This window comes from Bos grunniens, chromosome 11, assembly GCF_055505025.1.
Source record: "Bos grunniens cultivar Pamir isolate PY7600 chromosome 11, Bosgru_T2T1.0, whole genome shotgun sequence".
Taxonomy (NCBI): domain Eukaryota; kingdom Metazoa; phylum Chordata; class Mammalia; order Artiodactyla; family Bovidae; genus Bos; species Bos grunniens.
Genome location: NC_141175.1, coordinates 27,004,584 through 27,076,672, shown reverse-complemented (window position 1 = coordinate 27,076,672; position 72,089 = coordinate 27,004,584). Strand labels below are relative to the sequence as shown.

The 72,089-nt window shown below is 44.7% G+C and overlaps 1 protein-coding gene across 14 annotated transcripts; it reads right to left on the bottom strand.

Annotated features, from left to right (window-relative positions):
* Positions 1-18,881: 18,881 nt before the first annotated feature.
* Positions 18,882-66,854, bottom strand: KCNS3 (potassium voltage-gated channel modifier subfamily S member 3). Of its 14 annotated transcripts, none has more exons than XM_086323577.1 (5): positions 65,914-66,061; positions 44,726-44,826; positions 42,630-42,695; positions 35,001-35,189; positions 18,882-20,884 (listed from the first exon to the last, which is right to left on the bottom strand). In XM_086323577.1, exon 5 carries the CDS (start codon positions 20,823-20,825, stop codon positions 19,350-19,352), a length of 1,476 nt encoding a protein of 491 aa, XP_086179703.1. In that variant the 5' UTR covers positions 20,826-20,884; positions 35,001-35,189; positions 42,630-42,695; positions 44,726-44,826; positions 65,914-66,061; the 3' UTR covers positions 18,882-19,349. The 14 variants fall into 14 exon arrangements, with proteins under 14 accessions (XP_086179703.1, XP_086179707.1, XP_086179705.1 ...); XM_086323581.1 differs by lacking the exon at positions 65,914-66,061 and adding an exon at positions 65,148-65,409; XM_086323579.1 differs by lacking the exon at positions 65,914-66,061 and adding an exon at positions 59,409-59,532.
* Positions 66,855-72,089: the final 5,235 nt, after the last annotated feature.

Genomic DNA, 72,089 nt, shown 5'->3' with positions numbered 1-72,089 from the left:
TGGCCACCAGGGTGTAGGCGCTACTGATCCCTTCTGGACACAGATCTAAGGACACTACTGACAGGGTGACCTCAGCCTGGCTTGTCTCTGACTGATGGAGAGGAAGGGGGCACCGGGGGTGGGGGGAGGGCTTAGCAGCTGTGAAGGAATCGCTGGAAAACAGCCTCATGGGCAGCAAATCAGCTTCCTCAGGAGGATTCGAGTTAAATCATCCCATAAAGCCCTTGATCTGAGGAAGACACAGGGCTCATGAAATTGAGCGATCAGGGTTACTCTCTCCAGAGAGACAACTGAGTTCTTTCAAATCAAATTGACAGATTTGGTGTAAAGTGACCTACAGCGCTGTTTGGGGGCGGCATGGAGGGTGGGGGTTGATACTGACAAGCCACCATCATCTCATGCCTCTTAACCAGCCTCTCCCCTCTTGTGCCCTCTCCTCTCTTCTCCATTCTCCACACTTTGAGACAAAATAAAAATGATCATGTCACTGCTCTGACTAAGCCCTTAAGCCTCTTCTCATGTACAGCCCTTGCTTTGTGAATGGATGGGGCCACAAGAGGAAGAACACATGTGGAAAGCAGAGCACTGGGCAAGAGAAAGCTTGCACAGACCCATCCTGAAGTGCTAGGCAGAGCATGGGCAAGGCCTAAAGAAGACAGAGGAAGAACATTCAGGGGTCTACAAAACCCAGAGAGTAGGGTCAAAGACACAAGGATGGTTTCCAGAAGGCGGGAGGGACCAAGCTGTCCAGTGCAGCTGAGAGACCCAGCATGGTGTGGGCTCAGAGTGTGTAGTGCAGTGATTTTGGCAAGGCCAGTGCCAGGAGAGTAGGACCCAGACTGTGAGGATTTTGCAAAAAGGAAGGGACTTCTGGAACTGTAGGCAATTCTTTAGAAGCTTGGTAGAGAAGACGAAAAGTAAGATGACAAAAGAAGGGAGAAGATGAAAAAGACTGGAGCATTTTTATAAGCTGAGTTGGGACAAACCAGCAAGACAGAGATGGGACATCAGTGACAGGAAGGGGGTGACAGATGGGTGGAAGCCCTGAAAGGCTGGCATTGAAGGATGAGCAAATTGTTATTCCCACTGCTGGGCACAGTGTCAGGCACCCAGCAGGTGATTGATAAGTACTGAATTAATGAATGATGAACAAGTAAACAAAGGGACAGACAGAGGTGAAGAGAATGGTTTTGAGAAAGACTTTCATGGACTGGAAAGAGGGCAGAATGGGTGCAGATATAAATAAATTGCTATGGATTATAACTAGCATTGCAGCAAAATATTTCACTTTTAAAAAAACTTTTTATTTTGTACTGGGGTGTAACCGATTAGCTAACAATGTTGTGATAGTTTCAGGTGAACAGCGAAGGGACTGAGCCATACATACACATAAATCCATTCTCTCCCCACTTTCCTCCTATCCAGGCTGCCACATAACATTAAGCAGGCTGTACAGTAGGACCTTGTTGGTCACCCATTTTAAACATGGCAGTGTATACACGCTCATCTCAATGCCACATAACATTGAGCAGAGCTGCCTGTGGGATACAGTAGGTCCTTGTTGGTCACCCATTTTAAACATAGCCGTCTGTAAATGTCCATCCCCAATTCCCTAACTTATCTATTTTTCCCATCATTCCCCCCAGCAATCATAAGTAAAAGATTTCACTTTGAATGAACATTTACCTCAGTAGCTATTTGGAGAGAGTGTGTGCTGAGAGGTCAAGGCACTTGTCACACAGGGACCCCAAGTGAGGACCCTCCTCCCTGAATTTTTCCAGGCAGGTCCCTTGGCTGCCATGCATGAGGCCAAACAACCCAGAAGATGCTATGACATGGGGAAAGCTGGCGATAGAGTCATGAAGACATAGTTTATAATCCTGTTTAAAACTTTTGCTCATTTGACCTTGGGAAAATCTAACCTCTCTGTACCTGAGTTTGTTACTTGCAGAACAGTGCTAAATATTATCCTTCAGTCATGGGATGCTGTGAGAACAAGTACAATGTGTCTAGCACTGCACCTGCCACAGAAGCACTCAAAAATTGAAGAGGATGCTGTTGTTGTTTGTGTTGATGTTGTTGTTTTGCAGCCAAGAAGCAAGCCCTCCTGTGTCTAAATATTTTATTTAGCAGAAACCTGAAAACCGTTTATAAGTGGCTGTCTTGATTACACTTGCACAGTGTCCCATCAGCAAATTGACAAGCCAGCCAGGGACTTACGGAAACCGCCAACAGTGCACAAAGTAGTCCAATGCCTGACACACAGTCGAGAGAACTGAAGGGTCCCAAGTCCAGGCTTCACAGCAAAGGCAGACAAGTTGGTGAAACAGACAGTCAGGCAAATGAAACAACCAGAGAAGGGGTCAATCAGAGTGGATGCGGGGCTGCTAACCGGGCAACACGTCCCATCCTACCAGACAACTCCATCCATATGGGGATTCGGATCCTATTAATCCAAGATGGGGCAGCCAGGAACAGAGTGCTGGGGGAGGCCTGAACCAAAGTCCCAAGGGATTTGCTGAAGTCAAATGAGGACAGGATTTGGTGGATAAACTGGAGAGCAGGAGGAATCAAAGTCAAGAGTCAGGGCAGAGGCAGAAGAAGAGATGATTGGAAGCAAAGCAGGGGAAGCCAGATGATTGCAGAAAACCATGGTCTCTCAGGGTCTCAAGTTTGCCCCGGTTAGTGTTTATGCACTATCATGAAGGGTCTGGACAGATACCAGAGGCCACTTACTGCTCATAGAAAACACACACTTTGCATCTCAGCTCAATTCCACTTTTCTTCTTTTAATTCATTTTTGTTCTTTTTTTATTAATATTAATTTTCTGGCATTTGTTCTGAATGTACAAGTTAAAGCCATTTGGGACAGCAGTCAGGGCATGAATGGATATATTGCAGATCTTTTAACTCTGTCATGTTAGAGGAATATATCTTTGTAAACTACATTAGAACCTTCTAAAAGGGACTTCCCTGGTGGTCCAGTGGTTAAGACTTCATTCTCTTAGTGCAGAGGGTGAGGGTTCGATCCCTGGTTGGAAAGCTAAGATCCCACAAGCCTTGAGGACAAAAAACAAAACATGGAACAGAAACAATAGGGTAACAAAGTCAACAAAAACTTTTAAAAGGGTCCATCTAAAAAAACCCTCCTAAAATGAGTCAAGGTGTAAATAATTTTAAAATATTTACTTTTGAAGTGTATAGCTCTGCATACTTACCAATGTATTTTATGTGGTGCATGTATTTAATGTGAGAATTCAGAGAAAATACCAGTGTATTTTCCTCAAGTAATTTATCCCTATCTTCTTGTTTCTCTCATCTCTATTTCAGAGTCCTGATTGAAGTGGTAGCTGGGGTTAGAACATGTTTGGGGAACTAATCTCTTTTAACTCTCTGTAAGTGACCCCAGTTTTTTTTTTCCCCCTGGAATAAGGTAGAGTGTTAGTAACCAAACAAATAAATGCAGTCTGTTTCTAGAGTAACAACAGATACCATTTACTGAGTACCTGATATTCAATGGGGACTGTGCCCAAGGACTCTTCATATTTTATTTCACGTAACCCTCACGATAGTGAAATTGGGTGGTTTCCCCACCTTACTGATTGGGAAACTGAAGATGGAAGAAGCTATACAGATTACTCAGCTAGTTAGAGATCTGAATCCAAGTATACCAGACACCTAAATCCTGGCTTTTTCCTCTAAAATGCACACATATATTAAAATGTGTGCACGGGTATACACAAACACCCCACAGAACACCTAAAAAGTGGGAAGGGCTAGAATGTGCCACTGAATTCAAACTATCATCCTGATTTCTCCAGCAATGTCCCCAAGGTCAAAGTCTCCCTCCCGGAACTCAAGCGTAGCAAAAACGGCTTTCCGTGGCTTTGCGGTCCATCTCAAGGTCATCTCCAACTCAGATCCACCAATTCACTGAATTGCGTCTCTGAGAATTCAAAGGCACAAGCGATGAACGTCTGTAGAGCCCTCACACAAACTTCATGCCTCAGAAAAAGTGGTGGTCATATCCCAAAACTTTTCTGGCTTCAGCTTCATGGAAGTTAGATGCCAGCTTGCCACTGGGATGCCCTGAGAAAATGAACTTATCTACCGCCTTCCCCGATAATGCTTGTTTTCTCAAAGTTGTCTACAGGCTTACAGAGATGAACTATGACCTCACTATGACCCTGAAAGCTTGGATGAGCATAACAGAGAGCAGAGTCCACTTTCATTCCTGCGGACAGAACAGAAGGATCTGGAGCAGAGCTCTGAAGAGCCTGTGTTCCCCTCTGACCTAGAATTCACTGCTTAGGATTCTTCCAGGGTAGGAGGGCTAAAGGCTCTTGGATCTTTATGTGTGCATATTCACGTGCTCAGTCGTGTCCAACTCTTTGCAACCCCATGGACTGCAGCCCACCAGGCTTCTCTGCCCATGGGATTCTCCAGGCAAGAATACCAGAGTGGGTTGCCATGCCCTTCTCCAGGGAATCTTCCTGATCCAGAGATGGAACCCACGTCTCTTGTGTCTCCTGCATTGGCAGGCAGATTCTTTACCACTAATGCCACCTGGGAAGCCCTACATCTTCATGAGGCCTCTCTAAAAACCAAAGTGCTCTTAGAAGGAAGGGAGATGAGAGTACATAGAAATTTATCTCCCCCTCCCCCACGAAACTTCTAATCCTAGCTTCTAGTTTTGACTAATCTGCTATGAGAAAGGGATAAGTGACAGGGATGGGTAGTATAAGGGGTGAGACGGTAAGAAAGAGTTGGAGAAGACAGGCTGTGCCCAGAGCCTGCCCTACCCCCCACCCTCCTTTGCATCCACACACGCAGGAGAGGCTATGAGTCTCTGACTCACGGGGCACTTGCCATGAGGGTCTTGACTCAGATGTATGTTTGTTGGCCCAAAGCAATCATTCATTCACAGAGTCATTTAAATGTTTTCATTCACTCATTAGACAAATATCTACTGAAGGCCTATTATCTGCCTTTAAAAAGCCAGTCTAATGGAGAGACACTTATATACATTTTATATTACCATGGGAGTAAATTTATATTACCATGGGGGTAAATATAGCAAGATATAGATAGATGATGGATGGATGAGTGGATGGATGGATGGAGAGATCAGAGGGAAAAGGTGAGAAATTAAGTAGGAACATTAAGTTTGGTTGTTTTATTTTTAAGGGAAGAGGAGAAGGAATTCTTGAGCTGATTCATGAAGGATGAACAGGAATGAGCAGGAAAGAAAGCTTTCCAGAGAGACACAGCAGTGTAAGCAAAAACATGAAAAGCTGAAAAACCAGTTGTGCATGTGTATGTGTGAGTACAAGCAATACCACTTTCAGTCTAGCTGGTTAGAGAAGTCTAAGGGGCAGAGAAGAGATGGAGCAGAAGTGGCAGAGCTGGGCCAGTTCACAGAGGTCATGTGAGCTGAGCTGCGGAGTCAGAACTTCACCCTTAGACAAAGAGCACAACCGAGGGACTGGGAGCAACAGTGACATGATCAGAAAGAGAAGGCTAGGCTGAGTTAGGGTAGTCAAAGAAAACTGACTGGAGAAGGGAGATTGCTTGCTTGTGCCTCACTGGTTAAGGGAGGAAGGATCAGCAATTATTCAAACAATCTGAGTAACTGTGGCCACATCACCATTTTCCTCAATACAAAGAAGCTTTTTTCTTAACTCTGCATTGCGGGTGTAGATAGGCAAAGGTCTTGTCATTTTTCACTATGATTTTGATCAAAATTCTGACCTCTACATCTGCAGGTAATAAGTACTCATACCCTTTAGAAAAGGAAAGAAAAAGTCAATAAGCAACAGCCAGAAGGCTTATAGAGGTTGCATAGGGCACATAACAAACAAACAAACAAGCCATGATTGGAGCTCAGGTCTGACCCCGAGTGCAAAGCCCTGTATGATTGAACACCTAGCCTCAGCTGTGACTCTACGTAAAATGTTCACCCTTTTTTCACTCTCCAATTTCTTCTGCTTAGTGTAATAGCTCCTCTTTCATACTTCTATACCCCCTGCAGCTCACAATGACTTTCCCCTCCAAGAGGCCCTTTCTATTTGTCAAACTCTACAATCCCTCTATATTACTCAGACATTGTTTCATGTCTGTTGTTCATACCCACACAATGAAATTCTAGAGTCTTCTTAGGAGTCTAGGGACCTGTTAGGAGACAATTCTTGCTCACAAGATGAGAAGAAACACAAGAGACCCATGAATTGCCTTCATTCTAAACTACCTTTTCAAGGATGTTTGTAGAACAAAGAGCCTCAGACAATGGAAAGAGAGTCTCCAGGTGGTGCCTGGAAACAAAAGGTAAGTTTGCTAACTGTTCAGTAAGGGTGGACATGCTTAACTTCCCAATATAAGACATCTGAGATCCCTCAGCTCTAGTGTCTTATTCAGGCCCACTTTGCATTACCCTAAGGAAACAGGCTTGGAAACGGGAGTCAACGCTGACACGCTGGTGACTGTTATTGCTGTGATTAATGAACTGCCCATTGTCTCTGAGCCCAGAATCCTGTGTTCTCCACCAGCATCTGTGAATCTATGGCAGACAGACTCATGACCATGCAAACAGGGTAAAATTTCAGATTCTACACAGTCCTCTATAGGACTGTATCTAATGATCCTCCAGTCTTCTCCCCATCAAATTAAGAAAATCCTCATCACAGAGCAGGGTCTCCATAAAAACAGCCATGACAAGAAAAGGAACAACCAATTTTCAACATTCATATTTGGAAGTCACACTTTGGCTAAAGGTTAAAAACTCAGCCTTTTGAGATAGTCAAAATCTCATCAATCAAATTTCTGAACAACCATTAACTGTGTGACTTAAATTAGTATTGAGTCAGTATATTGTGGGGCTTCCCTGGTGACTCAGATGGTAAAGAATCTGCCTGTAATGCGAGAGACTCAGCTTTGATCCCTGGGTGGGGAAGATTACCTGGAGAAGGGAATGGCTACCCACTCCAGTATTCTTGCCTGGAGAATCCCATGAAAAGAATAACCTGGGGGGCATGGGGTTGCAAAAGAATCGAACATGACTGAGTGACTAACACTTTCTTTTCAATATATTGTAACAGTTGAGAACATGAATTCTGAGGTCAAACCAATTGCCTTGGTTCAAATTCTAGCTTCCATATTAGCAGCTGGGTGACTTGGGGCAGGTTTCATAACCCCTCTGTTCTTTAGTTTTCTTAATGGTAAAATGAGGGTAAAGGCAGTAACTTACTTCATGGGGTTGTTGTAAGGATTAAATGAGTGTGATTAAATGAGTGTATTTATATAAAGCACTCAAATGCCAAGGACATATGTAATATTATTACTGTACAGCTGCCACTTCAAATGCAACCGCACATCCCAAAGGCACCAAAATTACTTTAAAAACTCCAGCTTTATTAGATCTGCTGATTGCAGATGATATCCTGAGATGGACTGAAGCATTTAACCATCATAAATGAAGGAGGCTTATCCCAGGACAAAACTGTGCAGCTCCATTGTAAAAGTCTGGTACTCAGTGAAGGCTGGAAACCTTTGCCAAAATTTTTATGGGCCATGGTGATGACTGTCATCACTCAAATACATTCATGAGGCAGTTATTTGGGGCCCATGTTGTTTTTAGAATCCCTCATTGTTTGACAAGGCAACACTGAACTCACAAACTTTAGCACGTCCATAGCTACTCAAGGAAGTTCCCATGGTTCAGGGATCTCCTGATTCAGAATGCACATGATCATCAGGGGAAGATAAAAAGGTCAGTATCAGCAATCAGTCAGGGGTAGAAGAGGTTGCTCTTGACTTCAGAGCACTAAGGGCATTTAATATCATTCTGAGGAGCCAACACAAATTTATCAGGCAAAGGATGAGGTGATAAGCAAGAAGATGGGAACTCTGAATCATCTGGCTTACTGTCCACATTATTCAGATTCACTAAATACATGTCAAGGCTTCAGTTCTTAACTAGAAAGCTTATCCAAGAGTGCAATACTGGTTAATGGAAAGAAGAAGAAAATGATGTTTATTGAGCCCCCACTATGCATCTTTGGGATTCCCTTGTGGCTCAGCTGGTAAAGAATCTGCCTGCAAAGGGGGAGACCTGGGTTTGATCCCTGCATTGGGAAGATCTCCTGGAGAAGGGAAAGGCTACCCACTCCAGTATTCTTGCCTGGAGAATTCCATGGACTGTATAGTCCTTGGGGTCACAAAGAGTCGGACATGACTGAATGACTTTCACTTTCAATTTCTTTTCATGTCTTTAATGTGCATTATCTGAACCTTGTGAAATGGGCTGGATTAGCCCCTTTTGACTAGTTGAGAAAACAGACGTCTTCAGAGAGGTTCAATAACCTGAGCACGATTAGAGAAGTAAGTGATAAAGCCAGACCCTCAATAAGGTCCATACTCCAAGGCTTGTGCTCTCTAATTTTTTTTTTTTGGCTGTGTCACGTGGCATGTGGGGTCTTAGTTCCCCAACCAGGGATCCAACTTGTGCTCCCAGCAGTGGAAGCTCGGAGTCTTAACCACAGGACCACCAGGGATGTCCCTCCAAGGCTTGTACTCTGTTCCTGCTCTCCCTCAGGCACCTCAGCTCAGTTGCCCATTCCATTACACCATGAGCTTCCTGGAAGCAGGATCTGTGTCCTTGTCACATGTATATCAGAATATATAGACATATGTATTAAATAAATATATATTAACATAGAGCCCTTAATAAACTTACATTGAACAGATGAAATTGTAAATCAGGCAAAATCATAATAAGTAATCTGGATCCTTGAAAGCAATCACACAGAATAAGCACTCGAGTGAGTGAGTACTCAGTCACATCCAACTCTTTTGTGACTTTATGGACTATAGCCCACCAGACTCCTCTGTCCACAGAATTTTCCAGACAAGAATACTGGAGTGGGTTGTCATTTCCTTTTCCAGGGAACTTCCCAACCCAGGGATCAAAACTGTGTTTCTGCATCTCCTGTATTGGCAGGTGGATTCTTTCCCGCTGAGCTACCTGAAAAGCCCTAAGAGCTCCAGGGTCCTCTTACAACAACCTAAGAAGCTATCACAAGTAACTACCCAACTCCACAAAGTTCCTTAACCCCCAAAAGCAGCTGGGACTGCTGGTTATAACTGCTAGTTATACTGGAGGTCCCAAGAATATGCAAGGGGAAGGGTGGTCCATTCAAAACCCTACTACCCATCATGCATTTTCTTAGGTTTGACCCTGGGCTCCCACTGTGAGCTGATAACTCTTGCTATGAAGCCTGGAGTGAAGTCTAATTGGTCCTACATCAATCAGCTGAGCTCATGGATTTTAACAGCCAGAAATGTCATTTCTCCCTGCAGAACTTTCAGGGGGTTGGGCTAATCCCTGGCTGGTTGGGGTTTGGGGTTTTCCTAAGAAGCCAGCTGGGGGTAGATTCACATTAAAAATGGTTTGAAATGAAGAGACAAATATACAGAGGGTATGAGGGCAAATTATGTGAGGAACAGAGAAATCACTTGCCAAGATCCACATTACTTTGCCAACAAAGGTCTGTCTAGTCAAACCTATGGTTTTTTCCAGTAGTCATGTATGGCTGTGACAGTTGGACTATAAAGAAAGCTAAGCACAGAAGAATTGATGCTTTTGAACTGTGGTGTTGGAGAAGACTCTTGAGAGTCCCTTGGACTGCAAGGAGATCTAACCTGTCCATCATAAAGGACATCAGTCCTGAATATTCATTGGAAGGACTGATGTTGAAGCTGAAACTCCAATACTTTGGCCACCTGATGTGAAGAGCTGACTCATTGGAAAAGACCAATGGGGAGGTTGGGAGGGAGGAGGGTTCAGGATGGGGAGCATGTGATTTTTAAAAAAAATAAATAAATAAGAAAAAAAAAAAAAAGGAAAAGACCCTGATGCTGGGAAAGATTGAAGGCGAGAAGAGAAGGGGACGACAGAGGATGAGATGGTTGGATGGCATCACTGACTGTAAACTAGGAGTTGGTGATAGACAGGGAGGCCTGGCATGCTGCAGTCCATGGTAGAGTCAGACATGACTGAGAGACTGAACTGAACTGAGCTGATAGGAAGATGATAAACAAAAGCCAAACCTGAGAGTCAGGAGCCAGATTACACCCAGATCCATTGGAAGCTGGAAGGGATCAGTGAAGAAGGCCTGAGTCTATTGCTGTGAACAAGAGGGTCTGGGTCGATGGCTGTGAAGTTGTAGTTCACTTTCATGAGCTAGGCAGCTGGGTTGACCAGGAGACAAAATGTATAGAAACTGTGAACCACTCTTGCCCCTATCTTAACAGAGCCAACCCCCTTTAGAACCTGAAAAACATTCAAATGTCCTGGTCTTTGCAGATCCCACCTGCCAGCATAGCAGTGAAATATATCTGAGATGGTTCTGAAAGCTCTCTTGATGGGCAATGGCAGGGATGAAGATGAAGACTGTAAGTGAGCTGACCTTCCATGATCCAACTTCTCTATGTCACCAAGGACTCTACACTATGACTCTCCCTTGCTTCTGGAATCTGCTGGGATTGATCCAGGGAAGAATGGGCCAAGAGTCTGATCTGGGTCCCTGCACTTAATTCAGTCCACAATCAGAACTGCACGTCCTAGAATCATTACCGTCCATGGAGAGAATCCCATGCAGCAATAACTTTGCTAACAGAATTTATGAATCCATCATTAGTTCTTCAGAAACAATTAGGCTGTTTCTTGCCAGTACTCAGGGATGAAAGTATGTGCTGTGCATGCTGACAAACATCTTTTACAGTTTATAAATACCACAGCACGTGCTCCCTACTCCAGTGGGAATAGATCCGGTTTGCCTGCTGCAGACAAGGCGCAATTTCATCAGATAATTGCTACTGGAAAAAGAGCTCTCTGCGTGCTTCATACATCTGGCCTTACAGCACCATGGAACTTCACAATAAAATGTATACTCACATTGGTAGCTTGCAGGATTCATTTGAAAAGAAAGCTGTGTTCAAATAAAGCTGCGCAAAGCTTCAGGAGCCATGTTCATTGATTTTTTTTTAATGAGGCAGTAAAGTCCACCATAGATAGACACCACGTGTAGTTGCTTCTCTGCCCTGCTTATAAAAAGGCCTCATGATAGCTTCTTACTATGCAGTGTTTGTGGAACACATGTGAAGCACTGTAAATGCTCACAACCATAATCTTGTTCCCTTTTCATACATTAAGACACTGAGGCTTAGAGAGGTGAAGTGGCTTCCCAAGTCCATTCAGAAAGAAATCAGCAGATCTGGATGTGAACAAAGGGTATTCTGACTCCAGGTCCAATGCTTTTTTCCATCTTCAAATTCGTTACATCTCAGTGACATTTTCTGTTTTCCCAAAGCCCTTACTATCTACTTAAAAGTTGCTGCTGCTGCTGAGTCGCTTCAGTTGTGTCTGACTCTGTGCGACCCCATAGACAGTAGCCCACCAGGCTCCCCCGTCCCTGGGATTCTCCAGGCAAGAACACTGGAGTGGGTTGCCATTTCCTTCTCCAATGCATGAAAGTGAGAAGTGAAAATGAAGTCGCTCAGTTGTGTCCGACTCTTAGCGACCCCATGGACTGCAGCCCATCAGGCTCCTCCATCCATGGGATTTTCCAGGCAAGAGTACTGGAGTGGGGTGCCATTGCCTTCTCCGACTTAAAAGTTGACCTAACATTAAATGTGATTCTTCTGTTTTAGATTTATATTTCTTGATTTTGTATTAGCTTCAGTGTCTTTTCACACAATACTTCTTCATAAATAATTTTTCTGCTGACACCTGTCTGTAAATGTCTTACAGGTATCAGTAGAAATTGTGTTTTGATTTCATTAATGTACTACATCAGACAGAAAATACCAGGTCCTGCCTGGGTACCACTTGAGATAAATCAAAAGATGCCTTGCACTAAAATAACATGGAAGACCATTTACAGGGTGTATCCTATGCCAGGCACTGCACCAGAAAGTTTATATTGACTAGCCAATTTAATCCTTATACTATCTCTCTGAGAAGTTCGGTATCAACCCCATGCATAGATGAAAAGATGAGACTCAAGAGAGGTTAAAGAGCTTGTCTATGATTACAGACCAGGCTAGGATTAGAGCTCAAGCTTATCAGATGCCAAAACCCATGTTCTTATCCAATGGTCCTTTCTCCCAACCAATAAGATTATTTATATTAGCATATGATTGAAATGAAGGCTTCTTGGACTTCTCTGGTGGCACAGTGGATAACAAAGTCCACCTGCCAACTCAGGGGATGTAGGTTCAATCCCTGGTCTGGGAAGATTACACATGCCGTGGAGCAAATAAGCCTCTGTACCATAATAACTGAGTCCGTGCTCTAGAGCCCACCAGCTGCAACTACTGAAGTCCTTGTGTCTACAGTCTGTGCTCCACAACAAGAAAAGCCACCACAGTGAGAAGCCCATGCACTGCAAGGAAGAGCAGCCTCTGCTGGCCACAACTTGAGAACGTCTGGGCAAAGAAACAAAGACCCAGTGCAACCATAAATAAATAAAATGAAAGCTTCTTAGTAACAGTGTAATTTTTGGAATAGTAGGCTGAAATGGGCCCTGGAAGATATGCAGGGCCTCATTCCTGGCAGCTGGAACTGTTACCTTACAGGGAAAGGTACTTCCAGCTTTGGTTAAACTGTAGATCTTGACATGGGGAGATTACCCTGAATTATCTGAGTGGATTCTAACAGCAATCACAAAGTGAAAGTCGCTCAGCTGTGTCCGACTATTTGTGACCCCATGGACTATATGGAATTCTCCAGGCCAGAATACCACAGTGGGTAGCCCTTCCCTTCTCCAGGGGATCTGACTAAACCAAGGATCGAACCCAGGTCTCCCGCATTGCAGGCAGATTCTTCCCCAGCTGAGCCACAAGGGAAGCTCTGTAATCACAAGGATCCTTACAAAAGGGAGGCAGAGAGAAGTGTGACACAGAAGAGGAGGCAATGTGATCACACTGGCAGAGGCTGGAGTGGTGCACCCACAAGCTGAGGGATGCAAGCGGCCATCAGAGGCTGGAAGATGCACAGAATTGATCCCCACTTCCCCAAGCCCAGGGCTTCCGGAAGAAGCAGCTCTGCCAGCACCTCAAATTTAGCCTCTTTTAGACTCAGTTCAAATTTCTGGCCTCCAGAACTGGGACGGAATCAATTTCTATTGTTCTAAGTCACCCAGTTGGTGATGATTAGTCACAGCAGCCTCAGGAAACCATCACTCTTGGCAAAGTCGTTTAAGCTCTCTACTAAAATACCTTCCTTCATTTGACTGTTGTTCAAATTGAGTAACACCTAATAAATATTTTATCTTCTTCGCTTACCTTCCTGGAAAAAAAACTGAGTTAAGTTTTCAAAACTGGGATTCTTTAGAGAACTCAGGACGAGTTTACAGATTTTTAAGGAGAAGAGAACTCAGGATGGAAACGGAATAGCTCAGACACAGACATTCCTTATTCAGGGGCAGCTGTAGTTGGTTCCACCTTTAGGGAGAGTGAACCAAGGATGAAAGAACTTGAAACTGCTGTTGACAAGTGTTGAAAGCGTTAGTTGCTCACTCTTTTGCAATGCCATGGACTGTAGCCTGCCAGTCTCCTCTGTCCATGGGATTTCCCAGGCAACAGTACTAGAGTGGGTAGCCACGCCCCTCTCTAGGGGATTTTCCTAACCCAGGGATCAAGCTCAGGTCTCCTCCATTACAGGCAGATTCTTTACCATCTGAGCTGCCATGTAGGCAACATTTAACTATAAGCTGTAACATTAAATGTAAGCTGTAAGGTGTGTTTGCTGAGCCTCTGGAGATTTTTAAATCTGGAGGAAATAGTTGTGTCTCAGATAATTTGCAGGTCTAAGCAGAAATCACTTCAATTACTTCTTGAGGCTCCTTGCTTTGCTGTGACTTTTAGCCATGATCTGTAGAAATTCTTACCTGAACTAGGTGTTCAAAGATGCCAGGAAACTGGAAAGTAATGGCTCCGCAGTCTCTTCTAAGACTGTATCATTCAGAGTACTGAGAAATTATTTTTAAGTTTTCTAATGGCACTGCAATTGTGTTCTGAAAAAAATTTATTCTTTTAAATATACTGAAATACTTATGGATTCAGTGATATGACTGACAGTTGCTTCAAAATAACCTGGGGAGGAGAGGAAGTGAGTTGGGGAAGAGAAAATGTTTCGATAATAGCAGAAGCTGAATAGCAGGCTCATAATGCAGGAGACCCGGGTTTGATTCCTGGGTCAGGAAGATCCCTGGAGAAGGAAATGGCAACCCACTCCAGTATTCTTGCCTGGAGAACCCCATGGACTGTAGCCTGCCAGGCTCCTCTGTCCACGGGGTCGCAAGAGTCGGACACAATTTAACGACTAAACTACTACTACTATAGCTACATGGTGGGCTTCCCAGGTGACCCGGGCAGGCACTCAGTCATGCCCGACTCTTTGCAACCCCATAAACTGTAGCCCACCAGGCTTCTCTGTCCATGGGATTCTCCAGATAAGAATACTGAAGTATTTATGCCCTCCTCCAGGGGATCTTCCTGACCCAGGGATCAAACCCCTGTCTCCTGCATTGGCAAGCAGGTTCTTTATCACTAACACTGCCTGGGAAGTCCCTCCTGATGCCCACTTCTTCCTTAAATTAGACATACAGATGGGACCAGCCACAGAGTTTGCCTAAGAACTTGAGAAATTCCTTTTTGCTAACACGAGGCAAACCTTTAACCTTAAATTGAACCATATTGAAACTGCTATTATTCTAGGTCAAAATAATAGCATGAATAATCCCTTTCTGGACATTAGAAAACCTTCTTCAATAACATCAATCAATCTCTATAAAATAGAACAGGGGTCTCAGAGCACGGAAGTCCCAAGGCAATGGCTCATCTTGATCCTCTAGACAGGGACAATACCAAGTGCCCCCAAAACTCTAAGTTAAATATCAGATCAACACAGGAGGATGAGCTCAGGCACATACAAAAGCAACTGTGACCAAATATTGCTGGCAACAGCAAACAAACCAAAAAGAGGACAAGCAAGCAAAAAGACACAAAGTCCACCTATATGGGCATCGCTAAACCCCCACAGTCAGAGAAGGCAACGGCACCCCACTCCAGTACTCTTGCCTGGAAAAGCCCATGGATGGAGGGGCCTGGTGGGCTGCAGTCCATGAGGCTGCTAGGAGTCGGACATGACTGAGCGACTTCATTTCACTTCTCACTTTCATGCATTGGAGAAGGAAATGGCAACCCACTCCAGTGTTCTTGCCTGGAGAATCCCAGGGACGGGGAAACCTGGTGGGCTGCCGTCTATGGGGTCGCACAGAGTCGGACACGACTGAAGCAACTTAGCAGCAACAGCAGCAAACCCCCACAGTAAAAAAAAGGGGATCATTACAACTAAAGGCAGAAGATCCTTTAACTAAAGAGGGGTGGTCAGCAGGGGTGAGAAAAGAAGCCCTGAAGGCAGAGATTAGCCATGTCTGTGACTGGGACCTGTCCTCAATCAGCAAAGTTTTTATCCCTAAGACTGAACTGAACTCACCACATTCTGAGACCAATGATCCCCAACAGAGGATGTCACCTCCTCCAGGAAGCCTTCCTTCTCTCTCTCTCTCTCTCACATTCATACACATACACACACACATGCAAGTCAATGGATTTATCCATCTCTCATCAGCCTTTTAAAGACTCCCTGAGGGCAATGACTATGTCTCATTCTTATATTTTCAGTGCCTGCCCTGAGCACACACCCCAGTAAGCACTCAGGTCATGCTGAGTGGAGACACAAGAAACTAAAACTATTTCCAAAGGGGAAGGACTGACAGGGAGAAAATCATGCCTGGTGGGATAGGTCCTTGGGTGCTCCAAGGACACTCCAAAACAACATAGAACTGCTGTTGAGAATGATACAACAAATCCAAGGAAATGGAGGAAGTGGCCACAGGGTAGGGACAGGAATTTCAAAGAACGAGAAGACAAAATTCTGCAAGGTTATCTGGTCCCACTGGAACAAATGAACCCCAGTGGCTGGGACTCATCAGCTCCAAGAGAAGCCATGCCGGTTAGGGCAGGTTGCCTGGCTTCCTCCTCTGCCCTCAGCACCCACTCCACCTCCAGAATCCCTATGCAGTGGGCATTCAGCCACTGACTCAGCTCCTCCCTCAGGAAGGAACCCCCATCTCACCACATGGGGATGACCAACAGGTGACCTGCATGCATCGCAGGAAAGCCGAGAGAGGCATAAACACAAGAAGAGTCTGCAGCTCTGTTGCTAGAGCCTTAACGATGCAGCACAAATTTCAACTGAAGAGCATGGCAAGGACTGAAGTGAGGCTCTGGGAGAGAGAGTTCCAGCTGGCAAAGCCCACCACTCACTCCACACACCATCACGTGCTCTGGTCAGCCACTCCTAGGAATTAACGCATGATACCGGTGGAGATGGCTGGATAGTGTCACCGATTCAATGGACATGAACTTTGGCAAACTCCAGGAGCTGGTAGGGGACAGGGAGGCCTGGCAAGCTGCAGTCCATGGGGTCACAGAGTCAGACACGATCAAGCAACTGAACAACAGGCAGAAACACAAGTCCTTTACAGCTTGTAAGAACTCAAGAGTAAAAGGATCCAGAAAGCTCTTCTTAAGGACCTACTAATTGGGAGATGCTCTGGATTCTTATAGAACCATAAGTTTCCCACTGCATCTGCCACTCAGGATCAGGGAAGGACCCTTAGAGGCTGCTCCAGCTTCTAGAAAACCCTGCCCTGACAACAACTGTGTCAGCTTTGTGAGTCAGGAGGAGGAAGGTACATATGCCAGTATTTTCCCTTTCTACTCACGTACTGGAAAAATCAACATCTGACAGAGTTTGTTGCTTTTTGCCTCTTCAGATGCACATGGCCCTGATGCATCCTTAAATCCACTCCTGAACCCAGCACAGCAGGAGGCAGTGCAGTGCAGGGTTCCAGGGACAGGCTCTGGAATCTGGCTCCCAGGATCTGAGCCCAAGTCTGTTACTTGCCATGAGAACTCGAGCCATTTTCCTATGACCTGTGTCCTCATTTTTTAACTGTGGTAAAAGTCACAAAACAGAAAATGTACTATTTTAACCATGTTTAACTGTACAGTAGCACTTAATACATTCATGTGGTTGTGTAATTCTCACCATCACCCATCTCCTGAACTTTTCCTACACTGAAACTCTGTCCCTGTTAAAACACTCACTCCCTACCCCCTCCCTGCTCTCCCCCATCCCCCAGACTGGACATTAATCAAACCTTGCTGCTAGGGATGTTGTAAGGAATAAGTGAGATTATATAGGTAAAGCCTTTACATAGTAGCTTATTATTATTATTGCTGTTGCTGTTTATTACCACTACTATTGCTATTACTATGACTACTGCTATCACTATTACTATCTAAGCAGTCTTCAATTACTTCATTACTATTTGGGAAGTCTTAAATAAAATTGGGTTCCAAATCCTATTGCCATGCTTCAAAGTCAAACATAATTATGCCAACATCAAAGGCATTTGGGAAAAAGGAAACATTTCTTCAAGTGGGCAGTAGCCCACCAGGCTCCTCTGTCCATGGAATTCTCCAGGCAAGAATACTGGAGTGAGCAGCCTTTCCCTTCTCCAGGGGATCTTCCTGACCCAGGGATCAAACCAGGGTCTTCTGCACTGCAGGTGGATTCTTTACCAACTGAGCCACCAGGGAAGTCCCAGGAGATGACACATATACATGTAATAAACCTCCAGATTTAAAAGTGACTATAAATCCTGTTAGTTGTAACCATCTCAGAAGTCAAGGAAACAGCAGGAGTGGTGAGTCCAAAAATTACTTTCATCAGATAACCTAGAGAGAACAACCTTCTTTCAACAAAACACATCTGCAAACCTAAAAAGTTAGATCATAAATCCACGCAGCTCCTCCATTTAGAAGGTCTCACAGGAAGAACCCAATGTGACAGCATGAGTTAGAGTCACCATTGGTGGTACTTACTCGCTCAGTCATGTCTGACTCTGCAACTGCATGGACTGTAGCCCGCCAGGCCCCTCTGTCCATGGGGATTCTCTAGGAAAGGATACTGGAGTGGACTGCCATGCCCTCCTCCAGGGGATCTTCCCAACCCAGGGATCGAACCCAGGTCTCCCTCATTGCAGGCAGATTCTTTACTGTCTGAGCCACCAGGGAAGCCATGCATCTCCAAAATTAAGATTATAGTTACTTTCTCTTCACACTGGATAGAACTGCTGTCACTGCTCGGGAAATGAGTACGTATTAATACGTCTTCTCCCGTTATGAAGAGTAGAAACATAAGAGGTGGACATGACTGCCTCTCAGGCTATTTTTAAATATTGGTTCATTTCACAGCTGCTGGTGATTTAAGTCTCACTCCCCTGGCCACAGTGAGTCACATCTGTGGGTTTGTACAGCATTTCTCTTTCCTTCCAGCCACTGAATGTTATCTCTGTCTGTGAATGTGTAGGTTTACTCTGCTCCACAATTTTCAGGTGATGAGGTTTTATTCTAGTAGTTGAAATTAGAAAATAAATACTGGAAACAGATCTGTAGGGGCACATGTTTCATGCACATATACCAATTTGAGTACGTCCTAAATGTGTACATGCATAATCAGGTTACACTGGAAAGTGTGGTTTAATCATGAACATGACCCTTCCACCTGCCAAACCTCCACCAACGCTACTGAACAGAAGAACTATCCCACTGATGATGTATATCCAAAGTTCAAAAACGTACAGAAAGGGCTCTTGATGTGCTAAAAAGAGCATTTTCTCTACTAAGTCAATTGTGAACGTATTGAAATATAGTTACTTTACATAAAAACACACCACCAAGACATCCTCTGTACTGAATTAGGCAATTTATTAGGCTCCTATTGTCCATGTCTAGAATGTGAACATGGATGGACATGCATTGTCTCATTTTGTGGATCTTACATGCATGTAGCCTCCAGCTGGGCCTTTGATTCTACTTGTCAGTTAGCTCAATGTGAGTAAATGATAAACACAGAATGATACAGAAGCCGGAGCAAGAAATCCCACCCAATACCATATACCATAATTTTTTTTTTTGCAAAATCAAAATCATATCACAACTCTCTTGTAAAAAATAAATTTCAGAGCAAGGCATTTCATTCGCCTCACTGAGAAAAATAAAGACATTTCTATAATTTCAGAGCAATGAAATGTCCAACTATGGCTGAAGAGTACACCCTGAGAAGTAAATGATTTTAACGAACCCATTGAGGTTGATAAAGCTGTGTTAACCTAACATCGGGAAGGGACACGCGGTCCAGGCACAAAGGTCCCTGCTCACGTTGGGGGGCAATTCTCCAAGGATGCTGTGTTATAAACATCCTCATTGTCTTCAATGCTTGAAGCGTCTGTGGAGTCGGGGTCGCTCACCATGATTCCCACCGAAGAGAGACTGGTGATGAAGGCGTGCATCCGCTGGGCATAAATGTCTCTAATGTTAAAGTAAGGGAGCTCCTGACACTTCTCTGGCGGGTCCTCACTACACTGGTCCACATCGATGTCCTTTTGCTTCTGGTAGTACTTGGAGAACTTGTTGAAGATAATGGTGATGGGAAGGGCCACCACCAAGATGCCACAGATGATGCACGTGCTGGCGATCAGCTTTCCCACCAAGGTGACCGGGTGGGTGTCTCCATAGCCCACGGTCGTCATGCTGATGGTGGCCCACCACCAGCAGACGGGGATGCTGGTGAGGCTGGAGGTGTGGTCGTCCTTCTCCACGGAGTAGATAAGCACAGAAAAGATGGAGATGCCCACCGACAGGAAGAGAAGCAGCAGGCCGACCTCATGGTAGCTATGCCTCAGTGTGGCACCGAGAGACCGAAGTCCCACCGAGTGCCGGGCAAGCTTGAGAATTCGGAAAATCCTCATGAGCCTGAGGATCTGGACCACTTTCCCCATGTTCTCGATGTCCTCACTCTCTTCCTCCTTGGTGTCTACAGCCAACGTGGCATAAAAGGGAACGATGGACACGAAGTCAATTATGTTCAGAGGGTTCTTCCAGAATTTCTTTTGACAGGGAGCAGTAACCAGCCGGATGACCAGCTCGCCCGTGAACCAGGCGATGCATGCGATCTCCACACCTTCCAGCACGGGGTCATCCACCTCCCCGTCCTCGTTCTGGAACTCCGACATGCTGTGGATGCACATGGCCACGATGGAGGCCAGCACCACGCTCAGGGAAGAGATGGCGATGAGCTTGGCCGACAGGCAGTAGGCTGGGTTCTCCATCCGGATCCAGATCTTCTTCCGGAGCTGGCCAAATCGCAGCTTGTCAAACTTCTCCAGCTCTTTCTCGAACAGAGATGACTCTTCGAAGGAGGAGTCGGTACTCACGTCGTTGCTCTTCTGGTCCCAGTCCTTCTCGTGGTTCTCCTCCTTGCGCTCCTGGTAGCGATTACTGCAGCAGGAATCCAGGAAGAGCTCGTTGATGCCCCAGTACTCAATCTCCTGGCAGAACGAGAACACGCACAGCTCCTCCATGACGTGCAGCTTCCCCGTGTAATAGAAGTTCAAGACGTATCTGAACAGCGAGGGGTTGCGATCAAAGTAGTACTCTTTATCGGCCACGCTGTAGTCATCGCACAGTTCCAGGATGGCCTCTTCCGAGTGGCAGCTAAGCAGTTTCCCGAGTCTGGTGTGAGGGAAGCGCAGGAGGGTGCTCTGGTCGACCGTCTGCTTAAAGCCCCCCACGTTCAAGTTGACAAGTTCCTCGTCTGGTCCAGGGCGATGGAAAAACTCACCAAACACCATGGTGGATCCAGGCGGTGGAGAGCTGGCTGGGAAGGGAGACGAGGGAGTTCACGCTGGCCCTGGAAGGAACACAAGACGCGTGAGCCCTGTTCCGAGCAGCCGTGCCAAGCTTATTTTTAATCTGCCCTTTCCAGGATGATGGGCTACATTAAAAGCAAAAACAGAGGGACTTGTCTGGCGGTCCAGAGGTTGGGATGCCACACCTCCAACACAGGGGGTGTGGATTCTATCCCTGGTTGAGGAACTGAGATCTCACGTGCCACATGACTCAACCAGAAAAAATAAATAAATGAAACAAAAGTCATCTTATTAAAAAAGAAAGATTACATACCATTAAAAAAAAAAAGAAAGCAAAATAGAAAACAAAATAAAAAAGAATATACTATCCCCCTTTGACAATAAGAAATACAACATAAAATAGGTTTTTAGTTTTTTAAAAATGGGTTTATATATACATTTTTTGGAAAAGACTGCCATATAATTTTTATGAATTTCCAATTCCTATTTCTCTATTTTTGAAGCATTCATAATAGCATGCCATACCCCAAAAGCAATGCATTTGAGATCACTTACTCAATACAAGCATCTCCAGCCTCAAACACAAGGCTTCTTCATTTGGAAATGCTCAGTTCAAACGTGGCATGCTATTTGCTGCCTGGCTTGCAGCTCATCTCTCCTGTTCCCTATGGCTTGGTCAAGCACATTCAGGAACAGCTCTCTGCTCTGCACCTCGTACATAAGCCACACATCACTGGGGCTCAGATCAGCTCTTATAAAAGATGTAGGTTTCTTCTTACACTCCCATGTTTCACTCCTTTTAGAGAAAGCTCTATTCCCCACATTTGGATGTGGACAATCAAGAGGATATAATTACCCCCTGGTCCCATTAGTATCTTAAAGATACAGTTACACTTCATGGGATGGGGTTTCAGGTACATCCACAAGGGAAGAAAGTGACTTAGGGAAACCTTTTTATGTTAATTGCAGTATCAGTTTCCTGACACAACTATGCTCCTCTGCCATCTCCTTCCTCCCTTCACAAACAGTCTCCTGCACACTCCCAATCTTTGATACTCAAGTCTATACTGGCCCAGCATATACAGGCTATTTTAGTCTTGACTCTAACCAAGATGTACCAAAACTATTTCTCAGAGAGAAAATAATAGGTTTTGACCATCATCCAATACAATGCTGATTCCTCAGAGCTGATGATGCAAATAAAAGAAAGGCAGGAGATTGTCACGTACTGAGTTCCAACTAAGTACTAATACATTTTTGTGTATATCATGTGATTTCATCCTTTCAATACTACACAGTAGATGTATAGGAAAGTAAACACTCAGAGAAGTTAAGTCCAAGATCACAAGATAAGCAAATGGTAAAGCCATGGTTTAAACCCAGGTTGATAAACTCCAAAGCCCATGCTATATCCACTATACACATATCCCTCCCACCCCCTTTCTGGTTTTTTTCCTTACTATAATCCAATAATCCAATATAGGTAGTAGTATTATTACCAAAGTGAGTCAAGCATCCTTGGGGTTACTGGGGAACCACCAATCCTCTGTCTGGAGAAGCTTCCTAGCAGAGGTTCTATTTAGGTAAATGTTAAAGGTTTAAGCAGAGCTGAGCAATGGGGACAAAGGACATTCCCAACACTGGGCATCAAAAGGTGGGGACAAGTCAGACTGCAAAGAGAATCGTGAATCAATCTACAGAGTTTAGACATGGGACTTCCCTGGTGGTCCCGTGGCTAAGACTTCGTCTGCAGGTGTGCAGGCTGGATCCCTGGTTGAGGAGCTAAGATCCCACATGCCTTGTGGCAAGAAAAAACAAAACATAAAAGAGAAGCAATACTGTAACAAAATTCACTTAAGACTTTTTAAAAATGGTCCACATCAAAAAAAATATTAAAAAAAAAAAAAGACTATGGACTTGATCCTGTAGATGAGACTGCTAAATCACCTTAATCAATAGGTAGACATGGCTGTATTTGTGACTATAACTTAGAAAGACCCCACTGACAGCAGCATAGAAGACTGTTGGCAGGAATGACTGGGGCCAAAGAGGTAGGGTTACAACAGAACGGGTGAGAGAACACAAACTCATACATCAGTGGTGTGTATAAAGAGGAGGTGACAAATTCAAGAATTTTATAGCTGTGAAAGTGTTCCACTCAATATGCCAGTAAATTTGGAAAACTCAGCAGTGGCCACAGAACTAAAAAAAGGTCAGTTTTCATTCCAATCCCAAAGAAAGGCAATGCCAAAGAATGTTCAAATTACCATAAAACTGCACTCATTTCACATGCTAGCAAGGTAATGTTCAAAATTCTCCAACCTAGGCTTCAGCAGTATGTGAACACAGAACTTCCAGATGTTCAAGCTGGATGTAGAAAAGGCAAGAGGAATCAGAGATCAAATTGCCAACATCCACTGGATCATAGAAAAAGCAAGGGAATCCCAAAAAACATCTACTTCTGCTTCATTTACTATGCTAAAGCCTTGACTGTGTGGATCACAACAAACTGTGGGAAATTCTTAAAGAGATAGGAATACCAGATCACCTTACCTGCCCTCCTGTGAAACCTGTATGTATGCAGGACAAGAAGGAACAGTTAGAACTGGACAAGGAACAATGGACTAGTTCAAAATTGGGAAAGGAGCATATCAATGCTGTATATTGTCACTCTGCTTATTTAACTTATATGTAGAGTACATCATATGAAATGCTAGGCTGGATGACTCACAAACTGGAATCAAGACTGCCCAGAAATATCAATAACCTCGGACATGCAGATGATACCACTTTAATGGCAGAAAGTGAAGAACTAAAGAGCCTCTTGATGAAGGTGAAAGAGGAGAGTGAAAAAGCTGGCTTAAAACTCAACATTCAAAAAACTAAGATCATAGCATTCAGTCCCATCACTTCATGCCAAATAGAAGGGTAAAAAGTAAAAACAGTGACAGATTTTATTTTCCTGGGCTCCAAAACCACTGCAGATGGTTACCATAGCCACAAAATTAAAAGACACTTGCTTCTTTCAAGAAAAGCTATGATAAACCTAGACAGGGTATTAAGAAGCAGAGATATCACTTTGCCAACAAAGGGCCATATAGTCATAGCTATGGTTTTTCCAGTAGTCATGTATGGATGTGAGAGTTGGACCATAAAAAAAGTTGATCGCCAAAGAATTGATGCTCGTGAACTGTGGTGCTGGAGAAGATTTGAGAGTCCCTTGGACAGCAAGGAGATCAAACCAGTCAATCCTAAGATCAGATCAGATCAGATCAGTCACTCAGTTGTGTCCGACTCTTTGCGACCCCATGAATCGCAGCACGCCACGCCTCCCTGTCCATCACCAACTCCCGGAGTTCATTGAGACTCACGTCCATCGAGTCAGTGAGGCCATCCAGCCATCTCAAGCTCTGTCATCCCCTTCTCCTCTTGCCCCTAATCCCTCCCAGCATCAGAGTCTTTTCCAATGAGTCAACTCTTCGCATGAGGTGGCCAAAGTACTGGAGTTTCAGCTTTATCATCATTCCTTCCAAAGAAATCCCAGGGATGATCTCCTTCAGAATGGACTGGTTGGATCTCCTTGCAGTCCAAAGGACTCTCAAGAGTCTTCTCCAACACCACAGTTCAAAAGCATCAATTCTTCGGCGCTCAGCCTTCTTTACAGTCCAACTCTCACATCCATACATGACCACAGGAAAAACCATAGCCTTGACTAGACGGACCTTTGTTGGCAAAGTAATGTCTCTGCTTTTCAATATGCTATCTAGGTTGGTCATAACTTTCCTTCCAAGGAGTAAGCGCCTTTTAATTTCATGGCTGCAGTCACCATCTGCAGTGATTTTGGAGCCCAGAAAAATAAAGTCTGACACTGTTTCCACTGTTTCCCCATCTATTTCCCATGAAGTGGTGGGACCAGATGCCATGATCTTTGTTTTCTGAATGTTGAGCTTTAAGCCAACTTTTTCACTCTCCACTTTCACTTTCATCAAGAGGCTTTTTAGTTCCTCTTCACTTTCTGCCATAAGGGTGGTATCATCTGCATATCTGAGGTTATTGATATTTCTCCCAGAAATCTTTATTCCAGCTTGTGTTTCTTCCAGTCCAGCGTTTCTCATGATGTACTCTGCATATAAGTTAAATAAACAGGGTGACAATATACAGCCTTGACGAACTCCTTTTCCTATTTGGAACCAGTCTGTTATTCCATGTCCAGTTCTAACTGTTGCTTCCTGACCTGCATACAAATTTCTCAAGAGGCAGATCAGGTGGTCTGGCATTCCCGTCTCTTGAAGAATTTTGCACAGTTTATTGTGATCCACACAGTCAAAGGCTTTGGCATAGTCAATAAAGCAGAAATAGGTGTTTTTCTGGAACTCTCTTGCTCTTCCCATGATCCAGCACATGTTGGCAATTTGATCTCTGGTTCCTCTGCCTTTTCTAAAACCAGCTTGAACATCAGGAAGTTCACGGTTCACATATTGCTGAAGCCTGGCTTGGAGAATTTTGAACATTACTTTACTAGCGTGTGAGATGAGTGCAATTGTGCGGTAGTTTGAGCATTCTTTGGCATTGCCTTTCTTTGGGATTGGAATGAAAACTGACCTTTTCCAGTCCTGTGGCCACTGCTGAGTTTTCCAAATTTGCTGGCATATTGAGTGCAGCCCTTTCACAGCATCATCTTTCAGGATTTGGAATAGCTCAACTGGGATTCCATCACCTCCACTAGCTTTGTTTGTAGTGATGCTTCCTAAGGCCCACTTGACTTCACATTATTCATTGGAAGGACTGATGCTGAAGCTGGAGCTCCAATACTTTGGCCATCAGATGTGAATGAAGGGCTGACTCATTGGAAAAGACCTTGATGATGGGAAAGATTGAAGGCAGGAAGAGAAGAGGGTAACAGAGAATGACATGGTTGGATGACATCACTGACTCATTGGATATGAGTCTGAGCAAGCTCTGGGAGATAGCAAAGGACAGGGAAGGCTGGCATGCTGAAGTTTATGGGGTTGCAAAGAGTTGAACATGACTTAGTGACTGAACAACAAATAAAGTAGAATCAAGAGGACTTGGTCACTGATTGGAAGGAAAAGATAAGGAAGAAGAAAGTCAAAAGGAAGATGTGTTTTCTACTCTGCACAACCGGATGACATCATTAGAGGAAACGTAAGGCCAGGTAGGAATTTCTTGTCCTTATGTTTACAAAGAGACGAAGCTGTCAGCGAGACAAGAGATTCCACCTCTGAAAAGGACACTCCAGAGAACACAGCCTGAAAACACAGCCCTCTGCCATCCACTCTAGGAGGAAGCTCAATGTGAGAGAAAATACAAGGCTATTTGCACCATTTGCTCTGGACACCCCAGCACTGACAATGTTCCCGTGAAACCAGAGACCACGGCCTGGCATAGCAAAACACTTCACAAGATGTGCTGACCTCTCCAAAAGACATGATTTTTTTCCTGCCTCAGCTTTCTATTTTTAGTTAGAGATCTTCTTCGAAGGGCCTAAATCAGAGCTCATGGCGTGGTCCAAATATTTATGGAACCTCAGATCTCTGAAAGCAGGCTTATGTTCATGGCAAGTACAAGAGTAAAATGTTCCAAGGAACGAGTTTTAGTGAAGCTAGCATTAAGGCTTTCATGGACATTTTCTTCTGGTGGATTATTTTTTATCTCCTTAGCTTTCCCGGAAACCCACAATGGTTGAAAGCCACTGTCTCCCTTCATGATACAACCTGCTGAAGTCAGTCTCATAATCAGAAAGTGTGCCATCCATTTCCCAACTGTTCCAAAATCACTTTTCCAAAGAACATTGTTATCAACCATAATTGCCATCTTCCTGTTCTGTCCTCCTTGCTTTGTATTCACTCTATGCCAGTAAAAAGGAGCCTGTTCTGAGGTCCATGCATTCCACAAGAAGTGTTAGTCGCTCAGTCATGTCCAACTCTTTTTGACCCTATAGACTATAGCCCACCAGGCTCCTCTGTCCATGGAATTCTCCAGGCAAGAATACTGGAGTGGGTTGACATTCCCTCCTCCAGGGGAATCTTCCCAACCCAGGGATCAAACCTGGGTCTCCTGCTTGGCAAGCAGATTCTTTACCACCTGAGCCACCAGGGAAGCCCTCATTCCACAAAGCCTAATCACAATAACAACATACATCATAAAACCAGGGGTCTCTCATTATGGGACTTTTAGAGGAGAGAAAAAAGAAAGCATCTCTATATCAGATCAGATGCTTCAGCTCAGAGGACAAGATGAGATTCTCCACATCATGGCTGCCAGAGTACACTGTTGGTTTCCTTGGCTGCATCCAGCCCACAGCAGCCTATGGAGAGCAGGGAAGAAGACCTCACCTTTATAAACTGTAGCAAGGTTCCCTTACATGAAGCTAGTCCCTGGCCAATTACAATCGGTCCTTATATCATCTGCTCCTCACTATTACCTTGAGATTTTGCAGGTGAGGAAGCAGGATTAGAAGAGATGGGCATCACACAGCTATTAAGGGTTAGAGCAAAACTCAAGCCAGGGCTCCCTATGTCAGCCCCTCTGCTCTGCAGTGTGCTGGTTCACCCACTCGAAGGAGTAAGTAAGAAGAACAGATAACGAACATGGTTATTTACAAGACTCTATATTCAGGCCAGCATTTAACAGCATCATTCATTCCCATTCAGAAAATACTATGTGTCAAAGGTATATTTATATATATATATATATATTTAATATATACTTATAGTATACCTTATATATAATAATTATCTTACATATATTTTATACATGAAGCTATACCTAGATAGCATATTGAAAAGCAGAGACATTACTTTGCCAACAAAGGTCCGTCTAGTCAAGGCTATGGTTTTTCCTGTGGTCATGTATGGATGTGAGAGTTGGACTGTGAAGAAAGCTGAGCACCGAAGAATTGATGCTTTTGAACTGTGGTGTTGGAGAAGACTCTTGAGAGTCCTTTGGACTGCAAGGAGATCCAGCCAGTCCATTCTAAAGGAGATCATCCCTGGGTATTCTCTGGAAGGAATGATGCTAAGGCTGAAACTCCAGTACTTTGGCCACCTCATGTGAAGAGTTGACTCATTGAAAAAGACTCTGACGCTGGGAGGGATTGGGGACAGGAGGAAAAGGGGATGACAGAGGACGAGATGGCTGGATGGCATCACCGACTCAATGGACGTGAGTTTGAGTGAACTCCGGGAGTTGGTGATGGACAGGGAGGCCTGGCGTGCTGCAATTCATGGGGTCGCAAAGAGTCAGACACAACTGAGCGACTGAACTGAACCGATACATAAATGAACATATAAAGGAATGTATATAATATGCATATAATGTAAACCATATTTAGAGAGAGAATTATACAAATACTAAATAAAGATTTGGGTCAATTTCTCTGTAAGTGAGAAAAATCTCTTTAATTTTGACTAAAAATACAAAAAAAAGTTTTGATTATATAGAAGTAAAATTTTGGTATGGAAAACCATGCCATAAGCAATGTTAAAAAAATATTTGCCACTTATATCACAGACAAGTGGTTAATATACCTAGCATATAAAAGGCTTTAGACTGAGAAGAAAAAGAGAAAAACAATATAGAAAAATGGGCCAGATATGAATAGACAGTTTACAAAAAAAATGTCAATGGGTCTTAAAACAGGAAAACAATGTTCTACCTTGCTCATAGTAAGATAAATGAACATTAAAATTACGGAGCAGTATCATATCTAATGGGCTTCCCAGGTGGTTCAATGGTAAAGAATTCACCTGCCAAGTAGGAGACGTGAGTTCGATCCCTGGGTCGGGAAGATCCCCTGAAGAATGAAATGGCAACCCACTCCAGTACTCTTGCCTGGGAAATCCCATGGACAGAGGAGCCTAGAGGGCTTCAGATGATGGGGTCACAAAGAGTCAGACATGACTTAGTGACTAAACAACAACAAATCATATCTAATACCAAAATGGGAAAAAATACAAAAACTGAGCTACATACTCTATTACTAAGTATGTGGGGAAGCAGGTACTTTTGCACACTGCAATTGGGGAAACAAAATGAAGGGAAATTCTTATGAAGGGGAATTGGGAAATACTGAGCAAAACTGCCCACAAATTAGGAGAAAATATTTGCAAGTTATTGGGCTTCCCTGGGGTTCACTCAGATGGTAAAGAATCTGCCTCCAATGCAGGAGACACGAGTTCAATCCCTGGGTCAGGAAGACCCCCCTGGAAAAGGGAATGGCAACCCACTCCAGAATTCTTAGCCTGGAGAATTCCATGGACAGAGGAGCCTGGTGGTCCACGAGGTTGCAAAGAGTCAGACACAACTGAGTGACTAACACTTGACTTGACTTGACTTGATAGATCTAATAGGAGTCTAGAATCCAGAATAGATTTAAAAAATAAAAAACTCTTACAACAGTAAAAAGACAAATGGGCAAAGGATTTTATAGGCATTTCTTCAAAGATATATAAATGGCCAAAAAAACACATGAAAAGATGCTCAACATCATTGGTCACTAGGAAACACAAGTCAGAGTCACAATGAGATACCATTTCACACAACTAGGATGGATATAATCAAAAAGTAATAATAATACAAGTCTTAGGTTATAACACAGTAAGTGTTTGTGATGATGCAGAGAAATCAGAACCTTTAAGCATAATGAGTAGTAGTGGAAAATGGTGTGACCAATTTGGAAAACAGTGAAGGAATGATAGAATTAAAATCTCACCATTGTGCAATTCATAATAAAATAACAGATCTGAGTGTGCTCATAAACGGCTGCTAAAACCCAGTTAAAAAATGAATAGGGAACTCCACAATGGTTAGTTCAGAGAAACAATACCTGAACTCACTGTTCAAGCCAGTGTAACAAAAAGAGACAAGACAGAATGTGCCTCTGGATGGAAACACGTACACAATTCTGAACTATCCTAGCTAAAAAATAAAAAAAGACATAAATTTGATCTAGCTCTAACAGTTAAAATCAAATAGGATATTTCAGAGGAACATGTTCAAAGACACTATAGGGATGCAATCAGCAAAAAACAGACTGTGGGAAATTATACAGGACAAATGATGGATCAGATAAATGACACATCAAATAGATTCAGTGTGTGGCTTGGTGTGGATACTGATTCGAGCTAGCCAAATGCTGTCAAAAATATATATATGAAAATCAGGAGTATCTGAACACTGAACTAGACACTTGATAATGTAAAATTATAATTGTTCAATTTTTCAATGTGCTAATGGTATTGTAATTATGTGCTAAAAAAACCTTTACCTTTCACAAATATATGCTAAGATTTATGGATAAAATTTTACTGCATTAAGAATTTACTTCAAAATAATTCATTGGTGTGGGGTTGGGAGGACAGGGAGGAGTCACTGGTCATACAAGATGGCTATGAATTAATAACTACGACAATTATTTTAGCTGAGTGACAAGTACAGAGGAATTTAATGAATTATTCTCTTTTTTTGTACATATAAAAATTCTCCATCAAAAAATGGTTTAAGAAAAATCTAGTAAGCACCTTGTGTGGCTATGCACTGTGATACATATTTTCATATACATTATTGTGCATCCTGTAATTCCCAGCAACTCATGTAGTACCTCAGTATAAGCAATGAGTAATTATCATTGAATGAATGACTTCATTTAATTCTCCTGCAGTCCTAGCAGTAGATCTTATACCCCATGTCGCAAATAGAAAAACCTGAGGCTCAGGATTTAGCCAACATTATACAGATTTATAGGGCAAACTTTTTCCACTATGCTTCAAACATTTAACTTTTTTAACTGGAAAGAGGAAGGTCTTTAACCAGCTGGCCTTCAATTTTATATATATTTTTAGTCAGCCTCAATAAAGAATGCTATATACTCTGGTAGGGGATTTGGTACTAGCATGTCAAGGATATATGCGGTCTCCGATCAGGCACATCTATGTGTACCAAAGGCATCTGGCCACAGGTAGAAAACTTAAGTGCTATTTTCGTTCTCTTCCTCAAGAGCTTCACTTCATTGCATCAATCCTCCTGCCTACTATCAACACAAATCACTCATGGTGAGGACACCATATACTGTATTTGGCCACCCTGTGTCTCCTGGTGTTTGTAAGATTGAAAAGAAAGAAAAAAGATGTCAAAGATCCAAGATATTCTATGGCAGTTTAAACTAAACACCACGTTGATCTATTTCTCTCCAAGTGGCATCCATAAAGCCTTTCCAAAGCCATTAACCTCTTACCACTCTCTTTGCTTCATGCTCTCAAACTCACTTTATAAATGCTCTCAAAACTGTGTCTTTTAAAGGTTGACACATATCCATGCACACATGTGCATGGGTGGCTTTGATAATGCACTTGATTTGCTCAAAAAAGTAAGAAAGGCATAACAAATACAAGCCACTTCTACTTGCTTTATTGGGCAGAACCACTCTTTTAAATCAATTCCATAAAAGTAAACAGACAAGCAAACAAAAAAACCTAGACTCTTTTGTCCTTCCCACTTGTCCAAAATCTACATTAGTCCTATCATCAAGGAGGAGGGGAGCATTTTTCTGCATTAATATTGAAGTCTTTATGGAATAATCATCTGGAAAAGCTGTATTTCATTCTATTAACTTTCAAATAAAAATCATATATGTTTTTTAAAAGGGTGATGTGCTGTGCTTAGTCCATCAGTCGTGTTCGACTCTGTGTGACCTCATGGACTTTAGCCCACCAGGCTCCAAGGGAATTCTCCAGGCAAGAATACTGGAGTGGGTTGCCATACTCTCCTCCAAGGGATCTTCCCAACCCAGGGATCGAACCCTGGTCTCCTGCACTGCGGGCAGATTCTTCACCATCATGCTAAATTCTATTTCCAGCCATGCTGTGTGAGACTATTCCAAATAAAACGAAACAAATGTAAACAGAAGTGAAAATCTAAATTCCATCCACACCCAAGTATTGAGCATCCGCTCACCAGGAACCTTCCCCGGTGATGACCTTCTCCCAGAGCAAGCTCCCCATGCACTGGGGTGGGTAGCATGTAAGGAAAAGAAAATCAGAAGTCAGCGTTGGGTCACAGAGGAGCAGAGAGTATAATGAAATGTCAGTGGCACTGCATGGTCCACCTTGACTGTGGATTTGGAAATGGAGATGCTAGTGGTCCTTGATTCAGATCTTTGTGGATCAGATGTCTTTTTACAGCACAATCCTGAAAAAGAAATAGCTCTTTATGAGACATCAAGGAGGACATGCCCAGAGCCAGTGTGCAGGCCATACAAAGCCTCAGAGAGCCTTCTAGATTTAAGTCTTTGTTTGCAGGGATCAGCATTTCCTGGGTATCCTGAGGCTTCTAAGTGGATCTAATCCCCCCAGTAATCTTCCAAACAGCTCTTCCCAGCCCATGAGGAAGCCTGGATGCAAAGTGAATCCCACTGGCCAAGCAGAGCAAGGAAACTCCCTCCTGGTCTCTTCCACATCCGTATTCCAACAGCATTGTGTGCAGCTGACAACACACCAGTGGCACAGGTCCCCAGTCACCCTCATTCAGAAGATTCATAACCCAAACCCAACTTTTAAATGTTGCACTGAAAGAAATGAACCCACCAGGTCCACTTATCCATGCTGAACTATCAGAAGCACCTAAAGAAAAGAAGACAGGTTAAGACTCTGAAAACTTGTGCCTGAAGTGCCACTTCCCAGCTCTGTGACCTTGGATGGGAGGTTCTTGATCAATAAAAGATGATGTACACACTTTGATGATACAATAACAAACACAAAAGTCTTCTGAAAACACAAAGCATAAGATACATGTAAAGCCTTATTTCAAAAATAAGAGATTAAGACAAGAGTCCCCTGGAGAAGGAAATGGCAACCCAATCCAGTATCCTTGCCTGGAAAATTCCATGGACAGAGAAGAGCCTGGTAGGGCTGTAGTCCATGGGGTCACAAGACGGAGCGAACATGCATGAGGGGGATGGAGGGAGATGGGTTGGTAGCAATAAATAGGTAGAACTAAAAAAAAAAAAAAAAAACAGATGAGTCCCCCTACCTCCTTGTTCCTGCCCCTACTTACTCCTTTCCCTCTCTTGCCACCTCCATCTGGACAGTCATACTAGAGAGGTGCTCATTTCCTCGGGATTCCATTTAGAATGACTGACTCCCCCTGCAAACTTCAGGGATCCCTGTAACTCACCCAGCTTATCTCCAAGCAGGAGAGCTGCTTTAGAAGGCTAATTCAGTGAACCCAAAAGCCAGAAATCTGTCCTATTTGTAAAAAGCAAAGAAGCAGAGGTGAAAGATATTCACCAGAAATTGGAAAAATGTGGACTTTGCCACAAGAGGGGAGACTTAACTCTCCAGTAGCTACCTCATCACATTACATAGAGGAACTGAGTCACATTACATAGAGGAACCCTCATGCAGACAGTTGGCCACCTGATGGAAACTGCCAACTCACTGGAGAAGACCCTAAAGACAGCTGTCGGGGTGACGCAATGAGGTCCAGAGGCGGAGTGCCGGAGCAGAATGATCTGCTCCACATGAATCATTCCCCCTGCCCTTACTTCCCAGCTCTGTTCACCTTCTCCCATAGCCGTTCAGGTGCATTTTTATCTGCACTGCCCCCCACCCCACCCCTACCCCAGGCAAGGGATTACAGTGTCTTTATAGTTCTCTTTATCCTTAGTTATCTATATATCCTTATAGTTATCTTTATCCTTCTCTTTATTGCCTTTATAGTTCTCTTTATCCTCCACAACTCTGACCATTACTGTCACCAGACTCCAAGCTTTTCCCATGGAGGGGACTATGTCTTGTCATCACCACAGCCCCAGCCCCTTATGCTAAGTGCTGCCCATGGTCCAGTGAAAGATATTCATTTTGATCTAGAAGAATCAATAAACACTATGACTGTGAACAGATGGAGCACAGAGCATTTGGGAGCAGGAAACTATCCTATATGATGCTGTGATGGTCCATACATGCCGCTATGTGTTTGTCAAAACCCATAGAAAGTTCCACACCAAGAGTGAATCCTAATATGCACTACAGACTTAAGTCAATAATAATATGTCAGTATTGGCTAACAATTGTAATAAACACTGCACCAAGGCAAGATGTGAAAAGTAGGATGAACTGTGTGGATAAGGGGAGGGTGTACATGGGAACTCAGCAATTTCTGCACAATTTTTCTGTAAACTGTTCTTAAAAAAAAAAAAACACTATTTTTGTGAAAGAGCTAGCAGAAGGCTGTAGATCAGGCATGGTGAAATGACATGCCTCCAGTGACCAAACAACCAACAAGTAAGTTACACAAATGAAGTGGGCTAGTTGGGACTGCAGTGAACCACCCAGGCTTATCTCAGAGGCAAAGACTACTCGGCATGAGTCCTTTTTGAGAACAGAAGGCCAGTTTGGGTGTATCTTACAGTGTTCCTGGAAAACCCAGAAATCCTCATTTTTACGTAAGATATCTCAACATTAATCAGAATTGATCCAAAAAGTTTTTAACACTATAGGAAGTGTCAATTGTGCAGTTGTGTCCAATTCTTTGGGACCCTGTAAACTGTAGCCCACCAAGATCCTTTGTCCATGGGATTTCCCAGTCAAGAATACTGAAGGGGGTTGCCATTTCTTTTTCTAGTGGATCCTCTCAACCCAGGGATCGAACTTGGGTCTCCTGAATTGGAGGCAGATTCTTTACCATCTCAGCCACCTATATAGCTCAAGCAAAAGTGTGTCTCCGGGCCCAGTACTGCCAATAAGTCCTCAATCTGGGACCAGAGCGAGATTCTTCTCAGGTTCGGCACCATAGCACTCATTACAGGCCAGGCTAACTCAAATGGACACAAATGGAACCTTGTCACAGTAAGGAGTGTCACTTCCTCAAGTGTGAACTATAACCACAAAAGAGGGTGGGCCATGTGGACAACAGGATCTTCCAAAGTTGACCTGCTGTGTCTCCCAGCACACAGCAACCCAGTCCTTCCAGGCCAGCCCTCTCCCTTCCTTCCTCAGTCATCTACCCCAACTGCCCCATGGATGTTTACAAACAGAAGAGTCTCCCAGATGCTTAACCCTCATTTCTGTCACTAGGTTTTTCTCCCCTTCCTTTGGTAAATGCTGGCATCAGAGAAAACACCAGACAGGCAGCTCTTACCCTTGTGCTGTTGATGTCACACACTCTGCCCTCATCCTGCCCAGCGGAATATCCATCATCATCCAAGAAGCTCCAGCCTTCTCCCCTCACTGGAAAGTGTGGAATACAGAGGCATTTAGCAGCCAAAAAGAAAAGAATCCTGTTCTCTGGTTGTACCGGCCGAAGCAATCGCTGGGAAATCACTCTCACCTGCAGAAGAAAGTATCAGTCATGTTGTAACTCCAAAGAGAAAACACATCCAAAAAGTTTTATCTCAGACTCAATGCTCTGGGCATTTTACTAATTAGACTTATATCATAGAGACCAATCAAACTCCCAGGACCCATCACTCCCCTTGGTCACATGGCTACAGAGACATCAGGAAGTGATTCGCAACCACTTTCAGGCTCCAGGACTCAGATCTTGACTGGAGTGGACACCTGGGGCATCTCCACTGACCCCAAGGCCAATAAAATATCCATAACATGAGGTCCTAGAATTAGGACGTTAGTCACTCACCTCCCACACTGTTTCTTCCAGGAGCATCATTTTCCTAGTACATTTTTCAAGGGTATACTTATAAAAAGACCCTGATGTTGGGAAAGATTGAGGGCAGGAGAAGGGGGCGACAGGGGATGATATGGTTGGATGGCATCACCAACTCAGTGGATATGAGTTTGAGCAAACTCTGAGAGATAGTGAAGGACAAGGAAGCCTGGCTTGTTGCAGTTCATGGTGTCCCAAAGAGTCAGACATGACTTAGCGACTGAACAACAAATTTATAAACTTCTAATTGAACACCTTTAATCCATATTAGAGACCAAGTTTTGAGTGTGACTGCACTAATAGAATGAATACTGCTGCTCTAATTTGAAATCGATAGGTTTCAAAGGCTGGCCAAATTCAATGTTGCTTCATTGGTCACTGTCATCTTTCAGACATCAGAAATGACTATACATGCTAGATCAAAGTCCTCTAGTTATGTGTGCGCGCACATGTGTGTGTGTGTGTGTGTGATGTATGAGGGAGAGTTAATATGAAAATAAGAGGATAAATTTCATTTTTTCTCTCTGAATAAATTAAAGAAAGCAAAAAAAAAAAAAAACTTTACTTGCCAACAGGGTAAGCTTTGCTTCATGGTGGTGCTTTCCCATGGTAGTATCTAAGCATCTACCTATCGATTTTCATGTTTTCCAATCAATGCTAAGTTCAAAGGGGAAATAGGGAAGATAAAGAAGAAAGGATTGATCCTGAGCTTCAGAAAAAAGTGAAAGACATGCTTCCAGCTGTGTCAGTCACTGCAAACCTTCATTATATCTGAAGCTCTGCCTGATATTATCCAGGCATTGCGATTACAAACAAGATCCAGCACCTGCCCTCTCCCCCATCTCGGAGCCCATAGGACCGAAGCCAAAGAACAAACACGCGGAGGTGTCCTACCAACATCCAGGGGGCAACGGGGTGGGAAACAAAGCAGGAACCACAAGCCGGTCCCAACAAGGGCCAGAGCAACCCTGCGGCGAATTTCCACCTCTAATAGAGATGACAATGAGGAAGGATACAGAAAAAGTGCAGCTCTACCCACACTGAACTTCTGTGATTGGGACCCTTGGCAAAGAGGTAGAGACATTTCAACATGGACAAATAAAATTCAGGAGCTAGCCTCCTCCTCCATTCCTTCCACCCTTCCCCTCCTCCCCGCCTCATCTCCCTCTCCACCTCCTCCTTATTCTCCCCCTCCTCCCCCTCATGGTCCTCCCCCTTCCCGCTCCCCCCTCTCCTCTTCCTTATTCTCCCCCTCCTCCCCCTTACCATCCTCCTCCTTCTCATCTTCCTCTTCCTCCTCGTCCTTCCGCTCCCCCTTCTCCTCCTCTCCCCCGCTCCATCTCCACCTCCTCCTCTTTCTTATTCTCTCCCTCCTCCCCCTTAACGTCCTCCTCCTCCTCCTCCACGGCCTCCCAGCGGCACCTCAAAGGGTTAGCCTCAGATATTTGTGTTCCACTGGATATGTAGAAATGTCGTGCCTTTTTTAAAGGGTACAGCACACAAATATAGGCTTCCTTTCCCTACCAGACACCTTTCCAAAAGTAGCACATTTTAAAGGAAGGTAAGATTAATCTGGCTAGGAGATAATTAACTAACTACAAACAGCTTTGATATGACTACATTAATTACTGAAGAAAAAAAAACTCAACAAAGTCCTTAGGCTATTCAGCACTTCTGAGAAACCTCAGCACTGCTGGACACTGGCTTATCACCTTCACAGGATGGGGCTGGTCCAGGGACAGACAGACCAAATGTATCATTTTTACAGAAGCTGGTGCCCAGTGGGCATCAATGTCTGATGCATGAACAACATCCTAGGCTGTCTTTTTTCTCTTCTTCCCCTGAAAGTCAGAATTCTTGTGCCTTGCTTCATTTCCCCTCACCATGATTTCTGTCCAAAAGACTGGGTTTTTGGAAAACACATAAAATCAGTCAATATTTCTTTATATGAATTTATGTAAGTTCTGGCAGCTCTATAGTGGGGTTAATGGCGACCTCTTCCAAGAGGACTTATGCCATACCTACACCCAGAGCCCCGTCCCTGCAGCAGACCACTGCCGACCTGTGCCTCCACAGGAGACGCTCAAACACAGTTCTGTCTCAGTCTCATTTGAATACAGTCCCAAAGAATAGCAAGGAGAGATAAGAAAGCCTTCCTCAGTGATCAGTGCAAAGAAATAGAGGAAAACAACAGAATGGGAAAGACCAGAGATCTCTTCAAGAAAATTAGAGATACCAAGGGAAATTTTCACGCAAAGATGGGCTCAATAAAGGACAGAAATGGTATGGACCTAACAGAAGCAGAAGATATTAAGAAGAGGTGGCAAGAATACACAGAAGAACTGTACAAAAAAGATCTTCAAGATCAAGATAATCATGATGGTGTGATTACTCACCTAAAGCCAGACATCCTGGAATGTGAAGTCAAGTGGGCCTTAGGAAGCATCACTACAAACAAAGCTAGTGGAGGTGATGGAATTCCAGTTGAGCTATTCCAATTTTCAAATCCTGAAAGATGATACTGTGAAAGTGCTGCACTCAATATGCCAGCAAATTTGGAAAACTCAGCAGTGGCCACAGGACTGGAAAAGTCAGTTTTCATTCCAATCCCAAAGAAAGGTAATGCCAAAGAATGCTCAAACTACCGCACAATTGCACTCATCTCACACACTAGCAAAGTAATGCTCAAAATTCTCCAATCCAGGCTTCAGCAATATGTGAACCGTGAACTTCCTGATGTTCAAGCTGGTTTTAGAAAAGGCAGAGGAACCAGAGATCAAATTGCCAACATCTGCTGGATCATGGAAAAAGCAAGAGAGTTCCAGAAAAACACCTATTTCTGCTTTATTGACTATGCCAAAGCCTTTGACTGTGTGGATCACAATAAATTGTGAAAAATTCTTCAAGAGATGGGAATACCAGACCACCTGATCTGTCTCTTGAGAAATATGTATGCAGGTCAGGAAGCAACAGTTAGAACTGGACATGGATCAACAGACTGGTTCCAAATAGGAAAAGGAGTATGTCAAGGCTGTATATTGTCACCCTGCTTATTTAACTTATATGCAGAGTACATCATGAGAAACACTGGGCTGGATGAAGCACAAGCTGGAATCAAGATTGCTGGGAGAAATACCAATAACCTCAGATATGCAGATGACACCACCCTTATGGCAGAAAGTAAAGAAGAACTAAACAGCCTCTTGATGAAAGTCAAAGAGGAGAGTGAAAAAGTTGGCTTAAAGCTCAACATTCAGAAAACTAAGATCATGGCATCCAGTCCAATATCTTCATGGAAAATAGATGGAGAAACAGTGGAAATGGTGGCAGACTTTATTTTGGGGGGGCTCCAAAATCACTTCAGATGGTGACTGCAGCCATGAAATTAAAAGGCGCTTACTCCTTGGAAGAAAAGTTATGACCAACCTAGACAGCATGTTAAAAAGCAGAGACATTACTTTGCCAACAAAGGTCTGTCAAGTCAAGGCTATGGTTTTTCCAGTGGTCATGTACGGATGTGAGAATTGGACTATAAAGAAAGCTGAGCACCAAAGAATTGATGCTTTTGAACTGTGGTGTTGGAGAAGACTCTTGAGAATCCCTTGGACTGCAAGGAGATCCAACCAGTCAATCCTCAAGGAAATCAGTCCTGAATGTTCATTGGAAGGACTGACGTTGAAGCTGAAGCTCCAATACTTTGGCCACCTGATGTGAAGAACTGATTCACTGGAAAAGACCCTGATGCTGGGAAATATTGAAGGCAGGAGGAGAAGGGGATGATAGAGGATAGAGATGGTTGGATGGCATCACCAACTCAATGGACATGAGTTTGAGTAAACTCTGGGGGTTGGTGATGGACAGGGAGGCCTGGCATGCTGCAGTCCATGGGATCACAAAGAGTCAGACACGACTGAATGACTGAACTGAACTGATGTGAATTTATGTCAGTCCATCCCCTACTTACGGCATTCATACACTAGGTGTGACCTCTCCATGTAAAACAATAACTAGCATTTTCCGGGTCCCTACAACACACCAGGAACCTTCCCATTTTACTGGTGGGACACTGAGGCTCAAAGACACTGTTTGCCCAAAGCTCCACACCTGTGAGTACCACAGATGAGATTCAACTCAGGTAGGTCTGCCTGATTTCAATGAGTATAGAAAATCAAGATCCTCTTCTAGCCCTTGGGGGAAAATAAGGAAAGGTTGGGATGAGATGGCTGGATGGCATCACGGACTCGATGGACACGAGTTTGAGTGAACTCCTGGAGTTGGTGATGGACAGGGAGGCCTGGCGTGCTGCAATTCATGGGGTCGCAAAGAGTCGGACACGGCTGAGCGACTGAACTGAACTGAACTAGGAGAGATGGCAGACATGGCCCAAACCAGCAGGTTTCAGGGGAAGAAAAATGTGTACATCTGACACATTCCCCTCTTCCTGCTGAACAATCCCACCAACTGGTTCTGTTTCTGTGTTCCTATCATCCCTATCTGTGTGCAACTGTTCAAAAACAAAATAAAGACTGGAGCATTCGTGATTTTGCACTTATGCTGGTTTCTGACTTTGTTGAGTGATTCAGCAGGATCCGGACAAAACACATCAAGCTCATTCAGTATCTCCAGCCTCCGCAGAATCCCTCTCTTTACAGGACAAAGGGAGACCCTCGGTGGCATTCTTGGGCTCCCATCCAGCCTGGCTATATTTCCTGCTGGGTTGACTACAGCTTTCAAAAATGAACACGATGACCACCTCCAATATTGAGAGGGGAAAGGTGAAGATTAAGTGGCAGATAGGACTCTTTCATCACCCGGAGACCTGACATCCAATCTTGGAACAGAACGAGGAGAATCAAACAGACGAGCAGACAGTACACAAGACTGATAATGATTCCCTGCATCATTCTCCCAGAGAATCACAGGAATAATGTTGCTCTCCCAAAATTAAACTTTAAAACCAGAGCCTGAGAACTTAAAGCAGCACTCCAAGTGACACTGCAGCCTAGGTCTGTGTCCTCTGAGTTTGTAGAGAATGCTGAGAGCACCTGTCACTGCCCTGCTCACATTCTTCTGAAATGTTGTCACTTCAGTGCCACCCACAATACTGAGAAGCCTGCAGTTAGGGACAGTGTCCTAATATCAATCTTCAAATTAATTGTCTCTGTTTTACAATGACACCTGACAGGTTTTTGTTTTTGTTTTTAGCCAATTCCTCTCCCCCAAGCCAACAAGACTAAACAGTAAATTAATTAAAAGAACCAATATGGATAATGAAAGGCAGAGGATCAGCAATGGAAGCAGGGGAAGAAAGTCAAAGATCAAAATTGGTTGCCAAGACCCATTCCAGCACTTTCTAAAGAAGAAGAGTTTTATCCTGAAGACACAGCATCTCCAACACTGATATGATACATCTTGAGTGGGGTTTTAAGTCTCCAGAGCTCAGAGTCTCAGATAGCATTACATATTCCCAAATCTCCCCTTGTTCTGACTCTCAGCTCCTTGAGGCATCTGCTGGTGATTTCAGTTCCCAGGTTCCTTGCCAACACAGAGCAAATAAGCTATGCAGCTGACACAAGTGTCCACTCTGTCCACCACTTCTATTTAAAGAGTGGAACTTAGTAAAGCAAACAGAAGTTTATTTACTCAGCTCTGGGATACCTGAGTTTCTGAAGTTGCAAGTCTGAGACAGAGCTGACTCAGATCCGTGATAAGGTTACCAGGTAAATGACACCTTGGAGCACCCTCCTAGCAATCCGCCGACTTCCCTGGAGACGTGCTGACCTTGCAGACTTGTATAGCAGGGACTCTTAGCCTCAGCACCTCTGACATTTTGAGGCCGGATAATTCTTTTTTCCTGGGGGATATCCTATGCACTACAGGACACTTAGCAGCATCTCTGGCCTCTACCCAAAGGCTTCCCAGGTGGCTCAGTCAATGCAGGAGACACAGGTGTGATCCCTGGTCGGGAAGATGCCCTAGAGAAGCAAGATCCTTCCTGGAGGAGGGAATGGCAATCCACTCCAGTATTCTTGCCTGGGAAATTCCATGGACAAAGGAGCCTGGTGGGCTACAGACCATGGGGTCATAGGAGTCAGGCGTGACTGAGCGACTGAGTATGCATACATGCACTGGACTCTACCTAGATGCCAGCAGTATACCTCCTTCCTGCCCCCCAGGGTGTGACAATCAAAATATCTCCAGATACTGCCAAATGTCCCCTCAAAATCAGCAAGAAGAGTGAAAAACACCTCAGACACCTATATGGGAGCTGGAAGTTCAGAAAGATCAGAAAGACAGATTGTACTAATACTTCATCTGCTGTCAGGGGCTGGGGAAATTTCCCCAAAACACATATTCTTTTAGAATTCAGTGCTGGCATTTCTGGTGTCAGACAAGCAAAATTTTTCAAATGAGGAAAGATAAAAGCAAAGTTAACCTTTTGTTGAAAGTCAAAGCATGCATCACACAACTTGAATCTTGAGTCTAGTGTAAAGATTAGTGATTTTCTCAGTGAGTCGGTCTTCTGTTTGCTAACATTTTCAGTACTAGAATAATACCCAGGGCCACACAGTCATACAGTTTCAAAGATGTGGCCTACTTCCTGCGGGCCCGGGGCTCCTGCTGGCCACACCCACTACTAATCAAAGCTGCCAATCTTGTGGAAACTCTGATCTGCCACAAAATATCAGTTTGGTAGTCTTGCCCCTATTCATCATTTACAGACTAATTTCCCATAAAATCTAAGAGTAATGATGCGATACAAGGACAAAGAAAAGGTAAATGCTGACCCTACCTCTAGCTTGCTTCATTAGTAAGAACTGTGGTCAAGGGTTTTGCTTAAATAAAGTTAAAATAATGCAATCAGGCCACCATAGTAGAATTTAATGTGCCAGTAAAATCATATTTAAATCCTATAATCCAAAGCAATCAGAATAATACAACCCTGTCTAGTTAATTCAGAAAGTAGTTTACTAAGAATATCTATCTCCAAACGACTTATTTTTTCCAAATTATCAAATTTCAGTGGAGAATGAACATGTGGACACAGAGTGGGAAGGGGAGGGTGGAACAAACTGGGAGGCTAGCACTGACATATATACCTACCACGTGTAAAACAGCCAGTGGGAAGCTGCTGAATAGCACAGGAAGCTCAGCTGGTGCTCTAATGACCTGGAGGAGGGGGGATGGGGGAAGTGAGAGGGAGGCTCAAGAGGGAAGGGATATATGCATATATATACAGATGATTCACTTTGTCATACAGCAGAAACTAATACAACATTATAAAGCAACTATACTCCAATAATAAAATAATAAACAAATAAAATATGAAAGTGGTAGTGAAAGTCGCTCAGTCATGTCTGACTCTTTGTGACCCCATGGACTATACAGTCCATGGAATTCTCCAGGCCAGAATACTGGAGTGGGTAGCCTTTCCCATCACCAGGGGATCTTTCCAACCCAGGGATCAAACCCAGGTCTCCCACATTGCAGGTGGATTCTTTACCACCTGAGCCACAAGGGAAGCCCAAAATATAAAATATAGAGGCCATTAAAAAAGAAATACCTTAAGTCAATAGGAAAAATCCTTAAGTTAACCAAGATTTTTTTTTTCCTTCCTTTTTCTCTGTCTCAAGAGGAAAATGAAAGCTTCCCAGGGTCTAAAATATTCAGGAATTAAAAATAAATTGATAGGGATTATGGTATTCAGAGAGAAAACCAGTAAGTGCTTGCTAAAGCAAGGCCTCTAAATGATATTTGAAGGGTTAATACAAATTATACTTCTCTTGGCCATCCAGAATGAGTGAATGCAACACCATCCCCAGATATCCCAAGGGCTACAAGCATGGTAACTGAACACCACTGTCTTCCCCCAGGGTTCTGTTCCTAGACGACCTCCCCTGGGGAGCAGTAAAAGGCAGCAAGCCGCTGCTGAGTCATCTTGGAACACAACCCACAAACAGGAAGGTAAGGAGGGTCCTGTGGAAGGCCGTGCACCTCGTAAGGAAAAGCAAAACCACACTGCCACTGCCCCTAGCGTGGTCCTCCTCCTCAACTGCCACCATTCCACTGGCCCCAGGGAGGAATGCCCTGCCTCCCTCCACTTTGCAGGAGTCCCCCAGCTTCACGGCTGACAAGCAGGGGCTCAGCCTGCAGCGAGGAAACAGGAAAATCATCCCACCTGGGGACTTTAGACTTTTAGTTCAGTCTTATCTGTCCCCACGTTTGCAATGACATGACTGACGCATCCAACATCTACACTAACACAGTGATAAAATGATCAACTGAAAGAAAACAATTCTGTGGGTACAGTGGGGGGGGCGGGGGGGGAATCTATCATGCAATGATAGTAGCAGTGTCAACTGATTAAAGGAAATCTGGAGGACACTAGTAATGTATATCATAAAATCCCACAGTTTCACCTTTTGGAATGTATCCTGAGGAAATAAATCAGACACATGTCCAAGGGTGTAGATACGATTTCACTGCATCATTAATTATTCATAAGAGTATAAAGGCAACCTAAAAGTCCATCAATAGGGGAATGGTGAAATAAGATTAGGAGCAGGCCATGCCAAAGAATACTCTGTGGCCGCTGAAAATGCTGACATGATCATAACAGCTCTGCATACCAAGTCAGGCTCCTCTCTAAGTGTTCACACCTGAATCCATTTAATCCTCACAACACTTGGACTAGTAGTATTTCCACTGGGTTCATTTTACAGAGGGAGCAACTGGCAAAGAGAGAAGTTAACTAACTCTCCAGAGTCAGTAGCTCCTAAGTGATGGTTTGACAGTTTAAATTCAACCAATAATGCTCTAAAGCCCTGTTCATCCACTGGACTCCATTGTCCAGAGATTCAAGAAAAGTAAGTCACAAAATGGTAAGTAAGAGAAGAAAATAATTATAATAGTGTCATGATCTGATCTTTATAAACTATGTCTGCCTTTATGAAATGGAAAAAAAAAACTATACAAATATGCCCCAAAATGTTAAACACATTCTCTCTGAATGATGGAATTTGGGGTGATTTTTGCCTTCTATTCTGTACCTCTCAGCATTCTGTGAATTTCTTTAAAGTATTACAAAAACACTGAAGAAAACAGTTATTTCTACTTGGGAAAATAAAAGGTCATAAGCAGCCTTGGTCAGTATTTGGGAAGGGAGGAGAGGCAGAAGAGCAGACATTAAGTCAACTTACAGGTCTGGGTGAGACAGAGCCCTCCGCCGACGTGCTCTGCCATCACGTGTAGGACTGTAAGCTTCTGCTTTTCATTCCATCTGCTTTAAGACAGGCCTGTCCTGGAAATAACGGAAGACAAAACACAACACGGCTCTTGCCCTCTGTGCTTAAGGAGCTTAGAAAATGTTGGAGGAAAGTAAATAGGTAAATAAACAACTGCAACCCAAGGCAGAATATCAACACAAGAGGAGATACTGAGAAGGTGCTGCAGTTCAGAGGAGGTAAAGGGTCCCCTGGGATGGGGAAGCAGGGACACTGCCTGACCAGGTATATCAGAGCTGAGCCCTAAGAGTTGGGTCAGATACGAACAAGTAAAGAAGAACAGTTGAGAGTAAGGCTGCTCTCCAAGTAGAGGAAAGAACTCGTGTAATATGTGGGGCCTAAAACGCCTATAGCAGGTAGAGAGCAGAAAATGGCTGGACTCGCCCAAGATGTAGCCATGTGACCTAGACTTATTGATTTTACTTTTTTTTTTGGCTATGCCTTGTGACTTGTGGGATCTTAGTTCCCCAACCAGGGATTCCCCAATAGTGGAAGCTCAGAGTCCTAACCACTGGACTCCAGGGAAGTCTCTGCTGCTGCTGCTAAGTCTCTTCAGTCGTGTCCGACTCTGTGCGACCCCATGGATGGCAGCCCAACAGGCTCCCCTGTCCCTGGGATTCTCCAGGCAAGAATACTACAGTGGGTTGCCATCACCTTCTCTGAAGAAGTCCCTGGACATATTTAAATAGATTCTTTCTTCTCAGAATATGAAGAATTTGTACTGTCCACACCTTGGTGAGCTGGGAGTTACCCAGGAGAGAGATGTCCCTATGGAAGCAAAATGGATTGCATGTGGCCATACAGAGAATCTGCTGAAACATGAGACCACACCCCAGGTGTCCTGAACTATTCAGCCACAAGGAACAGTCAGAGTAATTCAGCTTTCAGTTCAGTCGCTTAGTCATGTCCAACTCTTTGTGATTCCATGGACTGCAGCACGCCAGGCTTCCCTGTCCATCACCAACTCCTGGAGCTTGCTCAAACTCATGTTCATTGAGTTGCTGATGCCATCCAACCATCCCATCCTCTGTCGTCCCCTTCTGCTCCCGCCTTCAATCTTTCCCAGCATCAGAGTCTTTTCAAATGAGTCAATTCTTCGAATCAGGTGGCCAAAGTATTGGAGTTTCAGCTTTGGCATCAGTCCTTCCAATGAATATTCAGGACCAATTTCCTTTTGGATGGACTGGTAGGATCTCCTTGCAGTCCAAGTTACTCTCAAGAGTCTTCTCTAACACCACACTTCAAAAGCATCAATTTTTCAGTGCTCAGCTTTCTTTATAGTCCAACTCTCACATCCATACGTGACTACTGGAAAAACCATAGCTTTGACTACGCCAAAGTCTTTGACTGTGTGGATCACAACAAGCTGTGGAAAATCGTTAAAGAGATAGGAATACCAGACCACCTTACCTGCCTCCTAAGAAATCTGTGTGCAGGTCAAGAAGCAACAGTTAGAACCAGACATGGAACAACAGACTGGTTCCAAATCGGGAAAGGAGTATGTCAAGGCTGTATATTGTCACCCTGCTTATTTAACTTATATGCAGAGTGCATCATGAGAAATGCTGGGCTGGATGAAGCACAAGCTGGAATCAAGATTGCCGGGAGAAATATCAATAACCGCAGATATGCAGATGACACCACCCTTATGGCAGAAAGTGAAGAACTAAAGAGCCTCTTGATGAAAGTGAAAGAGGAGAGTGAAAAAGTTGGCTTAAAGCTCAACATTCAGAAAATGAAGAGCCTGGCATCTATAGATGGGGAAACAGTAGAAACAGTGACAGACTTTATTTTGGGGGGGGCTCCAAAATCACTGCAGATGGTGACTGCAGCCATGAAATTAAAAGACGCTTGCTCCTTGGAAATAAAATTAAGACCAACCTGCTGCTGCTGCTGTTAAGTCACTTCAGTCGTGTCCGACTCTGTGCGACCCCATAGATGGCAGCCCACTAGGCTCTGCCATCCCTGGGATTCTCCAGGCAAGAATACTGGAGTGGGTTGCCATTTCCTTCTCCAATGCATGAAAGTGAAAAGTGAAAGTAAAGTTGCTCAGTCGTGTCTGACTCTTAGCGACTTCATGGACTGCAGCCTACCAGGCTCCTCCACCCATGGGATTTTCCAGGCAAGAGTACTGGAGTGGGTTGCTGTTGCCTTCTCCAAAGACCAACCTAGACAGCTTATTAAAAAGCAGAGACATTACTTTGCCAAGAAAGGTCCGTCTAGTCAAAGCTGTGGTCAGAGAAATTAAAACAAAACAAAAAACCCTTTGGCATTATCACTGTTATAGAATATCTGAAAAATTAGAAGCTACCACTGGGTAGAACCAGGAACTGCAGTAATCCAAAATAGCTAGATCGTCTTTAATGATTTAATAGAGAAGAACATATATTGCTAAGTTATAAATTGGTTATTCTGGTAACTGTATTTCCATACAGTTGGATTCTTTTATATTCTGTGGCTTTTTTTTTTTTTTTTTTGCATTTAAAAATACTATTTTAAAAAGTGGTCCATAGACGTCCCAGGACTGCCAAAGGATTCCATGGCACAAAAAAAGTTAAGAATGTAAAATTGTAAATCACTTCATGTTACTCCGGTAGTAACTTCCATCTTACTCAGAGTAAAGTTTCCCTTCCCTGGCCTGACTCATCTGATTTCATCTCCTACTCCTCTCACTCTCTTTCACTGCCATCTGGCACACTGGTCTCTTTCTTCGTGTGCTCAGTTGTTCAGCTGTATCCAACTCCGACCCATGGACTATAGCCCGCCAGGCTCCTCTGTGAGTGGAATTTCCCAGGCAAGGATACTGAAGTGGGTTGACATCTCCTTCTCCAAGGGATCTTCCCAATGCAGGGACTAGTCTCTGTAACAGTCCTTAATCCTGCCAAGTGAGGCACATTCCTGCCTCAGGGCCTTTGCATGGTTGATCTTTGTGCCTCGAATGCTCTGCGTCCAGTTGATTGAACCCCACATCCTTCTTCCTCACATCCTTCAGGTCTTTACTCAGATAACAGCTTCAGAATGACACTTTCCTTGTTTACCCTATCTAAAATATCCCTCAATGAAACTCCTAGCCCCCTTCCTTACTCTATTTTTTCTCCTTAGCATTTGTTAATCTGTAAAATACATAGAGACATATGCTTTGTTTCTTTATCTTAGTTACAGTTTGTTTAAACTATATTATAGTTTGTTTAAGCTCATATCCCACTTGGATATTAGCCCCATAAAGGCAGAAATTTTTATCTTATGCTTCACTGTATCCCCAGCACCTTGAACCTCACATGACATGTATGAGATTCTCAAAAATTGCATACTGAGTTGATTGATGAATCAATTAGTTGGTTGACATTTATCACATTTCTTGGCTACTGGCTGCTTCCACACCATGTCGAATTTGAAAGTCTCTATTGCCCACTGGGAGGAAAGAAAAATCACACAAAATATGCTTTTGAAACTGTGGTCACCACAGATGAAAAGAAGCTTACTTATCAGCCAGTGCAGATGGGAGATACATTTTTTTCCTTAATAGTTTTACATCAAAGACAAAATAGATAAGTTCTAACACACACAAGTTATGAATCAAGTTATAGCATAACAAATACAAAAAAGTAAATAGAAAAATTGACATATGGCATACAACCAATAAAAGCACACTAACTCAGAATGTAGAAGAAGTGATGCTGGTTGATATGATCATCACACAGATTTCACCTGGCAAATGATTTAAAAAAGGAAATGGACAGCTTACAATGGCATGAGTAAAAACACATAAGAAATCACTACATGGGTACTGCTGCTTTTAAAATGCAGAATTACCCGTTTGAAGGCTTTGCTGCTTACCTATTAAAATAGCAAAGCTGCCTTTAATATTGATAAAATCTGAAGCTCACAGCACTATCTTCATAGACATATAAAGCACCTCACTCCATGCTACACCCCAGGAGCATGTGGTTTTAATAAGAACAACTTTCTTCTTGTAGGATAATCTGCCAACCAGGCAATGGAAGACTGGACTTTTGTAGGTATAAAAGGTAAGTCAAGGACAAATGAAGGAAGTACTATTTTATATCACATACATCCTTATACGGACATGCTCAAGTCACACATATTAAAAAATAACACAAAATAGGGACTTCCCTGGTGGTCCAGTGGGTAAGACTCCACACTCCCAAAGCAGGGAGCCCAGCTTCAATCACTGGTCAGGGAACTAGATCTCCTGTGTTGTAACTAAGACCAGGAACAGTCAAATAAATAAATAAATAAAATACAAAAAATCTTCCAAATTCCTCCTTGCAACACAGCTTTTCGAAAACAGTTTTTACACTCATCCTTCCTTCTTCTCCTACAATACTTGCCCTAATGCTGCACTCAATGTTTTGCTAAAGGCACCTCCAGACAGCCAAAGCCGAGGTTCACGTCACATCTCTGAGTGACTTGTTTGAGGCACTTGTCTCTGCCCACCTCCCAGCCCTTGCAGTTCACCAATGCCACTTCTCTGGCTACTTATTCTTGGTTTCCTATGAGACTCTGCTTCTTCTTCCCGAAGCTTAAATCTGAGTTCACAAAATAAAATACCCGCAGGGACTAGGTAAGATGAGAGAGGAGGTCACCTGGCCACTGTGACAACCTGGAGAGCACCAGTCCTGCCAGAAAAGGATCACTGCCCCTCATCTGTGAGCATCAGGTGGCCAGATGACCCCAGACGGTCAAGGATATCCATTAATCTTATTTTTACAGGAACTTTCCCAACTTTTCCAATATCATCAATTTCATGGTTAATGTTTTAATACTGTAAGCCAAATCAACAGATCTGTAGCCTGGATACAGCCCATGGACCTCAAATTTGTGTCATTTCCCCCATCCCGTGGGTTTCTCATCTCGCTGTTCTTCTCCCTGAAAATTTCACTCGACTCAAGAGCCCAGGTGTGAATCTCCAGCCCAGAGCCCCTCCTACCTTGTGGATTCACGGAACTGCCTACTGGATGTATCCATTCGAATGTCCCAATGGGACCTTGAAATAAAACACGTGTACACTTTCCCTTCATCCTCTGTTCCCAAACATGTCTCAAGTCCCTTTCCTTCCCCTCTCTCCTGCCTCTGCTTCAATTCAGACACACAGTGTTTTCCATGATTTACTCAATAGACTTCTGACTGTCCTCCCCACCCAGGCCTGTCCACATTCTCTACTCTCAAATTCATTCTTCCATCCAAGCTAAAGCTACCTTCTAAAAGGCACAGCCTTGTATAACACAGGGAACTCAAACTGGTGCTCTGTGACAACCTAGAGGGGGTGGGATATGGGAGGGAGTGGGTTCAAGAGGGAGGGGACACATGTACACTTAAGGCTGATTCACGTTGTCATATAGCAGAAACCAACACAAGATTGTGAAGCAATTATCCTCCAATTTAATTTTTTTAAAGGAAAAAAGATAAATAAATAAAATGCACAACCTTAACATGCTCTGATGGCTCCCTTGGCCTTCAGGATAAACTCTGGATCCACACTGCTTGAGTCTGAATCTGCCCAAAACTTAACTAAGACCAAGGCCATGCATGCTTAGTCATGTCTGACTCTTTCGTGACCCCATGGGCTGCAGCCCACCAGGCACCTCTGTCCATGGGATTTTTCAGGCCAGAATACTGGAGTGGGCTGCCATTTCCTCCTCCAGGGGATCTTCCCCACCCAGGGATCGAACCCTCATCTCCTGCATTGACAGGTGTATTCTTTACCATTGCACCACCTAAGAACAGCACTATATAAATACTTATTCTATTTTATCATTAACCATTGCCAGAGCCCTGAGTGTCAGCTGAGTAAGACTTGGAATAAGTACACAGAGACTGACCCATCTCTTTGATGCTACTTTGACCCCCACCCCAGCCCCCCAGGTAGACACACCTGCATCAGGTTCACCCACAGCAACAATGAGAGGCCAGCAAAATTCACCGGCAGAGCTTTAGTCTCCTGTGTCTCTTTCAGTACAGCCCTCACTCACTTCCAGCCAACACCCTTCTTGCATTTGCCCTGTTCCCCTTTCAAAACCAGTAGGAAATGCTGTGAGGTTAGTCTTCATGCTCAGGTATGAAGTGAGGCCTCTGGACACTTCTCATAACACCAAGGGCTCTTTGGATACAAACAACAGCAACTGGGCTGGCTCACTGACAAATCCAATCTGTGTCAAACAGAAGGCTCTTTGAAGCTCTGTGAGCCAAAGAGAAGCCTGAAGATCCACACGTGGCCACAGACAGGAGCCGGGGCACTTCTGGAGGACATAGAGACAGAAACAACTGACAGAAGAAGCGGTCTGGCCAGGGAGAGCAAGGAACACGCCAGGAGGCTCCTCCATCCGGCCGTCCCTCCACTGACAGACGCCTGACAGGCTGGGCGAACCGTCTGTCTGTCCCGTGGCTGGACCGGGGCAGAAGGAATCTCAGGGGCATCCTTAACAACCACCATCCCACCAAGACAACAACCAGACAGGGAGGAATAATTACCCAAAGGAAATGAGAGGGTTGCAGGAAGAGGAAACTGATGTGTGGCTGAAAAGTCCATTCAACTTTCCCACAGAGTTCTCCACTCTCGACCTTAGAACTATAAATATAAATATGAGTATGAATAATGTATGGGCTTCCCTGGTGTCTCAGTGGTAAAGAAGCCACCTGCCAATGCAAGAGACTCGGGTTCAATCCCTGGGGCAAGAAGATCCCCTGGAGGAGGAAATGACAACCCACTCCAGTATTCTTGCCTGGGAAATCCCATAGACAGAGGAGCCTGGTGGGCCACAGTCCATGGGGTCACAAAGAGTGGGACAGGACTGAGCGACTAAAAACAACAACATGAATACTATAGAAGTCTAAGGAATTTCAGGTCTCAAGGATCAGGTCAAATTACCTCTGTGGGTGACTGAGGTCTCCTAATGCCCCAAATCCTACTCATAGTCAAGTCAGTGACATCATCTCACCCCTACCTCTCACAAACACCCCTTCCCTCTCCACAAGCAGCCAGAGACTTTCCTAAACTACATGTCACAATGCGTCTATACTTTCCATAAACCTACAGTAGCTCCCCAGTGTGTTCAGGACAGAGTTCAAACTTCTTTCCACAGATGTCAAAGCCAGAACATCCCCACCTGTATCTCTGACCACTGTCTCCACCCATCTACTTCCAACCCCTCTTCCTGGGCTGCAACATATTCCTTCCCATCCCCAGCCACAGAGCACACTCTCTTTCCCAAATCTCACTGAAGTTGCCCCCTTGATTCCCTCCTTTTTCAGTTAATTCCTGTTTGGTCTTCAAGAAACGAGCTCCAGTGTCATCTCTTCCAAGACACTGTCTTTTGAGGCACTGCACACATGTTGATGTGCCCACACATCCACGCACACATCTCTAGCTACACAGGCATGATACTCGGTGCTTACAGATCTGTACTTCTCAGCAATATCACCGACACACAGGGATATCAGCAGGCAAGTGGGAGATGTCTGGTGGGATCCTGACTAAATGAATGTTCCACCTAACGGTAAAAAAAAGCAAGGATTCACCTGCTCAAGAGTGAGAAGCCTGCTCAGAGGGTGCCTTAACACTATACAGTCTTCCCTGGAGGCTCCAGGATGTGGGATGAGAATGTTTGACCAAGCTATCATTTCTACCTAGTCTGTGCCCCTGATACATCAAGGTCTTTCCAAAGGATTGTAGAAAAGCATCTATTGCAGCTAGAAGTCACAGATTTTGCTAAATCATAAATCCTCAACATATTTACAACAAAACTCTGAGACAGCCAAATGTCTGTTGCTGTAGTAAGCTGTCACAGAGACTATTTATTTCATGGAGTGAAAAAAGAAGTTTCACTTAACATTTTAAATATGATGGTTTATATAACATCTAATCCATTATTTGGAAGGGAGAAAAAATGTTTTTATGCTTCACAAATATCCACATCCAGCTCCTGGAAACCAAGCTGGGAGGACTTTTTTTTTTAACGCTTTGCCCAGAACTATCCACTATGACTCACTCCAAACTTTATCAATATAAAGAAATTATAAAATAATGAGATCCCCAGGGGATGCGAGTCAGAATCACGTGACCTAGTGGGAGCTGCAGCTGGCTCCCACTGCCCAACATCATGAGAAAGAATCTAATGGGATATCCCAAGCCCAGAAAAAAGACAAAATTCAAAATTCAAAGTATAGTTTCTATTGAGTGTGTATCGCTTTCACACCATCTTAAAGTTGAAAAACAGTAAGTCAAAATATCATGTCAGGACCATTTGTAGATATAACCAAAAATGCATGGTCCTCAAATTCTAAAATACTACTATCTTGTGCTTCATAGAAAAAATTTGCCAACCCTTGAGCAAATACTTAACACTCAAATAACAAAAATGCCAATAACATAGAGATCCCCATATTTGATTATAAACTCTTCCCTTTGATCATATGTGTGCATGCTAAATCGCTTCGGTCATGTTCAACTCTGTGTGACCCTATGGACTATAGCCTGCCAGACTCATCTGTCTATGGGATTCGCCAGGCAAGAATACTATAGTGGGTTGCCACTCCTACTCCAGGGGATTGTCCCGATGCACTGATCAAATCTGCATCTTACATCTCCTGCATTGGCACGTGAGTTCTTTACCACTAGCACCACCCGGGAAGCCCCAGTTTGGAATTCTCCAGGCAAGAATCCTGGAGTGGGTTGCCATTCCCTTCTCCAAGGGATCTTCCCAACCCAGGGATTGAAACTGGGTCTACCGCATTTCAAGCACATTCTTTACTATCTGAGTCACCAGGGAAGCCCTATGATCATAGATACCTCTCGCAAACTCAAACTGTAGACTAGCATAGAAATTAAAAATTCCTAAAAGCCCTAGAATTTCTTTTGTCAGATATGGCTAGAACAAATATTGTCTCCAATCCTGTGGTTGCTTTCATCAATTGTTATTGTTACTTATTAAAAAGTGAGTTAAAAAAGAGTTTTCAATTTGACTTATTAAAATTAATTTGCACATCTCTCCTTTCTCCAGTCTACATCCTCACTTCTCTCTGAGTTTCAGAGTTCTCCATACAAGGAAGAACAAGGTGGGGTAGAATAGGAAGGAAGAAAATGAGAGACCCCAAGCCCTCTGGCAAGCACAGCAGTGACATGGGCAGAGCCCCAGAGATGGCTTTTGGCACCATCTCTGGACCAGTGCAGACTTTCTTCCTGACCTTCTAAGCAGAAGTCCTCACCCCACAGTAAATAGGAATGCACACCTGAAAACAACGAATGATATGATACTTCTCTTTCTCAGGAGCCACCTAGTTTTTTCACTTGGAATCATAGATAAACAATACAGGGAATTGTGAAGGTCCAAATCAGACAGTATGACATGAAAAGAGATAAAAACATAACATAACCAAAAGTTAATTTGGCTGTGGATTTATTCTATAGCAGTAGTTCTCAAGTGACTCCCGATGGCTCAGTGGTAAAGAATCCACCTGCCAATGCAGGAGATATGAGTTCAATCCCTAGGTCAGGAAGATCTTTGGAGGAGGAAATGGCAACACGCTCCATTCTTCTTGCCTGGGAAATCCCATGGACAGAGGAGCCTGACAGGCTATACAGTCCATGCGGTTGCAAAGAGTCAGACATGATTGAGCATGCACGCAAGCCAGCCAAGTAGTTCTCAAAGTGTCATCAGGGACCTCTGGGGTTCCTAAGGTTCTTTAAAGGGTTCATGAGGTCAAAACTATTTTCATAATAAACTAAGATGTTATTTTCCTGTTTCCTTCTCATTCTCTCACCAGTGTCCTATGGACTTTTCCATAGGATATAGTTTGAGAACATAACAGACTTAGTAGAGAAGCAAATCTAAGCATTCCATTGTGTTCTATTAACCTAGACAAATAAATTTGTAAAAGTGTAAAACAATGTCACTTATAATTATTTTGTTTAAAAAAAGATAGTTATTTTTCATAAAAATATGCCATTTGTGTTAACATGGTATGAGATTATCGTTAGTTTAAATGAATTAATGATTAATTTGAAATGTATCTATTTTCATTTCTAATATAAACATTACCTGGTAACTCAGTTGGTAAAGAACCCACCTGCAATGCAGGAGACTCCAGTTCAACTCCCGGGTTGGGAAAATCCCCTGGAAAAGGGATAGGCTACCCACTCCAGTATTCTTGGGCTTCCCTGGTGGCTCAGCTTGAAAAGAATCTGCCTGCAATGAGGGAGACCTGGATTTGATCCCTGGGTTGGGAAGCTGCCCTGGAGAAGGGAACAGCTACCCTCCCCAGTATTCTATCCTGAAGAATATAGTCTAGCCTGACTATATAGTCCATGGGGTTGCAAAGAGTTTGACATGACTAAGTGACTTTCACATTAACAAAAGCTTAAAACAAAACCTTTTAAGCATATACAGGTCCTGAGACCAAAACATTTGAAAATGCAATTTCACAGCAATGCAATCTCAATTTCTTTTTTTTTTTTTTTCTGATTTTTTTACTGTAGTAAAATATACATGACCTAAAATTTACCCTCTCAACCATTCTGAAGTATACAGCTCAATGGTATTAAAAGCATTCATAACAACATGCAAACACCATCTGAAACTCTAGAACTCTTTTCATGCTTAAAACTGGAACTCTCTACCCGATACAGTACTTCTTGTGGATCTGTCTACTTCGTCCAATCAGCTAATCAGCCCACACTAATGGGACCCTTCCTCCTCTAGGGTGTGTAGGGTGTGTTTCTGTGTAGATGGGTGTGTGGGGCAGGACCTTGTATGCAGGAGAGACAACTCCATCCCCTCCTATCTACACCACACAGTCCCAGATGTCCACTGCTCAAAACCACCTCCAGTTCCACTCCTTATAATTTAACTCTGCCTTCATGGGGCATTCTGAAACTTTACCCCAACATCTAATAGCATTTCAGTTCAGTTCAGTTCAGTCGCTCAGTCGTGTCCAACTCTTTGCGACCCCATGGACTGCAGCACTCCAGGCCTCCCTGTCCATCACCAACTCCCGGAGTTTACTCAAACTCATGTCCATTGAGTTGGTGATGCCATCCAACCATCTCATCCTCTGTCGTCCCCTTCTCCTCCCACCTTCAATCTTTTCCAGCACCAGGGTCTTTTCAAATGATCAGTTCTTTGCATCAGGCGGCCAAAGTATTGGAGCTTCCTTCAGCTTCAGCATCAGTCCTTCCAATGAATATTCAGGACTGATTTCCTTTAGGATGGACTGGTTGGATTTCTTTGCAGTTCAAGGGACTCTCAAGAGTCTTCTCCAACACCACAGTTCAAAAGCATCAATTCTTCGGCACTCAGCTTTCTTTATAGTCCAACTCTCACATCCATACGTGACTACTGGAAAAACAATAGCTTTGACTAGACGGATCTTTGTTGACAAAGTAATGTCTCTGCTTTTTAATAAGCTGTCTATGTTGGTCATAGCTTTTCTTCCAAGGAGCAAGCACCTTTTAATTTCATGGCTGCAGTCACCATCTGCAGAAATTTTGGAGACCAAAAAAAAAAAAAAAAAATTAAGTTTGTCACTGTTTCCACTGTTTCCCCATCTATGTGCCATGAAGTGATGGGACCAGATGCCATAATCTTTGTTTTTTGAATGTTGAGTTTTAAGCCAACTTTTTCACTCTCCTCCTCTTTCACTTTCATCAAGAGGCTCTACGGGCTTCCCAGGTGGCTCAGCAGTAAAAAATCTGCCTGCAATGCAGGAGCCTTAAGAGATCTGGGTTTGATCCCTGAGTCAGGAAGATCCCCTGGAGCTGGGCATGGCAACACACTCCAGTATTCTTGCCTGGAGAATCCCATGGACAGAGGAGCCTAGTGGGCTACAGTCCATTGGATCACAAGAGTCAGACATGACTGAAGCGACTGAGCACAAGACACTCTTTAGTTCTTCTTCACTTTCTTGCCATAAGGGTAGTGTTATCTGCATATGTGAGGCTATTGATATTTCTCCTGGCAATCTTGATTCCAGCTTCCACAGAGACTGAGACAGAACTGTTATTTTGTTTGTTTGTTTGTTTGGGTGTCTCCTGAAGAGGTACAGGTCAGCAGTGGACTGCTGTGGGGATAGGGGCTTTGGGTGCAGTAGACCTGGGTATGGCATAAGCCCTCTTGGAGGAGGTTGCCATTAACCCACCATAGAGCCACCAGAACTTACACAGGACTGGGGAAACAGACTCTTGGAGGGTACAAATAGAACCTTTGGGACACCAGGACCCAGAGAAAGGAGCAGTGACCCCATGAGAGACTGGCCCAGACTTCCCCGTGAGTGTCCAGGAGTCTCAGGCAGAGGCATGGGTGGGTGGTGGCCTGGTGCAGGGTCGGGGGCCCTGAGTGCAGCAGTGTGTGCGTGGGAACTTTTGAAGGAGGTCGCCATTATCTTCCTTACCTCCACCATAGTTTGACCTCAGGTCAAATAACAGGGAGGGAACACAGCCCTGCCCTGCAACAGAAATAGCATTTAAGTGGGGATTATTTCCAAGTTGCTGATACTAACTTACAAATGAAGGGTTTGCTGGTGTGCTCTTAGAGAAGCAACTGGTAAAAAAGCAACTAAAAGCTAACTCAGGAGCTGTGAGGGTCCCCTTACATAACTGTACATCCTATTGGATACTCTCTACTTCAAAGCCCCGAATAAAAGACATGAGATGAGAAGGCAAAGTGTGCTGCAGCTTCCACATTTTAAGTCTGGAGGAGCTGGAAGAAGGGAATTCAGGGCTCATCACCAAAAAGAGGCACCATGCTGACATTTGATTTCTAATTAGATCCAGAAGCTTGGGGAAACAGCTTAAAGGTAAAGCTCTCAGGCACCATATGAACTTTCATGAGATTCCTATTTTTGCATATCCAGAGCGCCTACACCATAGGATGTGTGATTTCAGGAGGTGATGAGAAGGTATGAGGATACTGATACCTTTTATACTTCCTCAAAGATAGAAAGATAGATAAACACTGTTATATGATGACACTTTGTATTTACACATTTAGGGACGAGGAGACAAGCTTCACCAAGAAGGTTCAACCCTAAAAGAGCCAAGAGGCTAAATCTTAGCCAGGCAAGAGCTAACCACCAAGAGGAGGAGGGTGGGCAGGGTCCTCATGAGGTGATGCTGTTCAGTCGCTCAGCTGTGTCTTACTCTCTGCAACCCCGTGAACTGTTGCCCACCAGGCTCCTGTGTCCATGGAATTCTCGAGGCTAGAATACTGGAATGGATTGCCATTTCCTTCTCCAGGGAATCTTCCCAACCCAGGGATCGACCCCGCATCTCCTGCATTGGCAGGTGGATTCTCATGACACCCCCTCATGAAGGTACCACACTTAGAAAACTGGGATCTTAAGAACCCACAAGAAAAACACTATCCAGAAGGTATGATTTATTGACCTCAAAGACCAAAATGCTGAAATACCCTTGCCAGAATCCAGGCATCTCTTCGCAATCCAAATATGCAAACTACAGTCTTTAGCCCTGGAGTTCTCCCATCTCTTTAGCCAATAAATTTGTTACCTTAAGTAAACTGTAAGTGTTAACTGTTAGCCACTCAGTTGTGTCTGACTCTTTTCGAACCCGTGGACTGTAGTCCACCAGGCTCCTCTGTCCATGAGAGAATACTGGAGTGGGTAGCCCCTCCTTTCTCCAGAGGATCTTCCCAACCCAGGAATGGAACTGGGGTCTCCTGCATTGCAGGCAGATTCTTTACCATCTGAGCCACTAGGGAAGCCCAAGTACATGATTTTAGGTTCACCTTGGCAGGCCAATCAGGACTTAGGAAAGCCAAACAAGATGACAGAAGAATTAAAGCAAAAAAAAAAAATGCAAACATGTTCAAGCCCAAAATGTTAGTCTGCTGGCATTCTTTTATCTGAACACACTAATGATTTGTCAGGATATAAGTCAGCACTACTGAAAGCAGCATTCAAGAGGCAGATGCCTCTTCACTGATCTTTGGAGTAATTTTCAATTCCATGGTCCTGTTTATGCTGTCATTTCCCTTCAACGATTGATTGGTCACTGGGTAGTCCATCATTTCTTCAAGACTCCATCAGGCTCCCTGTGATGTTTCTTGTTGATCTTCAGGCCAGCATATTCTGCTACACGTGCGTTCCCAGATGATAGACCATATGTCACTCTCTTGTATCTTTTTACGGGATCCCCGTGGGTACAGAGGAACAGTCCCATGTGATGAGGAAGACCCGGTAAAGAAGGATTCCACTAAGATGCAGAAAGCTGGCTTCTAGCCATGCCTGACGCTCCCCATCAGGCCTCGCCCCCATACATCTTGGGAGAGGCTCTGCATCTCCCCGGCAGCACGCTGATCACGGATGTCTTTCCATTTAAGTCAGTTTGAAAGCAGCTTGCTGGTGATCATCAAAGACCAAATGCTTAGAATCTCACCACAAATGTTCCCACATACCCACTCATAGTTCTCCTAATTCAATTTATAAAAATGATCCAAATTAACACATCTAAATGACTCTATGGAAGAAGAATATTTGTAGAAAGATCATCTATTTTTTTAATCATAAAATTGCCAGGTTGTGGGGAGAAAAAGCAGGGAAGGACAAGTAACACATTCAAACTTACTCAGCGACTGGAGACAAAGCCAGAGGAATGTCTAATCTTCTAGAAGTGTTAGTATTGTATGACTCCCCATTCAGAGATGGGTGTGTGTTGGTTTACCGAGGAGCTGGCCTCAGCTCCCTAACCTCGGCCACAGTCGCCTTCCACACAGACAGACGTAGACGCCAAGCCTCCCCTGCCCTCACCTGTGTTTGTTCCCTTAGATAACTGGCCTACACCTGTAGGATCTCCACTTCCTCACTCCTTACTCTTTCTCACTCAGTCCCAGCTGGCTTGAGGTCTCACCTCTCCAACATGCCTCTATCTAGCCTCCCAATGGCCACGCCAGAACCTCTCCAATCTCTTCGTCTCTACTCTCATTTTCACAGCCTTCACGGCTGATCTTCTAGAAACATAAACTGGCTCCTGACACTCCCCTGCCACAAATCCATGAACTCCTCCCCAGAGCCCTAGTGATAAGCTCTTAAGATCCTGAACTTGGCCCTAAGTGCACAGGGTGACCTGGCCCCTGCCTCCCTCTCTGAACTCCTCCCAGCACCTTGGCCAATTCTCCTAGAGTTCCTCCAACTGTCCAGGTTTATTCCTGTCTTAGAATCTTCACACCCTCCGCAGCCTGGAAATCTCTCTCTCTCTGCCTTTTCAATGTAATAAACTCCTCTTCACCTCTCAGAAAGAAAAGTCTCTTCCTCAGTAAGGTCTTCCCAGCTCCCCCACCTAAACGAGCGCCCGCACCCCCATCCCTGCTACTCTCCCAGATGCAATTCTTTAGAACTCTTGCCACTACTTAAGTGTTTGCATTCATTTGTTTAACATCTGTCTCCTCACCAGCCCCAGCCTAAAACATAACTCAGGGTAGATACTCAAATACTTGTTGAATAAATGCTTGTGCCAATTTGTATATGTAAAGAGGATATATACACGACCACAGAAGCTAATCATTAAGTCAAAGTGGGTGAGCATCTGCTGGGTGCTCAGCTGGCTCAGGTGATCTGCTCAGGACATCAGCAGGATGCTTCATTTGTTGGGGACTTCAGCAAGCACACTGAAGCCAGCTGCTATCAGGACTAACTGCTTATCTATAATGCTAAGTCACTTCAGTCGTTTCCAACTCTTTGGGATCCCACGGACTGTAGCCCGCCAGGCTGCTCTGTCCATGAGATTCTCCAGGCAAGAACACTTGAGCGAATTGCTTATCTATAGTGTTACTGGCTAAAAGGAGGTCTTGGGTCATTATCATCCAACACGTGTACAATTAAAGACAATTTTATAAGGTATCTACTCCAAACAAACCATGGTGCAGGAAGGAACTTTGCTCAATATTATGTAACAACCTAAACGGGAAAAGAATTTTTTAAAAAAGAATAGATACATATATATGTATAACTGAATCACTTTGCTGTACACCTGAAACTAACACAACATTGTTAATCAACTATACAACAATTAAAAAGCTTAGTAATTATATTTAATTTTTAAATAAAAAGCTGCTTTCTTTCTCTGCCTCTTACACAATTCTAGACAAAAGGATGTAAGCAGAAATGTGCTGGGAAAACTTTTGAAAAAAATAACAAACATCATGCAAGGCTCTGCAGGATCCCAAAGAGAGCAAGACCCCCTTGTCTGCAAACAAAAAAATACTACAAACTAATCTAGGAACTACTTAGAGCTTAGCAAGAGGAGTTAACTTTTATAGCCCATAGATGTATGTTACAAAGTTGAAAAGGCTGATCTTAAAAAATGATAAAGACAAGGATGGACTTTTTCTAAATCAGCTTCTACATTTGACTGCACACTCCAAATATTTTTGTTGTGTTCATCACAATTGTGATTTCTCTCCAAGTTTCACCTACCAGGTCACTGAATGCAAAAGTAAAACAGTAAAAGGTACTTTCTTCTTCTCCCCTGCCCCAACTAAGCATTCTAGCTAGCCAAGAGTAACAGCCAAAATCCAGCTTCAGGATGAAATTCAAACTCCACCACCTCCAAGGACCCTCCCCATCCACTGCTCTCCTTGTGAGACATAAAAATGATGGACCTGGAGTCAGAAGACTCCTGTGTGTGTTGCTAGCTCAGGAATGTCCAATTCTTTGCAGCCCCATGGGCTGTAGCCTTCCAGGCTTCTCTGTCCATGAGATTTCCCAGGCAAGAATACTGGACTGGGATGCCATTTCCTAGAAATGGCCAAATCCAAGTCTCACTCACTTTGCCTTATTTTTTTCATCTGCAACTTGGACTTCCTAACCTTCCCTCAGCCTGTCACTTATTGTACTCGATTACTGTGAGAACTGAAATGAGATAACCTTGTGAGGTTTCTGCAAACTGCAATAGGCTAGACAAAGATGACAAAGTCAGTGTGATTTTTATCAGGACTCATATTTAGCATCTTGTGCAGTTCTGTCTTAGGCGTGCTAGTCTTGAGTCTCCAAGTCCGCTGTAAGTTCAAGCTTGCAGAATGTATCTTAGATTCTGCCTGTCCTTAGTGCCTGTAGTACTGGACACAAGGTGGTGGTGGTTGTTGTTTAGTCACTAAGTCATGTACTTAGTGATTCTTTGTGAACCAATGGACTGTAGCTTGCCATGCTCCTCCGTCCTCCACTATCTCACAGAGATAGTTAGATCAAATTCACGTTCATTGAGTCAGTGATGCTATCTCACCATCTCACCCTCTGCTGTTTGCTTCTCCTTTTGCCTTCAATCTTTTCCAGCATCAGGTAATCACACAATAATTTTTTGTGAGTTGGTTACTGGCTAGCTTTTTTAATGGATTTGGCAGAAAGTGCACTGCCCAGTGATTTTCCTGGATTTCTCACTGATAATAAACATCCTTTCTGGAAATAGCCATAATGTTTACCTACCCCATGACCTTTATGGTCTGTTTCCCTTTTTCCCAACCAGCTGGGCAGAGTTCTACTGGAGAGAGGATAATATTGGCCAAAGAAAAAAGAATATTTTTCTAGCATAGTTTTCAAGTTTCTTTTCATGGGGAGATGGGGAGAATGGGGGTGGGGAGATGGGGAGTTTCAAGGGGAGAAGCAACCAAAAAGTTGCTTCGTAACAGCAAGCCACCTCTCAAGGTCACCATCAAACAAGCCCAGCCTGAGTCCTACTAAGCACAGGGCACAGGGTCAGGGCTACAGGGATACACAAAAAGGAATCGAGCAGTGGCTCCAGCTCCACAGCCAGACTGCAAGGGACAGAATTCTAGCTTCCCATCATCCTCATTATGTGACTTTGCACATGATACTCAACTCTCTTTTTTCTCATCTACAATAGGGTGATTCATGGGGGCAGAGATCAGAGTTATGTAGCAATAAGCCAAGGGATGCCTGGGGCCACCCAAAACTGGACTAGGACAAGAACAGATTCCCCTTGCCTGTGGGCAAACTTGGTTTGGGTCTGCTAGCCTCCAGAACTGTAGAAGAATATTTTTTTTCTGTTGTTTTAAGCCAATAACATTAAAAATGGGGTGTTAAAACAGCCTATCTCCTAAGGTTGTCATCAGGATGAAATGAGTTAATGCATCAAGAGCTTTCAACATAGTGCCTCGTTCAGGGTAACAACAATGTCCAGCAGCAAGATCCTCACAGCTAAATGAGAAGCAAAGTAAGTCTAGGAGCCATGAGCAGGTAGAAATCAGGCTGGAACCCAGGTCCCCAGTCTTAGTAGGTTTTTCACACAAGTGGTACTTGGGCAGATCTACCTTCTTGACACCTGATCAGCAGGGACTGTAAGCACGCCCACCCTTCCCTCTGCCTCCAACCCCCCTGGGTAGCTGTCCTTGCCTGCTAGTGAGACTTTGGGTCCAGCCCCATCCTGCGGTCTCCCATCAGCTCAGAGCGCCCTGCATGGGCTCCATGTATTGCTGGCTCCCACAGAGACACTATGACCAAGAAAGGAAGCCTCACTTCCCAATGGGAGTGTTTTGAGGATTAAATGAGATAATGCCTGGAAAAGTGCCAAGCAGAGTAGCTGGCGTATGGTATCCAGCCAATAATGCTATTGTTTATATAGATAGATATTGTGATAAAAAGTGAATGTCGCTCAGTCATGTCCGATTCTTTGCAACCCCATGGACTATACAGTCCAGGGAATTCTCCAGGCCAGAATACTGGAGTGGATCCCCTTTTCCAGGGGATCTTCCCAATCCAGGGATCAAACCCAGGTCTCCCACATTGCAGGAGGATAAAGAAGAGGACTTCTCTGGCAGTCCAGTGGTTAAGACTCCACACTTCCACTGCAGCGGGCCTGGGTTCCATCCCTTATCTGGGGAACTGGAGAATGAAGATCCCGCATGCCTCGAGGCATGGCCAAAAAAAAAGAGGAGGAGGAAAACCCTTGTGATGCCTGCTTTCTTGGAGCTGACACACATCCCAGCCCCAAACGCCAGACACAGGGCAGATGGAGAACTCTGGTAGAACATGGAGGCAGTCTCTGAAGGATGACAGTGACAGGCAAAATTCACTGAACACAGAAGAGGTGGCTGAAGTGCCCACTCTTCCCTCTCTTTCTTTAAAGTAATAAGGAAGAAGAAAAAACTTAGCTGGTGCTTTTCTGACAAGCTCAAGTGTCAGAGCGTTGGCTTTTTAATATTTTAATATTTCTGAACAGAACGAAGATTGCTTCCAACCTCCCCATTTGCTCTCACATACTTGACCAGGAAAACCTTAGCTTTGCTGCATTCATTAAGGGCTTTTCTTGTTCAGGCTGATTTTCCAGGTAATGATGGCTCAGACACAAGAGAGAGGCAAAACAGATTCTGCAAGTCTCCTTAAAATATTCACAGCAAGCTCTGGATTCCGAGTTTCTGAGTACTTCATGACCATCTTCTCCCTACCCCAATACTGATCATTCCTAGTTTTGAAATGACTAATTTAATATTAGAACAGGAGAAGAAAGGAATCTGGTGAGAAATGAAAAAAAAAAAACTGGGAGCAGAAACTTCACCTTACTGCATATGACCAAGGCCTGGCCCAACCCCCATGGTCTGGTTGTAAACACATACTGAGTGAATCAATGTCCTTAAGCAGTTTACCACCCGGGGAAAGAGTGAGACATACCTAGTACAGCAAGTTCAACCACAGAATCAATGCCACCCTCTCTCAGCCTGAGACATGTGCAGAGAGAAGGATTAGTGCATCTGCCTTTAGCAAGAGGGCAGGTGCTCAGGAAAATGCTTGCATTCTGTTTACCTGGGCAGGTATTTGCAAGTAGTCAGAAAGGGGAGCAAAAAGAGGTAACTTACCCAGTTCTAAGCGAATGCTTATGCAAATCCCTTAAGCAAATACATGAAAAGGGATGGGAAGGTTTCTGATCTGGTTTTTCTCACCTGGTTTTTCTCTTTCTGGGGGCGTGTGAGATGAAAGACAAAAATCAAGTCAGAGGGCGATGAGAAACACCCCCTCCACGCCCCAGCCTCAAACCAGGACTTCTAGGCGTGTAGAGGTGCTTCTCTGTTGCCCTCCACCCCTGTCCTGGGTTCCCAGAGCTAGGCTACCGTCTCAGGGTCCCTAGCCGAGACGCTCAGACACCAATGGCGCAAAGGGTGCTCCTTTCCCAAAAGAGACCACAAGAGGCAGAGCAGGAGAAGCGCGCGGGGGGGGGGGGGGGGGTGCGGGGGGTGCGGGGGTGCGTGGGGGTTGGGGGGAGAGGTTGTTCAAAATGATCCCTGCAATGCGAAAGGCGCCCAGCCCGGCTCGCCGCGGCCCCTGCCAGCAGGTCTGGCTCGCTCGCCAGCGGATTCACCTCGAGAAGTCGGGCAGCCAACCAGCCGAGCGCGGGAAATGGAAGTTTGCGACCCCGAAGTACCCACTCCCATCACGACCACTGATCCAGACGCACGTTCGGCGGGCGACCTGACACGGGCCGGGCCCTGCCAGCCCCAAGCGGCTCCTAGCCAGAGCGCGCCGGCGGTCCCCGGGCGCAGCGCGGCACCGAAGCCAGCACCCTGCGCCCGGGGTGCGCTCATCCCAGCAACTGTCGCGGGGCGCCCTGCACTGCTGCGGGGCAAAGGGGAGGGAAGAGTGACAGGGAAGAAGGCGGAGCAGGCGGCCAGGGAAGCACTTACGGCCGTCCGGAAAGCGCCTCCTCCTCTTCTCTAGGAAGAGAAGGAACGGCTTCCAGGCTAAGGAAACGCCCCAGGGCTGCCCCTCCGCCAAGTGCCGCCTTTCAGCCGCTCCTCGATTCTCCCGTCTCCATCCGTCCCCCACCCGGCGCCCAAGAATGGATTCTAGACACCCTCCCTGCGGCTTTCCAAGGGACCCAGACACTGTCTCGGCTGCCGGCGGCTCGCGCAACAGGCGGATCCTTAGGGCTCCAGCGACGACGGGCTCTGGGGACCAGAGGATGGAGCGCGCCGGAGAGAGGCGCGCCCGGCAGGTGTAGGTTTGCGGGGGTCGTGCACTCGTGACCTGGGCCACCGCGGGGCTGGGCAGCAGATGATGGGGAAAGTTGCAGGGTCGCACGGAGAAGTCTCCGGAGCGCGCGGGGAGGAGGGGACACAAGCATGTACCTGCAGGCGTCCGGGCGCCTTTGGCTGGTTCCGCTCCGCGCGGCCACTCGCCCGCGCTGCAGAGATCAGGCGTCCCCGCGCGGCCCCGCGCCCGCCGCGCCGGCGGCGAGTAGAGCCCGGTGGCCCGCGTCGGTCGGTCTGTCCGTCCAGTCCGGCAGGAGCCCGGCGCCCGGGAGCCGCCGGCGGGGCGGGGCGGGGCGGGGCCCCCCGCTCGGCCGCCACCCCATTGGTCGCAGCTCCGCTCGCCGCCTGGCTTCAGGCTCACAGTCGGCGCTCGGGGCCCAGGGCGCGGCGCGGTACCGCGGGCGATCGCCGGCTGCGGGACTCAGGCCGCGCGACGAGCGGACTGTTGGATGGACCGAGAGGCGGCCCCGCGGGGCGCGCGCCCCCGCCCGGACCCAAGTGCAGAGTCACCCCCGGGGCGGCGCGCCGGGTCCAGGCGGGAGCAGCAGGAGCGCGCCCCGCGCCTCCCACCTGCGCGCCCTCCGGGGATGAGTGCACCTTGACCCTACTGGAGACCGGTGACCTCCTCTGCGGCCCCGGCGGCCCCCACAACGCCTCTCCGCCCGCAAGCAAAGCTCTGCGAATTTGCCAGAATTTTCTTCCCAAAGACTGCGGCCCCCAACTTGTTTTAAAACAAGTGCGAAGGAAGCAGCCCCAGGTCCTGCCTATTTACTACCAGCCCCGCTGCCTTAAGACTCGTGCACAGTGTCTTCAAGATTGTTTTACACGCTCCGTTTCTCCACTTACCGAGTCAGAAGAGCTGGCGGACGTGTGCACTGAGCGGAAGGAAGACGAGTCAGCCCCCTTCTCGAAGGATGGACGAGGGGTTCGGAAGGAGATGCCTCGGAACAAACCCAGAACCCCGGCGAGGGCGGCGTGTGGTCCAGAAGGCCCCGCCTGCCCCTCCGCACTGAGCTAGGACGCTCAGCGAACCGCCCGGAGGCGAAATGGGACGCTCGGGGACCCACCCCCGCGCTCCCCCTCCCGCCCCCAAACTGCAGATTTTTAAGTTGTGCAGACTTGCAATAATTCTTCGGAGCCAGCTGCTCCGAGCTGTAGGCGCCCAGTGTTCCTCGGATTCCCGCCCCATATCTCGCAGTCTGCCAACCACCCGCAACCCAGCACCCTCTCTCCCATCACTTGTCCCAGACGAGCGCCTAGCAAGACCACACACACATAGTTAAGTTCCAGGCCCTGAGCCAAGCCCTCGGGAGGGGTGAGGGCAAATGGGTGTGAAGAAAGAGTGAATGACACTTTCTCTGACCTCACCGAAGTACCCCCATGGTGTCTTTGGGGTTTTTCTCGTCATTTTTGATCAAAGCCCAGAGTGGGAGTCAGATAAGGGAGCAGTACTTACAAAGTCTGGTAGGCTTCTAGAAGGAGGTCAAACCTGAACCTTACAGGGCGGTTTGGCTAGAGGAGAGGATGATGGCCAGCAGGAATGGCGGAGGAGAAGAGAAAGTCGTCTGCCCTCAGCCTCCAGCGTTTTCATTTGGCAAGGAAAGGATGCTGGATTCAAGGAAGGCGAGATGGGCATGCAGATGACTGGAGAACAGATGTTTTTGGGGGGAGCTCTCTGACCCTGATCCCATCACTCTTTGAACCCTCTAGGCTGCCCCATCTCTTGTGGAAGAGGATTCAAAGCATTTATCTACACTGCCTTAGCAAGTGGACTGGAAAGGTAAATTTTCATGCACCATCCATCATCTTATCATCAAAGCTAAGATTATTCTAAAAATATATTTACTTTGTATCAGCACCTGAGAAAAATGCTTCCAGGTCTCTCCAGCAGTTAGCAGTTTAATCATTTTTAAATCACCAAGTTTATCCCAAAAGTCTAGCATTGTTTACTTGAGAATGAAGTATGTTCCGTATCTCTAAGCACTGCAGAAGGCATCTGCAGTGCAGAAGAGTCTGAGTGAGGTCCTTCCAGTGGGGTCTGGCTGGCACATGTGAACTGGAGGGAAGGCACACAAACACTTGGCATCTGTGAGACCTGGGGACAGAAAGGACAGGCCTCCTCCACTCTGGTCATATTTAGGGGAGAAGTTAGGTTAAAAGGAGCACAGATTTGAGAGCCAGACTGAGTTTTCATCCTGCTGTACCCTGTGGGGAGCCCTGAGAATAAGTCACTTGGCTTTTCAGCCCTAGTTTATTCATCTATAAGAAAAGTTTCTCCCTCAAAGTGTGATCATGTGAAGCCAATGAAATAACAGAAAAGCTTTGCATGGACCATAAAAAGCGTGTCTATTTCCTATTCCAAGGTTGAGCCAGGCCAAGTGGTGAATGCACACACATTCAGCCACACACACACAGCCACACTTTCACCCCCCTCCCCAAATCTAGAGCCCCTTCCTCTGACCACAGACTCCATCACTAAAGTCCATGCTCTGATCTGTCTGACAGCTTCTTTCCTCCCACACGCCCACCTCCCACCCCACCAAAATGTCTTTTTGCCCCATGATATGACACCCCATTTTCTTTTCACTAACCCTGCCCACAGGGAAGCACCTGAGCAAGCCATGCATCAGCCTGGAAGGGGTTAATCACCAGCTGACACTAGTACTCACCCCTCCGTGGTTTCAGAGAAGATTCCAGGAGTTAGTGGAGAGAAGATTCCAGGAGTTAGTGGAGGTGTCTCAAGCAAGTGGGCCTCATGCAGCCTGTCTTCAGGGCTCCATATTCTCCTTGCTCTTGATACCTCCCATTTTCAGGGTCTCCTCTCACCCACTTACCCACAAGTCTATGTGATCTCTTCCCTCTCCCTGCCCAAAGCTGTCTTTGACCTTCCATTCTCAAGAAAGAAAACAACTGGGCGGCATCCCTGGAGGCAAGAGCAGTACTCACTTGTTTTTAAATGGGGACAGGTCTACAGGTGAAAAGGAAAAGGCTCTCATCTCTGGCAGCAAGGGGGAGAGTGAGAGGGTATCAGTAATGATGGGCAACATTTACTCATTTGGTGGCTCTTATTTGCTAGTCTTTATCCCGCAGTTTGAATGTCAGTCCAGCCAATCTGAGCACATTAAACACTAAAATTCCTTAAACTCACCAGCCATTTTCATGTTGTCCCACCTTCACAGTGGTGCTTCCTCTCCTTAAACCCTCTACCAAATCCTTCTTTGCTCAACAAACTCCCCTTCTGTTAGCACACCATTCAGCTGATTACACTACCCTCAGGAAAACCACCCCTTTCCTGTCCTGAATGATACATCTCCTCTCCCTTTGGAAACAGTGACAGACTTTGTTTTCTTGGGCTCCAAAATCACTGCAGATGGTGACTGCAGCCATGAAATTAAAAGATGCTTGCTCCTTGGAAGAAAAGCTATGACCAACCTAGACAGCATATTAAAAAGCTGTCATATTAAAAAGAGACATTACTTTGCCAACAAAGGTCCATCTAGTCCAGGCTATGGTTTTTCCAGTAGTCATGTATGGGTGTGAGAGTTGGACCATAAAGAAAGCTGAGCGCCGAAGAACTGGTGCGTTTAAATTGTGGTGTTGGAGAAGACTCTTGAGAGTCCCTTGGACTGCAAGGAGATCAAACCAGTCAATCCTAAAGGAAATAAGTCCTGAATACTCATTTGAAGGGACTGATGTTGAAGCTGAAGCTCCAATACTTTGGCCACCTGATGCAAAGAACTTATTCATTGGAAAAGACCCTGATTTGGGGAAAAATGGAAGGCAGGAGGAGAAGGGGACAACAGAGGATGAGATGGTTGGATGGCATCACCGACTCGATGGACATGAGTTTGAGCAAGCTCTAGGTGTTGGTGACGGACAGGGAAGCCTGGCGTGCTGCAGTCCATGGGTGGCAAAGAGTCAGACACGACTGAGCAACTGAATTGAAGTCTGGTGACTGATGGCTGCAGTCACCACCAGCAGTGATTTTGGAGCCCAAGAAAATAGTCTCTCACTGTTTCCATTGTTTCCTCATCTATTTGCCATGAAGTGATGGGATCAGATGTCATGATCTTAGTTTTCTGAATGTTGAGTTTTAAGCCAACTTTTTCACTCTCCTCTTTCATTTTCATCAAGAGGCTCTTCAGTTTCTCTTCACTTTCTGCCATAAGGGTGGTATCATCTGCATATCTGAGGTTATTGATATTTCTCTCAGCAATCTTGATTCCAGCTTGTGCTCCATCGAACCCAGCATTTCACATGATGTACTCTGCATAGAAGTTAAATAAGCAGGGTGAAAATATACAGCCTTGGTGAATGCCTTTCCCAATTTGGAACCAGTCCATTGTTCCATGTCTGATTCTAACTGTTGCTTCTTGACCTGCATACAGATTTCTCAGGAGTTAGGTCAGGTGGTCTGGAATTCCCATCTCTTTAAGAATTTTCCACAGTTTGTTGAGATCCACACATTCAAAGGCTTTGGCATAGTCAATAAAGCAGAAGTAGACATTTTTCTGGAGTTCCCTTGCTTTTTCTTGATCCAGTGGATGTTGGCAATTTATTTATTTATTTATTGGTTTTTACCATGCAACAACATGCATTGGCCATAGGCATATGTATGTTTCCTCCCTCCTGAATCCCTCCCCACCTCCCTCCCCACCCCACCGCAGGTTGTCACAGAGCACCACTGGCTTTGGGTTCCCTGCATCATACGTCAAATTCCCACTGGCTATCTGTTTTACATATGATAATGTATATGTTTCAATGCTATTCTTTCAAGTATGTTTTAGTTTTTTGACCACAAGAAATATGGAACCTTAGCTCCCCCACCAGGAACTGAACCCACACCCCCTGCGTTGGAAGGCTAAGTCTTAACCACTAAACAAGGGAAGTTCCTCCATATTGAGGTTTTTGTGTGTGTGTGTGTGAATACTTTTTATTTATTTATTGTATTATTTTTTAAGTAATTTCTTTTAGTTGGAGGCTAATTACAATATTGTCGTGGTTTTTGCCATACATTGACATGAATCAGTCATGGATGTACATGTGTTCCCCACATTGAACCCCCCTCTCACCTCCCTCCCCATCCCATCCCTCAGGGTCATCCCAGTGCACCAGCCCTGAGCACCCTGTCTCATGCATTGAACCTGGACTGGCAATCTGTTTCACATATGATAATATACATGTTACAATGCTATTCTCTCAAATCATCCCACCCTCGCCTTCTCCCAGAGTCCAAAAGACTGTTCTTTATATCTGTGTCTCTTTTGCTGTCTTCCATATAGGGTCATCCTTACCATCTTTCTAAATTCCATGTATATGCATTAATATACTGTATTGGTGTTTTTCTTTCTGACTTACTTCACTCTGTATGATAGGCTCCAGTTTCATCCACCTCCTTAGGACTGATTGAAATGTATTCTTTTTAATGGCTGAGTAATACTCCATTGTGTATATGTACCACAGCTTTCTTATCCATTCATCTGCTGATGGACATCTTGGTTGCTTCCATGTCCTGGCTATTATAAACAGTGCTGCGATGAACATTGGGGTACACGTGTCTCTTTCCCTTCTGGTTTCCTCAGTGTGTATGCCCAGCAGTGGGATTGCTGGGTCATATGGCAGTTCTATTTCCAGTTTTTTAAGGAATCTCCACACTGTTCTCCATAGTGGCTGTACTAGTTTGCATTCCCACCAACAGTGTAAGAGGGTTCCCTTTTCTCCACACCCTCTCCAGCATTTATTGCTTGTAGACTTTTGGATAGCAGCCATTCTGACCAGTGTGAGATGGTACCTCATTGTGGTTTTGATTTGCATTTCTCTGATAATGAGTGATGTTGAGCATTTTTCATGTGTTTGTTAGCCATCTGTATGTCTTCTTTGGAGAAATGTCTATTTAGTTCTCTGGCCCATTTTTTTTAATTTTATTTTATTTTTAAACTTTACAATATTGTATTAGTTTTGCCAAATATCGAAATGAATCCGCCACAGGTATACCCGCGTTCCCCATCCTGAACCCTCCTCCCTCCTCCCTCCCCATACCCTCCCTCTGGGTCGTCCCAGTGCACCAGCCCCAAGCATCCAGTATCGTGCATCGAACCGGGACTGGCGACTCGTTTCATACATGATATTATACATGTTTCAATGCCATTCTCCCAAATCTCCCCACCCTCTCCCTCTCCCACAGAGTCCGTAAGACTGATCTATACTTTGGTGTCTCTTTTGCTGTCTCGTACACAGGGTTATTGTTACCATCTTTCTAAATTCCATACATA

Excerpts from the sequence above, each read along its gene's own strand:
- KCNS3 (XM_086323584.1), bottom strand. The coding sequence starts at position 20,825 with ATGGTGTTTGGTGAGTTTTTCCATCGCCCTGGACCAGACGAGGAACTT.